This window comes from Epinephelus fuscoguttatus, linkage group LG7 (genome assembly GCF_011397635.1).
Source record: "Epinephelus fuscoguttatus linkage group LG7, E.fuscoguttatus.final_Chr_v1".
Classification (NCBI taxonomy): Eukaryota; Metazoa; Chordata; class Actinopteri; order Perciformes; family Serranidae; genus Epinephelus; species Epinephelus fuscoguttatus.
Genome location: NC_064758.1, coordinates 25,628,352 through 25,700,440, shown reverse-complemented (window position 1 = coordinate 25,700,440; position 72,089 = coordinate 25,628,352). Strand labels below are relative to the sequence as shown.

The window sequence follows — 72,089 nt, the reverse complement described above, 5'->3', positions numbered from 1 at the left end:
GGTGCACTTGTAATGGGCAGCTCTGGAAACCCAAACCCTCATTACCTCCCTCATTACTCGGTGCTGCACAATGGGGACCTGTTTCCTGGCTTTCACCCCTTCCTCAGATAAAACACACACTCGCACAGACACACACATATAGTCAAATGCACCTCATGCCCTCGTCCGTCTCTCCCTTTATTCCTGCGGGCTCTCTCTCCGGTCCAAGGCCTTGGTGATCAGGTGTCCATGGGTCTTTGTCTGCTCTTTTGTGCTGGAGCACAAAGGCAGGCTGTCTCCCTCTACATCTCTTTTCTTTTATTCTTTTAAAAAAAAAAAAAAAAAATCTACTCCCTTCACTCTCCTTACCTTTCCTCCCTCCTTTTTAATTTTTTTAAAAATGTTAAATACTTTTCACGTTATCGCTTATTCTTTTATGTGTTTTTATGATGAGGAGTATGTGCAGCACTATCCACTTTTTTCTCTTCACATTTGGTAAAGCGCTCCCTTTTCAGTTCCCTTTACAGACCACTGGGGGGCAGCAGTGGTCATGTCAATCTCAGTGGAAAATGGTGGCTGCAACAAAATTTGGGAAACAGTTTATCAGTGTCAGTCTGAGCCTTTGTGGTTTATGAAGCCCTTCTTAAACCACAAGGATCATTATTAAGCTCAGTAGACTGAGCTTGTCTGTTTTAGCGTCAGGCTGTATTTGGCCTGAAGGTTTTAAGTGATCTGTTTAGGAAGTGTGAGTTGCTGGTTGTTTAGAGGAGCAAGAACTACAGATGCTGATCTTTCTGGAGTCTCTTTAAGATGCTGTGCTAATAGTTCAGTGATATGAGAGGGTTACAGTAAATGTACACAACAGGCACCACACACACTCTCAATGTGGGACACTCAGGTCCCCTGTGTGAAACTGGAGCTTGTCCACATTAACGTGCACATCAGGCTCAGAGCCAGCTGTCTATATGTTCAGCTGTTTTGTCCTGTTGTCATAACACGGCCTTCACTAATGGAGCCTCTTTATTAATGGCAAATTTCTAACAGGCGAGTCTGCAGAGGCTTTTACAAGGTGACACTTGTGAAGCAGAACACACGTAAACATGTGTAACCCAACATCAGACTTTCCTGTAAATGTGCTCTCTATGTAACAGGAGTGCAGGTACTTGAGTAATGAGCAAGCTCTCGTGGTTATACAGACCATCTCATCTGATTAAGGGTCTTTGTACCTTAAGCACTGGCTCCTTGGCTTTGAGGTAAATGACTAAAGTTCATTGTAAGTCACAGCCCAGGAGATGACGGAACATGCTGGTTTCCAGACTGTGGCCATAAAGGCAAAGTGCATTTTTATCAATATCAGATGTACACAGCAACAAACATGTATGAGAAAGGCTGTGTTGTATCGGGTCAACCCACGAACTGAAAGAGTAAGATGATCTGCTCAATACGTCTGTTAGAAGACCTGTAGAAGCGAAGTACTTGTTGCGCCAATCATGTTGCACTTGAATTCACTTTATTCTGATGCGTTTTGACCAGATACAAAGTTTATGTTGACAGCCACTTAAAGTTGGACCTGAGGTTTGGTACGTATTAATATGTCTGTTGTAAAGATTGTTAAATTAATTACCCAGATAACTTTGCTGAGTAAAACCTCTCAAACCTGTGAAAGTCATTTCAGATTATATCTCCATTACCTCAGTGCCTTTGAAATGCCAAACAAACTCTTCACCACAGGCGCCATTTTTTTTCAGAGAGGACAAGTTTCCTATATCAACTCCTCCTATCCACAACACAAAACAAATGAAAGGATAGTCGTAAACATGAGCACTGTGAAAAGGATTAAGGGAATGTACCTCATCAAATAGAGATGCAGCTGCACATTTTGACCTTCCACAGATGCAGAGGTTTGTCAGCGTCCTGTGTAGAAAGTAGACAGGAGAGCTGAAGAGTTTAAAATGACTTTAAGACTGTTTTTGTCAACCAAAAAAACACTATTTATACTGTTTGACATTTACAGATACAGGGTTGGGAATCGCCAGAGGACATACAAGACGATATTGTGATATGCTAAGTATTGCGATACAATGTATTGCGATATATAGTGATTTATTACCTTGTTTTGTTTTTTTTTTACAAGTGCAAATTATTTTCTCAAAGGACAATTTTGTCAACATCAGTTTTACCTCCTAAGATAATTTTCAGTCTGTTCATCTGACTTTGATCATTTTTATTGCAGCAAAATGTGATGCAAAGCAGACAGACTGACCAACACCATCATAATACCTTTCAAAGATGCTGCATAGGTAGTAGACAAGGTTTTAGTCGGCAGTGTGACTTAGGCCTAGTCCACACAAGCACGGGTATTTTTAAAACCGAACTTTTTTGGCCTCCAGTTTTTAAAAAATCTGCGTCCATACGAGCGGTGTAATAAAAATACCTCCGTCCACATGTCAACGCAAATTCCACTATCAAGCAATGTAATACACATGCCAAAGCAGTAGGTGGCGATATAACTCCTAACTGTAAGGCCATTGTAGCCAATCAGAGGGCAGTAAAACGTCATTACCGGAAAAACAACAACAAGCGTACTATTAAGCAGCAGGTGCAGTCTCCGTAATAGCACACTCTTGCGCCTCTGTTGCTGGATGTGATTGAGTAGTGTTAGTTGTATGATACAGCCACAAAGTCCTTATATGCTGCTAAATAGCAGCAGTATTTTGTTTAGGTCCATCCTCAAATCGTCTCTCGGGTAATAACACAGCTGTTTTCTGTTTACGTCGCACACTGTGACGTCATACAATGGAGACGAGACAAAATAACTGTGGTTATCCTGTCCAGACACGACTGCTGACACCGGACTTTTCCAAAAAGTTCACCCTGGACTCCGGTTACAAATAACTCTGGTTACAGGGGCCCAAAACAGCGGTTACGTGTGGATGAAAGGCCAAATAAATTTATAAATACCCGCATTGGTGTGGACAGCCCCTTAGACTGAGCGTACTGCTCTAGTTTGGAGAACGTGAGACAGCAGTCGCCAGGCCTCTGTGAGATAATGTGCCGTTACAGTCACATATGAATCCACTGACCTTGAAGTCCAGGCGTCACAAGTTAATGCCACCCTTCCTGCTGTACTCAGAATCCTTAACCCTATACTTCACTTTTCTGTAAAGCTTGTCGGTGAAAAAACATCAGGATGGAGTCACATACCTGGGTTCCAGTGTTTTTAGCATGTAACAAAAGCCTTTGTTTTCAACAACACTGTATGAATGCAGACCTTTGCACATGAAGTCGATGATATTATTTTCCTATTTGTCTCAGAGTTGGATCATAGTTTTGTCAACCTAAGTGTGTCCAGTGTCGGTTGATTTTTTAGTGGAGCGGGTTTAGTGTTGGCTTGGCTGTCAGCAGCTAATGCTAAGCGCTATCTCTGGATGGTGGAGTGTGAGGTGAGCCGTCATGTTCGTAGTATTCTCATATGACACTGCTTGCAAATCACATGTATCATATCCAAGTCCTCCTCTCCGTCCATGTAAAAAAAAAAATCCCAAATAAGTCCATATGTTTGGTTTAAACACCAACAGCTCGTTTCTGATTTCTTTCTCCAATGCGTCCATCTTTGTTTTGATGAACTTCCTGTCAAATGCAGCTGACTGAGACCTCTGCTGACCTCACCAGGAAAAAAATATCAGCACCATCTAGTGGACAGAAAAAGCAATTGATTTCATTATTCTAGTATCAAAAGTTGTATTAAAATGTGTATTTGTACAATTTAACAATGTATATGATAAAAGATTGATACTTGGCTTCTGTATCGATACAATATCACAACGCAAAATATTGCAATACTATGTGCTGTATCAATTTCTTTCCCCCACCTCTAATGATACATGACAAGGACAAGTTGTTGGGGATTTCTCTATATCCCCTTTTAAGCACTTTATTATGTTTCATCTCCCAACTCATCCATTTATTTTAGTGACCATATGAATATGATAAGCTTTTCCTGACTTGTTTGTTCAAACGAGGGCTGCTTCGTAGCCAGTTTCATCCCAGTACAGCTTGTCCAAACTTCCACAGTGAGTGAGGATTGGACTGCGAAGATAAACTTGGTTGTGTAGATCTCATACAGAGACTCCATCTGGTTGCCTGAGGCGTTATTCCACCATGTGTAATCATGACAAAAACAAAGTTCAGCAATGTCTTACCACCCTCAGCACACACACACACAAACACACACACACACACGCATGCCAAACACAAACTGTGTTTTTCCTCGCATACACACACACACTCCCGGCATGTGGAAAGAGGATGTTTCATCCAACAGCGCTCCATCACGGAGGGTCGCACACAGTCCTGGAAAAACAGTAAACTGGATCACGGAGGAAAGACTGGTGAGTTGGTTTACCACTGCTGCACATGTGGACCGGTGTGTTTTCTCACATGTGCTGTGTTGTAAATGTGCAGCGCAGAGCTAACCAGAAATGTTAACGCTAATGAATCTGGACAGGAATTAAAGCTTTGTTAGGATTTTCATAACATGTCCACATTTGGATTGGCCATAGTCAGGTTTTTAGACAGTTTATATGAAGTGCAAATCAACTTTGAAGTAAATCAAATGAAAGCAAAACCTACCAAAATGTAACCATAAAAGTATACATGTAGGGACAATGTAGGAAATATTTACATTGATAAAAACTATTTCAGCGAGCAGTGTGTAGGATTTAGTGGCACCTAGTGGTGAGGATTGTAGATTGCAACCAGCTGAAACTTCTCCCATGTGCCAAGTGTGAACTCCCGGTTAGAATTCCTTCAGTGTTCATTGTTCAGGAGCTTTTTATGGGAGCCAAATTATCCACAGGGGTCTATTGCTTCCTCAGCCCAGCACCTGCCGATGTGTGCTCATCTTTTATTTTTCTCTGATAACTAAAGATCCAGACTTTAAGGTGTTTTTTTACTGGGAACTAAATTATTTGCAGAGGGCTGTTCCTCTCCAACACAAACGACCCTGGTGATTCAAACCAGTAAAAACACTAAATAAAGCAATTTCGCGTTAAAAATCAGTGTTTTTCTGATGATGCTCAGTTCGTCACACACTAGTAGCCGGCATGAAAAGCTAATGGCCCTGTCGAGAGCCAATGTTTGCTTTGTGCGCCTGGGAGTACCAACATGGCGTACTCCGTAGATGAGGGCCCACTCCTTATGTCGATTCAAATGGCTCACTTTAAGGTAACAAAAACAATTCTTATTTTCAGATGATTATACTGTAAAGAAAACATGCTTATTATATTCATTCCTGCCAATGTATCCCCTTTAAATCCACACACACACACACACACACACACACACACACACACTTGACTTTAAATCATTTTTCCTCAAAGAAACAGTACTAGTCTCTATTGTTTTAAGCCTGAAGATCTGTCAAATTAAAAAGAACTCTCTGAACTTTGAGCACAAATTCACCTCTGCTTATGGAAAAACCTTGTATTAGCATGCGAGCATGTCTGTTTTGAGTGCACGCACGTGTAAATGATTATGTGGCACATTTCCTTTTGTGCCACAGGCTTCTAATTACCAGCTTCTTTCCATCGCTGCATTGCCTTTTGCTAGTATGAAGTGATCATATAAAGGCTATATTTGAACATGAGCTCAATGTGTTTAAGTTGCTAATTGCATCCTAATGACTAAAGGTTTGCCAGGAAGTGTTGTGTTTCGAGCATTGCTAATTGAAAAGGCAGGAAGTGGTGTTGTGTGTGTGAAGAAGGGAGACAGACGGAGACAAGCGGCGAGGTGAATGGGAAAAAATATGGCATGGAATTTGTGACTTTGATCACTTTTCACTTGATTCAGTCACAACTAGCTTTTATAGCCTTTTGTGAATGAGATTCTTTGAGCAAACAGTCACTCTAAAACACACACACAGGCTGCTGCCCTGTGCCTTTCAAATGACTGTGTTACACGTCATTGTCTTTTACAGTGTTTGCAGCTGCTCGTCAGATCTGCATTCCTATCAGTGACTAGAAGATGACATGTTGACATGTTATGCTTCCTTTGTGTGTGTGAGTGTGCATTTCCACCTTTTATTATCAGCATTTGCTCACAGCTTTGAAAGCATGCAAAGGCAATGGGGACAAGAAAGAAAACTGAGACATGAAGGGAGCTGTCAAGAAAAGGTTAACCGCATGTTAAACCTGGCATTACACTCTCAGCACAGAACAACAGGTTTTTGCGCACACAGACATTAAAGGGGCAGTGCACTATGTTCCAGCAGAGCTGTACCATACCACGAGGTTGCCACCCTTCCTTTCAACAAGACTGTTATTTTGTCTTGAGCTATTTGAAATGAACCACAACCCACTGCTCTCTCCTTTCAACCCCTGAGTTACATAAGAGGAGAATACCTTTTCTTCCCTCCTCCCGTCTGTTCTGTCTTTCTCTCCTCCTCCCCTCCGAGTCACATCTCTCTCTTTTGTCACGCTCTCCACACCTTTGTCAGCCTCTTTTCTCGCGCTCCCTCCCTGTTCTAATCAGTGCCTGTGGTGAATAATTCACTCAGTGTGGTGGGGACTGAAGCTCTTTGATTGGCAGCTTTATTCTCCTGACTGTTACATTATTAACATACCTCTATCGGGCATTGTTGCTATGGTAAAGGCCATTACAGGCCAGAGGAGAGTCAGCAGTTTAATGGAATGACCGCCCCCCCTCCCCAAACACACACCCTTAATCTCTTTCTCTTTCCACCCTCCATCTGTGATTCCATGTATCCTTCCTTACCCTCTTTGGTTCGTCCTCCTGAAGGTCACTGCTTGGTGGAGGCACATGAGGCTGAACACATGAGTTTCAGGTGGCCTTTTCATCTGTCTTTAGTTATCTAATGGTCATGCTAATCAACATCAAGTCAAGTGGCTTTGTCGGTCAGCCTGCACGCATATAATGTGTATAACAATGGGAAAATAATGGATCATTTACATTCCAAAGAACTAGAAGAAGAAATCATTTTAAAGCAGCATCAATCAATATTTTGACAATGGCAAAGCCACAGAGGGATTATTACCTGACTGCAGTTGCCCTCAGCTCTCAGGAGTGTCTGTCAGCACATTGTTTGGGTTTTATGGCCTGCAACTTCCCTGTGTTGGTTCACATTTGTAGCTGCAGCAAGCAGCTTGTAATAAAGATACCTATTTTATTAATTTTGACACCTCTTTTCCTCACTTACCTCACTTCCTTTACCTCACTTCCTCTCCTCCCCCTCTCTCAGCACTAATTGGTTTCTTCCAGTCTTTGTTCACTCATTAACCCGAACACCATTTCACTCATCTTGCTTCATTGTCACATGGGGCGGCAGTGTTCGTAAGCAGTTTCTTTCTCTTTAGTTTATCCTCTGTATGATTAGTTAGAGTGAGCATTACTTATCCTTATTAAGTTCTAAGTTTGTATTTGTTTCTTTAAGATTCAAGCCCATGTGTGTTTGCTCCCCCCTTTTTGTCTGATTTGAGTTTGGAAATAAACCGTTGCAAAAGGAAAGTTTCAGTAGCTAATGCATTCTGACCGATGCCCATGATGACAGACCTCTCCTCATGAACCTCCTTCTCCTTAACACAGCTGTGTGTGTGAACAAACTCTAAAAACCCAAATGTGCCCTACCAGCCCAGAGCTGACAGACACTTTTAATTACAGGCATGGTGCAGCACTGAGCAGCCAAAGAGCCAGATGTTTCCCTCAGAAGTTAGTGGTGACTATAAACTGAGCTTAAAGTTGACTGAATGTTGAACCAGAAACACAACTCCAAATGTATGCTGATGTTCCTCCGAGTGTACTGGTTGTAAGTAGGCAACTGTTTGCTAGTCTCTATATACACACTCTACATTCATTGAATGTAGAGTCTGTAGGCAAACCCTGGAGATCTTGCCTCCGGAAGAAGAGCGGAAGAGCCCTGGTTTCTGGTGCTAGGCTGTTTGTAGTCCGCGTGATATTGACCAATCATGTGTGAGCCGGCTGCAGTTGTTGCCAGGTTAAACGGTCCGTGCGGTGAACTAACGAGGCGGAACATAATTGGTGTCACTGCAAACTCTGAATCCATCTCAGTGGTTCAGCATATTTACTTATATATAAACGGAAGTCGGAAACGGAAATTCTCCTCCTCAAATCGGAATGCCAAAAAATCGGGGGTCTGCCCCCACAGGCTGTATCGCCGTCTGCCGGAGGTTAGACGCCGAATACAGCCGATGGGTTCCGAGAATGACTGTTTGCTAACAAGTTTGCCGCATCAAATTAAGAGGTGATGTGATGTGAGTACTGTTTCTGCTGCCAACGTGGCCAAAAAACTCCCACAAAAAAAACAGAAAACAAGAGCAACAGTTGATGCAGGTTTAAAGAGCACGGTCTCATTGAGAAGTCGTCGATATACGACGCTTGGGAAGTGACTTGCAGTGTCAGAAACCAATGAAAAAAGGCGTCCTTTAACGTTGGCATGATACACAGCCGATTGCCGTTATAGTTAAACATTACCCGATGGCGTCAGGGAAAATGCGGTGGGACAAGGACGAAAGTTAAGGCAGTGAAAGTCCTACAGGGGCAGGTGAGAGGGGTGGTGGATGGGTCCAACAAACACCGACTTTCACCTGAGAGAGCGTCCCATTAGATTCCAAAGCCAAACCCTGTTGTTTTTTCCTAAAACTAACCACTTGTTTTTCTTGCCAAAACCCAACCATATGTATTTATTTTGAAAGAGACGTATGTAAATGTTACATTTCCTGTGAAAACAGAGGTGTATCTTGAAAGACAGTGTATGTAACAGGCAGAACTTGACAAGGTGTCCCAGAACGTCAACAACCTTGCACATGTACCTTGCAAGTAGTATGTGGACATGGAAAGTCCATGACCAAACGTTGATACATGATAAGGTCGGAGTGAGAATGTGTTGGTTTAAACTGTTGTAGCCCATAAAGTTTAAGCCACAGTAGACTTTGACTTGCAGCTCCATGTGCAGAATTCAAAAGGTTTACAAAAGCACGTACATCCAGAAAAAGATACCAGGTGCTGGACAGAAGAGCACCAGTTAATTCTCATTTGAATATATATTTAATTACCACGAGGTGAACCTCAAAATCTTGAAGAGCTAAATGTCAAATATTTATTCATGGGCGCATTAACCAGTTTGCAGACTATTTCTCTGCCCTTTGCAGAACACAGCGTCCCACCTGCCTGAAAGATTCAACAAGAACTTGTTGCAGGGTGAGGATTCGGTGAACCTGCATGAGAGGGGAAGTCCCCAGTCTCGTGTACATCCAGTGTGCCTCACATGAATTTCACCTAGAACCTGTCGGGCTTCTTTCTCCCAGGTGCTCTTCCCCTTGTGTGACCCACGTGTTCACAGATGGAGCCCTTTAGCCGCTGTGTGATTATGTAAATTAGGTCAGGCGGAGATATGACGGTAGGAATTACAACTCTGAGGCTTCCGTTCCGCCACATGCGTCTAAAAATTACTTCCCCGAGAACAATCATGGTTTTTGCAGCTTCAGTTCCCCTGTGCCACAGATTGCTTTTTTTTTTCTTTTTTTTTTAATATTTCAAATGCGGGTCTTCCCTCAGGATAAACACCCATATGAACCCAGTACGCATGCTCAAAATTCACACGCATCCAAAAGAGAGAACGCACAATATACATCCAGGAGAGAGTGGATGAGTTGTGAGTGAATTGAAAGATGGAGGAGATGAAGGGTGAGAATTGGAGGATGGATGGAGAGGCATAATGGAGGACAAAATGACGTTCGGTCTTTTAGAGATTGAGGGCACCGTAGCTGCAATGTAAGCGAGACTTAACTGTGCCAATGTCATTCTGTTTATGGGCTGTGTGGGTGAGTGTGTACGTCTGTGCATTAGTGCGTGTGTGTACATTTCCTTTTTTTTTTTCTTTTTTTTTTCTCAAATTCAATTCACACTGTCTCGTATCCCCTAGACGCCCGAGGAAGTCATCTGTCAAAGTGGGTAGCTGGGGAGATCTGTGGTGAGTGAGTATGTGTCTCCGCAGCATTCATGTCTGTGTGTGTCTCCGTGGGTCCTAGTGCAGTTTTTATTTGCTCTGATTCCTCCAGTTGCTCGGGCCGTCCGCAGTCTCAGTGCTATTAGCCCTTTGCCCTGTTCTGAAGGGGAAGACAGAACGAAAATACCCTCTGCACCTTAACTTTATACATCCTCTCTTCTGTTTTCCTCTCTTCTCTTGTCTTCCTCTCTCCTCCTGTCCTCCTCTGTCTGTGAATAGAAATAGCACAGGGTCCCAGGACAGTGGCCTTTAGTCCAGCAGAGGTGAGTGAAAAGCACAGATGTACCGACTTTGTAATCTCTGAATGATGCCACTCACTAAAATAGTACACTGGGCTCATTATCTTACAGCAAGTTCTTAGACTGTTTTGAAAGTTTTTCTATTTTTGAATAAGTGCCCGGCTCTCGAATGATTCAAGTTATTGCTCTCTTAAAAACAGCGTCTTTTCATGAATGCAGCACGGGTCCATCCGGAGAGATTTTCTATACCTTTCCATACTTATAGAGGGATAAATCACTGAACTGCAAGAGCTGACAGTAATCATATGTGTGCTCGTGTGTGTGTGTGTGTGCTTGAGTTAATCATATCTGCACCCTTTTATTGGAAGCTGTAAGAAATTGGGTTACTCCTTTCATCACATTGTCGTCTCTCACTACAGGGAACAGAGAGCTTGTGTGTCTAATTAACCAGCACAGAATCACAGGCACACAATGTACCAAATGACAGAGAGTCCTAAAAAGGAGTGGTGACAAGAGGATTTAAAAATGCCTGTTTTCTTTTTATTATTATCATTTGTCTTAAATAAACAGGTTAGCAATCTGTTGATGTGTAAGTTGCAAAACTAGAGAGACGTCCGTGGAATAAAAGATGAGTTTATCCTCCAGTAAAACTCAAGTCGCATGACAACTATGTGAGGTGGGAATTAACTGTCAAAATTTCCCCCTTTAAACAATCCAAGTGGAAATACGATTTCCTCCAATATTCCTGTTTTACTGTAATTAGTGCCAGGCCTGCCTGTCCTTTTTATTTCCACTGCATACAGAAGGAATGGCTCTGGAAAATAGGCTCTGATGGCTTGATTGATGTGCCTCCATTGTTACTGTTTTTTCTGAAAAAAATAAAGACTTTCTGTTCCTGACTGATTTAATTGGCTGATGTTTGGCAAGAACACTCTATCATTATAATTGTGTCCTATCAATCAAACTTTTGTCACCGCTCTCAGGACCACTGACCGCAATGCTGGGAGAGCTGATGTTTTTTGCCCATCAAAGACGTATTTCACAGCTAGAAAGAGGGTATTTTCATAAAGCTGGACTGTCTATGCAGTTGGAAGATGCAAATACTTTTAAAAAGTGGTGCTACATAACCAGAGACAACAGAGATAAAGGGCTGTGATGTTTGCTTTTGCTTAAGAAGTAAAAGACCTACAACTACCAGAATTCACTGTGCCGCACCAGTCCAATAAATTCTGCTAGTGGGTGACATAATGCAAGCTAGGCCATTTTGCAACAGGAAACTAAATGGCGGCCAGCTGGTAACAAATAGTCTCAAATTACAGTTAAAGGCATCTGTATGTGACAAAAACTTTTCAAGCTTAGGAAGACTTAGAGAGCCTTTAAATGGTAAGCTAAATAAGTTTCTGAAAACCTCTGAGGTGAGAAACAGGCAACGCAGTAACAGAATCTTGTATCATACATTATCAGCACTGCTTAGTTTTACCATTTTCAGCCTCCATGTTGACAATGCAGGAAACAGTATGGTGCTGCTTCCTGTTCGTTGTCTGGGTGGTGAGCATACGAAAATGCAGAAGTACAATCTGCAGTTGAAGCAACAGCCAGAGAGCCAGCAAAAAGCCTCTGGATGATGCGTTGATTTGAGCTGAGAGATGAGCAGGGAGATCTGGGCACTGATACTGTCTGCAATGATATAATACAAAACTGGTTGTAAATTGGCAAAGTATTTTATTCATTTATTTAACTGTTATTTAACCAGGAGGTCCCATTGAGATTGAAAATCTCTTTTACAAGAGAGCTGGCCAAGGTAGCAGCCAATCAGAACACATTAAAAATGCAACAGATACAATACTATTCAAACATAGTGGCCTCTCAAGAAAACCAGCACATGTCTCTATCACCACATTCTTTATGATGCCCTTAAATTCATTAAGTGTTTCTAATTATAGATCTTTTTTGATTCAGTTTCGCCCCAGATCTGTTTAAACCCGGGGTACATTAACCCTATGGGCCCGAACGACACATAGTGCGTCCAAATTCACATCTGTTCTTCTCAACTGATTTTCTCCGCAACCGTCATAGCGAGAAGCCATATCACGTGAAACACCATGATAAAAAAAAATGATGAAGTTACACTAAAATGATGTATAACAGAGCTTTCATACAGCTTTGCACACACATTACTCTTAGATGGATTACTCGCGAATGCAGGCTCGCACAGAAATGCCACACATATCACATGAAAGCGCAGGATCAGAGCTTTCCAGTGATACCACACACATCATTGTGCTGTCATCCCATCACACTATAAATACAGATTGATTGTCTACAAAATAAAAACCTGACAAATTTCTTTACAATCCATGATACAGATCTTGTTATCAGTCACTTCATATAGTGAGGAATATCGTATCTTACCACGTCTTAGGCTTGCGTGTGTTTCTCCCTGTCTGTCCACATTTGTAGTCCGGCTTTCAATATGCAAATACCTCCATATTGTCCAGTTGACACTCCATCAAACTTTGTATGACAAGACCAGCCACTTCACCTTTGCACACAAATCACAGCCTAATTATGCATACATGACAGGGCCATAGTCACCATATACACTGAGGGGGACATCATTGCACTTGGTTGACTATTTTTCTATGATCTTAGATGTAAATATTGCATGTTTCTTTCAGATAAAACACATTTTTGACTCGTGAATGAGTCAATGGAATTTCTTGCAATAATGAAAAAATACTGTCCAGTGCAAACCACATGTTTTGGACAGCTGTGAAGTGACAGAATGTCCCAGCATCATGGTTCTTATATTGCCAGATTCCAGAGAGTCTCCCCTCTTCAGATATGGCAGATACATGTAAAAAAAAAAATGTAAGAATTTAGTAACACAGATTTGTTTTTTCATTGATATAAAAATTAATATAAAATACAGGCACATAGAAGGACATGGAATGATGGCAAATCTGGTTAGCCCAGATTGTCCTGAAAAAAAAACAAGATATAGCATGTGTATGTAGCCTTTATAATGACTGTGATATGAGCTTAAAAGTAAAGGCAGTAAAAATACCCCAAAAACGCCTAGGGCCCATTAAGCAACCCCATGGAGGAGTGTAGCTGGTAACTACTAGAGCTCACACACATACTAAGGGTGCAGAAATAGGCTGGAAGTTTGCCCAATATTGCTGTATAGATAAAAATATATCCCTTTAAGTGTTTAACTGTGCTTAGACAATGTGGATCTGTATGCTAATGTTTAATTTTGCTGACATATTTGTGTCTGATTATTGATGTTTTGAGTTCAAATGTGCATAAAAGAATCAGCATTACATGCTTTTATGCCACCAAAAGCTAGAATGAAATCTGTTACTGTTCAGCTGTTATCAATTTGATGTCACTTGTACATTTTTTGCCTCAGTTTGTGTTTTTTTAATTCTGTTCTGAGAGACACAATGTGCCTCTCATTTAGAGGAACCACCACACTGTCACAAAGACTACTCGTGATTAAAATTTGGGAGGAAAAAAGCCCAACATGACATGTAGCAGCGGGGAGAGGATATAACACACGCTGAGGCGAGGGTTTACATGACGCACACTTTTTAATGTGTGTTGTCTGTTCACAAGGGCAGAGATTTCTAAATGCCAAAACTGAATAATTTATCAAGGCAACACCTTTCAGAGAGGCCAGTGATGGGAGGATGAAGACAGATGGAAAGAAGATGACTCTGGTGAATGAGTGAGTGACGGGCAAGAGGGGGAAAGAATGATGGAGAAGACGATAATAGTGGACAACACATGCACACACAAGCAGGAGCTGCGGCTACATCACTCAATACGTGCATGTGTTCGGTGCATGAATGTGTGTGTGTGTGTGTGTGTGTGTGTGTGTGTGTGTGTGAGACTTCACCTTCATTGTGTCACATGTATTGACAGCTCAGGAGAAGAGCTGGTGTTTGGAGTGGCTCCTGAGTCAGTGCTGACATGCATGTTAATTTGCAGCTGCTGAAAGACACTTGCTGGTTGAAGATACACAGCAATTCCACCTTTATTTTTTTGAACAGTTTTCTTCCAAACCTACAGAACAACAAAAGATATGCGTAAGATATTTTTAACAGTAAAGGCTGGACTTGGAATGTCATGTCAAGGGACCTTAATGTGCACTCAGCACTGGCTAATAAGAGGTTTTAGGTCATATATAGCCTGGGGCCAAACGGTTTGGTGTGTTACAATTGATCCGCGGCAGTCATTTTGGAAACTGGAGGGTCATTAAGCGATGCCTTAACTGACATAATATGATTCCTTAATTAACTATAGTTGCTGTATTGTGCACAATTGGTGTTGCTAAAATTTATGTTAGGAATAGTGGTTGTAATCTGCTAGTAATCTCAACAAATGTGTACATTTTTCCTGGAACTCAGTGGTCCTTGTGTGAGTGCAGCTTTATATTTCTGCAGGGGATCAGTAGGCTCGATATGTGTGGCCTCTGACCTGTAGTTGTGAGGCAAACAGCAAGCCGCTGGGCTACATGGAAAAATCCCCACCCTGAATGGTGTAAATGTTCTTACTGCAGAAGACAGGAAACTTCCCTCCCAGCAAGGGTCTGACAGCAGGAGGGGATCCATGCTGCTTGCTAGTGCAGGGGCCCAGCGGATGTAATCCTCAAAGGGTGTGCAAGGAGACAACTGCAAAAATACTGAGAGCTTAAGTTCAAACTTTACCAATCGAGAAATCAGATTGTTATACAACAGGAAATATGAAAAAGCATAAATGAAGTAGAGACTACGCAGAGTAGAGACTACGCAGACTACCCAGCTTGTAACAAATCGGAAGTCATAGCACATGTCATGATAACTTTGTTACAGGATTCTAATCACATTTAGTCACTCATCACTATACATAACAAGATGAGTAAATTGAGATAATTTGTACATCTTCTGAATTATTTTGGCATGTGTAGATGGAAACAGATTACACTTTCTGTGTTGTCTTTATTTGTGGCCCTAAAAAGCCCCAAATCTTGATTTTTTTAGTTAAACAAGGCATGCTTTCTGGGTATATACCGGGATATTGTGAATAATAAAGAAGCTTTAATAAACATTATCATCAATCTGTGTTTTCATCGTAAGCAAAATGGCATACAAATGTTGTAGGGATGGGTACAAACACTCTGTATATTTATGGTACCGGTGCAGACGTATACGGTAGTAATAAGACCAGATAACAATGTGAATTTCAGTGCCCCATTTTGGTGCTGCCGCGTCCCCTTGTGTTCCGGAGTCAATTGCAGCACAGGCATTGCACGTGACCTTTGTTTTCACCTGCACTGCGAGTGTGAATCAGATGAAGAAGAAGAAGAGTTTCCAGTCAAGATGCTGCTCAATGGGGGAAAGTGTTCCAGAGTTTGGCTTTACTCTTCTTCAAAAGATGCGGACTCTGCAACTTGCCACAAATGTCTCAAGAGTTTTATGTGTAGGGGCGGCAATACGTCGAACGTAACCAAGCATCTGACCACGCATGGTATATACCCAAAGGTGAAAAAGTGCACCGTTTTTGATGGCTTGCGCGACCCCTCGCCAAGCACATCATCTGCAGCCAGTCCTAGCGTTCCTGCTGGTGAAGATGAGAGCCTCAGCCCTGCTGCCAGTGTTGTGGACATCACTGATGATGATGACAGCAGCAGTCTTTCATCATCATTAGGACTAGGAGAGGTCTTTGGCTATTATTAAGAAGGTATCTTCATTCTTTCTTATCCACTTGCACCCAAGTTTAAGATGGAGATTACCCTGGTGGTAATGGTAAATTATGGCTCTATTGCTAGGTTTGATACAGGATTGTTTTATTGTAATATTTGAGTTTGTTGTGACATTTTTTTTTTTTTATATTGGTTGGTGTGTGTCAGAAAATGCCTTAAAATAAAAAGACATTTTTTTAGGACAAGATTTCTGTGTTTTCCATTTTTTAGAGTACCAGTTTGAGCACTGTTTAAGCACCGGTACCGTTTACAAAGTACCGAATACACACCAGTATCAGATAAAACCTATATGATACCCATCCCTAGTCGTAAGTCATCATTTGCATGTGTCGACACTTTCATTTTCTAAACTCTCACCATGCAAGCTTAAAGGCGCTGTATGTAAGAATGTGGCCAAAACAGTTACTGCACTCAAATTCAAAATGCTGCTGCGAGTCCCCCCCACCCCCCTACAGATTCAAGGTTGCTGCTCTGTGCTGAATTGCTGCATTGTGCTCCAGCGTCCGGCAAAAATAGAAGTCCTGCGTATCTGTTGCAGAGGGTTCCGGAGTGCCGCAGCTGAGACGGAGCCGGAATGCAGCACAACCACAGCCGGTGGAAACACACACATTGACTAGAATTGAATCCTATTGGCTCCGCTGCTGTGCCAGAGCGCAGACGCAACCAACACGCATCTGGTAGAAATTGGGGGTGATTTGTTTGCCCACGGGTGGCTGCCATGGCAGGGCCACGTTGCCACGTCCTTGATCTTCGGTTTTCCAGCGGACCGTTCGAACAAGTCCGGCTTCTCTGCTGCTAACGCTGCTGCCGGGATAAAGCTGAGGAGGAGGAGCCGGCTGCTAATGCTATGTACTGGGACACTGCTAATGCTGCTGCCGTGCTGCTAATGTTTGTTTCTCAAAAAAATCAGTCAGGTCACCTGCACATGGGCTACAATGTATGATCGAAAAGGAATAACAGTTGAAAGTATTCGAAATATCCATCCCCGTCTAGCTGTGATGCTATTTAGCCAACTTTGGCTAAAGCTTACCTGTCGAGGAGAAGAGTAGCCACTTCGACATCCGATTTCAAATTCTTCTCTGCTTTCAACTGTATATATAGACCTATATAGACCCTCGCTTTGCCTCGAGTTTTGTCTTGGCGTTTTTGGGAATCAAAACGAGGTCGTTTGGGTTTAGTCGCACCGTCAGCCATTGTAGCTCAGTCGTAACTGTAACTGATGCTGACTCTACTGACTGTGTGACTGGTAGACGGCGGTGGGTGGCGCAACAGGCCAAAACACAAATTCAAAACATAAACATGATTTGCAGACCATAAAATTATTTTTTAAATGCGAATATTCTGGCTGTACTATTGTTGTCGGTGAGATCAGTATGTTATATGAACATTATTCCTTAGTCTCTGTGACATATTAGGATGATTGTACGACTGTTTGCTTTAGATTTCTTACATATAGTTCCTTTAACCTTGACTGTCAACCTAGTCGCCAGAATAAATGTTGGCACTGTACATTTCTGCAAACAATGTATATGAAACATTTGTATGTTTAATATTTAGCATTTTAACAATGCTGTGGTGATGTTTATGTACAAAAAGCACTTGGTTATGGTTAGAAAAATGTTTTGCCTGAAAATGCCCGGTTTTGTCACTACAACCACAGCTGGAAATGCCCTGATGTCTCATTAAAGAACGTTCAGTTTTGCTTTTTGTTGCTCTCAAACATTAGCCTGTGGTTATCTGTTGCTTGGCTTTGATATACATGTATGTATGAAACGTACAAACGTGACATATCCATGGTTTGCATAAACATACAATGCCAACAATTTCCTCTGGCAACTGGGCTGTGCTGTCAGTCATTAAAGGTAATTTTTAGTTGGACCATCATTTGAATAAACATGATCATTACCACAGGTTTAACAAACAAGCTTGTCTTGCTGTTTAGATGACAGTGAATCATGGGGGACAAAGACCTAACTCGTCATGTGTTGTAATATGTTAATGAAAGTAAACTGTCATTAAAAGACTGCCGAATCTGCAAAATCGTATTGCTGGTGTGACTTTGTGCTCAAGGGGATTACTAATTACCTCATGGATAACTTTAATGTCCTCTACACACACTCACATATATGCATAAGATGTACTGCAGAGGGCTGATAATTCAGGGGCTGGTGGTGCCTGTAAAAGCAGACGACACAAGATTAATATGCAGTGGCGTTAAGAGGTAAAGAGCTTCAACGGAGGTGAAAAATAAACTAAAGGAGAGAAGTGCGTGTTCGTACAGTTGCTGTTGGCAAAGACAGGCTGGCCCACTTAACAAGGATGAACTGCCTGAGAGAGAGCGAACATGGAGGCCAGAGAGGCCACCAAGGAGCTCCAGCCACAAAGTATGTATGTGTGTGTGTCAGCTTAGTTCTATTAATGACTTATTGCCTCTGCCTCTGTGGAGTCCAGGCAGGCTTTGAAAAGGTATTGGACTTCCCATGGTACCATCACTCAAGCACACACACCACACACACATGCACACATCCTGGGGCTCAAACACCTTCCTTTTCCCTTTTCATCTATCTGTAAAACACACAGCGGGAAAAAGCCACAGAAGAGGAATATGGAAATGGGGTTGATGGGTGGCCTACAGTGGTGAGCCATCCTTTCCTGAAGTCCTCCATCATGCATTTATACTGCAGCTAGCTTCTGTTCTTACCATGCAATATGCTATTAAGTGACCCTTTCTACCTACGGACATTATTACTGCACAAAAAAGCCAGGGGGGGAAAGATGATGTCCACAGATTGGATTGGAAGTAGCAGAATGTGGGTTTTTGTAGCCTTGCTAGCTGTGGCTTTATGGATGGTAATGTCTGTCGCTCATCCGTCTGTCGGTCCACCTCTTTAGTCCAGACTGAAATATCTCAGCAGCTGCTGATTTGATTGCCATGACATTTTGTGTTCTCATGGTCCCCAGAGCTTGAATCCAGCAGATCAAAGTCTTCATTTATCCTTTGAAATATCTCAGCATTTACCAGATGGATTGCCACAATTTTTTGTACAGACATTCATGGTCCCCAGATGATGAAGCAGACTGACTTTGGTGATGCTCTGACTTTTTGCGCCCCTGTTGGGTTTACATTTGTGGGTGTAACATCACAACCATTGGAAGGATTATCATGAAATGTGGAGGTATAGGATTATTAGCATTTAGCCTAAACCACTGCTGTGCCTACAGGCTCACAGAGACGCCAACATGACGGTAGACTCTTACTCTTGTAATGCATCTTGGCTCAGCTGCTCTCTTGAGCATATCTGCACAAACTGTCTTGCATCTGTAATCTTTTGACATACTGCCCTCTGCAGAAAAGGATAAAGAAGCTACAGATTTTGTCAGAGTAGAGAAACAGTACAGCGTTAGCTTGCGGTTATATGCAGCACATGCCTATCTTTATCTAACATTATAGTTAACAGGTATTATTTAGCTGCACTGCGCAATACCATGGTTCCATGTGGCAGTCAAAGCTGGCATTTAACCCTTTGAAACCTGAAACCTCACCTTTCTTGTGCTGATTTCGGACACTTTTCGCAAGTATTTGTCAAAAATATAGGAATAAAGGCAATGAGCAATGAGCAACTCCCACAAATTGCAAAAAAAAAAAATAATAATAATACATTTAGAAAATTATTTTAAAAAATAGGGGAAAAAAGAAAAAAGAAGAATCCATAATTATTATTGCATATTTAAAATTATGTGAAAGAATTATTATAATTTTTAAGCACTTTTTTTTGGGTCATCGTCAGTTGTAATATTTTACCTTGTTTCAGCTCTACATGTTATTAATTTGGAAAAACAGGATGGTCTGTTATTTGTTCAAGAAATAAGGAGGTGCATATTAGCTGCCCTAACATTGATCTAAATGTGCATTTGTGTTACATTTTATTGAAACATAATGATCTGTGTACCTATTTGCCAAGACAAAACCAGCAATTCACAACCCAAAACATTGTTTAAGCAACATTTTGTGTCTGAAATGGATTCATGTGGAGAACAGTAAGCCACTGTGGATGAACTAGAGCATATTTTCGCTGCGTGTACCAACAACCATCTGGACCAACTGGGGGCACGGTGGCTTTCCTGAGCCGAGCCTTAGTGGAAAAACAGTGCAGGAACATGTCAAACAGAGGTAAACTGTAAACACAGATGGGCGCAAATATGTTCCATTTGTGGAAAAAAAATATTGCCTCAAAATACATAAACAAGCCCTTGGAACAGCCATCCTATTCAGTTACATAAAATAATAAAAGCAATTGAGCTGATTGGGCAATAATAAAACACATAATAACCTCTTGCATAAAGTAAATTCAGTACATTTTTCTTTGTATCAGCCACCAAAATATCATATAAACACACCTTCTTTTTCTAGATTAGTGACAGAAAATGACATTGCAGAAGCATAATGTATTATAGAGTCTAGTATACGGGGAAAATATTGTGCAGTTCTTCTCATGAATGTAAGGAAAGGAGATTGTATAGATGCAGACATTCAGCAGGGTGTAAAAAAAGGAGATGCCTCCGAGGAGAGGAGCAAAATGTTAAAAAGTTAGGCAGATGAGGAAAAGATTAGAAGGTGTGGAAAGGAGAGAGTGGAGGTGAGAGACATGGAGGGAGAGAAGATGATGTGAGAAATTAAAGTGTGAGCAATGTCAGCGTGGAGAGGAGGAGGAGGAGGAGGAGGAGGAGGGAGGTTGGGGCTCTCACATTACTGCTTTTTTTAATCCTGAGACTCCCGTGAACATGGCTCTCCCGGCTCTTTACAACCAGATCTACCACCGAGGGAAAGAATACGCACACTGCTTTATATTTTATGGACTGACAGATGAAGTAACTGTCGTGTAATGCAATTATTCAGCAGCTGTTCTCATGGTTGTAACTCTTATTCTCTCTGACTATGGGCTGAGAAAGATTTGGTATCTAAGTAGGGCAGAACACGGAGACAAACACTCTAATTAATAGATAATTACAAGGCTTTATAATTCATCAAAGTCCTGCGTGGTCTCCAGAGCTTCAATATGAATGACACATTAGAATCCTCAGTTCAGTCAACTTCATGCTCGCTTCCTGCAAATGTGACATTTCTTTCTGTTTCTGTCCTCATTCTGTATCTCAATGTAACTGATGGTGTGTGAATCAGAGAAGCTCCCTTCACTTGCTTCTGCAGCTGATATGCTCTGGTGGGAGCGTATCTATAATGTATACATTTCGCCTGCTGCTACATCTTCATATTTGTGACACTCCAGTCACGCCGCAGCTCTCTAGAAACCCTTCCTGGATTCGACACAACCTGAAAAGCAGATGCCTTTAAGTGGCAAAGTCGGTTTCCAGGCTGTGAGAAAGTAGAACGAAGCAAAGACTGAGCTTGTCTGTTAACTCGTGTCGGTGGAGCCACGTGTGACGGTCTACACGCCTGCTTTGCCTCCACGCTCACTATTTGTTTATCTCTTTGTCTCCACTCGGCGTTCAGAGATGATGAAACAATAACAGAGAGCCACAGCCAGCCGAGCGTCAGCCGTGCTCCTCCCTCTGCCTTCACCCTTTCTCCCCTCATCCCTCTCTCCGTTGCCGGGGTTACGGCAGGACCTGATGCGTCTCCTGGCCAGTCGGGCTTTGTTCTACAGATGGCTCTGTCCTCTCTCTCTCCCTCTCTGCTTCTCCTGTCTGCTGTCTCCTCTGCGTCTCCGTCCTCTGCAGCTGCACTCCGGCCCTGATATCTATAGTTATGCTAATATGAGCAGTTGATTAATTAGTTCGCACACACAGGTGCTTTGTCCATATGGGCCGCCTCTTTATTTGTGAATATTAAGATTACAGCACCCCTGTGGGCTTTTACTGTCTGTGTGTGTGCGTGTGTGTGGTTAGAAAGAGGATGTGGGATGGTTGAGGGCATGTCACTGACTGAATAACAGGAAGACACTGCTGTAAAACAGAGTGATCGGAATTTGGATCTAATTTATCATATTTATTACTAGTGGGTTTAATGAGTTTTATTGGGCGTACCAACAAAGACTCATTGTTAGTGAATCTCACATTAGAAACAGAGCGCAATTAAGTCCCGCCCACACCAGAGTGGAAAATAATTCATCACTCTCCATTGACTTTTATTGCGTGTGATGCCTCCTTGTCACTTAGATCTGCTAGCAAACAACAGAAAAATGCGTAAAAGCTGCGTTTGGCCGGATGCACTACCAATAGGGTAAAAAAGTTTGTATAAGCTGCCTGAGCGAAAAAGTGAGCCTTTAAGAAGACAAAAATGGACATAGGAGACATGAGGCATCAGTGGGAGTATTCGACTTTTCGTTCCATTTTTCTACACCTTCCTGCGACCCTGCGTCCACATACGGGGACATTACATTTTGGGTTTACTAACCTTATACTTCATTCTGCTGAACTTAGATCTGTTGTCCTCATTCATGGACACTTCTTTGTGCCATCTAGTGGTAGTAAAACCACAATACACTACTCCACATAAAAATAAGATGGCCGCCATCTCTGCCAAGTCAGTCTGCAGCTAGTCTGAGTGGGCGGAAGTTTGCTGCAGAGATCAGCCTCTCATTGGGCGGAACGAGCCACCCGCTGAAGTCCCGCCCTATCACCTCCGGTTGTGTAGCAGTTTTCAGCACGTCCTTTACTAACATTTGCGGTGTTTGATCTTGCGGGGATGTATCCATTTTTCTGCCATGGTTCGTGTCCTGTAGGTGATATTTTTGTGGGCGTGTTACACCAAAACCTGTTTCCCCCCGGCAATATTTTTGCAAGCGCACCGTTGCTGTGGCACCGCCCAGAACGATTGTGAAAGAAGTACAAGCAGCCGGGGCGTTTTTTTCTCCAGTCTCAAAGTGAGAGTCGGCCCAGCCAGACCTTTCTTTTCTTGAGAAAGGTCTGGTGAGCGAGACTAGTCTGCAGCTGACCCCGACACAGACTCCGGACAAGGTCCAAAACCTGATTAAATTTGATGGTTGACACTTTTTTATTTATGATTAATAACATTTGTAGTTTTGTAGCCAACAGATTTCACGAATTTTAGCAACGGTAACAAGCTAGGACGCTGTTAATTTAAGTACTCGCTTGAAGACATAAGGAATTTATCATCAGCATGTTGAAGGACATTAGGACTTTATTATAGTCTCATTTGAGGATATAGGGACTTTATTATCATTGAGTTGTACGTATCAGGTCCTACTAATCCCAAATAGCTAGGAGAGATTAAAAATGTGAACAGTGGGCAACCAGTGGTTGTCCTGTATAAGCACACTGTTTCTGGATGGTTTTGTCCCATAGATAGCTGTGGCCAGTGGGTGAAGGGGTGGAGGGCAATGGATGAGGGGAGCAGATAAAGATGTGTATGATCAGGTGTGTGTGTTTGAATGTAGGTGTGGATGAAAGTAGAGGTGAAGCTGGCATGTAATGGGGAGGAGAGGGACAGGGAAGTACAGAAAAGAAAATTGTTGTAGTAATGGAAATGTGTATTTGAATAATTCTGCCCAATAAACACAAAGTTGGAAAAAATAATGTGAACAGGGTTTGGTGGATGTTTAGGGTGACATGATGTTGATGTATTATAGGAAACAAACCAAGTTTGCCCTCCAAGCTGATGCATGCTAACTACGCTAGCAACAGATCAAAAATGTGCAACAGGATTTTTTGCTATCACTTGATATTAGAATTTAAAAAAAGAGAGAGTATACTGAGTATATTCAATTAAATTGTATTAAGTTATTGTGAGCTTGGGGCACCCAGTAGCTCCTGGTAACAAGGCAGCATCCTTGCTGCAGTGGCTGCAGGTTTGATTCCAGCAGCAGCCCTTTGCTGCATGTCATCCCCTCTCTCTCCCCCTCTCATGCTTAAACTTCTCCTGTCCAATGAAAGTAAAGGCCAAAGCTGTGAGCTGTAAAAGTCACCACTTCTAAGCAGAAGATAACATTATCTTTACATTAACATTAAGCCTCACTAACTCCAGGCAGCTGCCTCTGTCTAGGTCTGGGTCTGCAGCACAACCCCTGACTGCCCTTGAAGGTTCTCAAGGTTCAAGATATCTTTACCAACTTAGGTAAACTTAATGGCCCCCAACTGATGATTTCAATCTTAGGAGCCATACACACGCCGCGTTTTTTGCTCCCTCAAATTCATTGTTCTCAATGTAGACGCGTGGCAGGCGCACTCAAATAGCAGAGTGACGCCATTGCGGCATTGTGGTAAATATGGAAAAGGTGATCATTTTGGTGCAGGGCGGCCAGAGCTTTTCATCTGTCCCACGGACGATATGCCCACACACTTATAAATAGCGCCTGGAAGGAGATCAGCTCTGCACTCAGGATTTCGGGTAGCTATGCTATGATTCTGTGCTTGTTAAGGTTGCTTGGCAACCTCAGACGCAACCTGCCGCTATGCTCTTGAAAGCTGGTTCAAAAAGGCACAAAAAAGCACCCAGCGCCCAACTTTGCGTTTTCCAGGCAGTTAAAAATGCGGCCTTAGACTTTCAGTGGGCAGCCCTATCAAAGTACTTCACTTGTGGCCAGTCAGTGGGATATTTTCTATAAGCAAGGTGAGGAGAAGGGACGCTGTGATACACTGACAATATTGAGTTTGTCAGTTCATCTCTGGTAGACATAGGGTGTTAAAATAATCCTTTAACAGGCTGAAATCTAATGTCTTTAGCTAGCTATACAGCTATTGTTAGCGTTTCAGCCGCTGCATATTGGAGCACAGATTGTTAACCACTCTGTTGGGGATGGTTCAAAGTATGAAGTGTTGGGCTTTGTCTCTGTAGTTGGTCATTGCATTAGTTAGGCCACTTCTATAGAAAAAAACCCCAAAAATGCTGTGCAAAGAATTTCAAATGAACTTTTCTCATTAAAAAAATCTAATGCAGAGAAATGTTAAAGGCTACTTGACAAATGCAGATTTTTTATGTGAATCCTGCATGGCATGACTCAGTCACCATATAAATTAGACTCTCACCGCTGTTCCCTTGTGAATAAAAGATGTCTGTCTGTCTGTCTTTCTGTCGCTCTCTTCTTCTGACATTAGTCCGCCTGTCATTCCCTAAGGCCTCTCCCGGGAGAATATAACTAGAGAAGCACTTACACTTCCTCTACAGCTCAAGGGAGATGTGATCAAGTGACATTTATTTCTAGAGCCACACAGACATCCAGGATGTCTCTGCACCATCCCATCATGACCTCCACTGAGCTTTCCCATCATAAAATGAAGCCCATCTTTTAGATTCACACATGCTCAGGTGTGTCATTACCAGCTGATCTTTTTTGCTTTACCAGTGTAGCTTGAATTTAAAAACACAAACACTACTATTACTTTTTCTAGCCATCCTAATGTCAGTCTGTTAGGGTGCTTTCACACCTGTCCTGTTTGGTTCACTTCAATCAAACTCAAGTTTGTTTGCCCCCTGTGCGCAGTTCGTTTGGGCTGGTATGAACACAGCAATCACACTCTGGTATGCACCAAAACAACCAGACCAAGACTTTTTGAAGAGGTGGTCTCGGTTCGGTTACATGTTTGTGAAAATGCTAAACTTATATGGCGAACATGGTAAACATTATGCCTGCTAGACATCAGAATGTTTTCATTGTCATTGTGAGCATGTTAGCACGCTGACATTAGCATTTAGCTCAAAGCACCACTGTATCTAAGTACTGTACAGCCTTGCAGAGCTGCTAGCATGGCTGAAGATGGCTAATTTGCTATTAGAGCCAGCTTTGTAAAGCAAGTACAATTGGTGCACAAGGGAGTTGGCATGGCACTGACGTTACAACACTGTGAAGATGAGAACAACCTAAGAGGAAATAATCTGATGAAACTTTGGCTCGGCCGGATGGGCAGTAGCATAGTCTAATTAGATACAAAACAAAAAACAAAAAAGACAAACAACAAGCAAAACAAATGTTCCATTACAGCTGTAGTGGCGATAGTGTGGTGGGTGGTAATGAGGAAAATGGTAATATTTCCTGTGGCGATGGCCTGAAAGCAAACGCTTTTTGAAACTAATGCACATGTAGTCTTCTTATGAGGTCAGAGCTTACAACCACAAAAAAATGCTGACCAGTAGATGCTGGGACAGGTTGCCAGATACGTGATCCCCATCCTTAGTTTTCTCTTAAAGACATTTACTTCATCCATTTTCCAGGAACTGTGTGAGTGGAGGCTGCTGTGCATCCCTCGCAGAAGATCCAAACCAGCCCATTTTCTCAAGTGCAACCAGATGTCCATGACCTCAGCCAGCTGAGCTGTTCTTCCTGTAAAATGACCCACTTCCCCTTCACATGCTCTTTGGGCCTGTTTCAATGCCTCTCAGCCAGCCACATTCCAGTTCGAGGCATTCAAGTGCAATGTGCAAGGTAGCCTAATTTCGTAGGTTAATAAGGGAGTTGGGGTGGTCCTATATTTAACATGAAGAGTGGAAACCACATTAAAAGGCCCTTTGGCTGTCCCTGAGCTTTTTCCCAGCGGACCAACTGGCCCTTTTAATACAAGACAGCTTCAATGTGGCCTCAATAGGAAAACAGGCTTCACACTAAATGCAGCAGAGTCACAGTCCTTACCAATCATTCTCATTATGCATATATGTATAAAACTGTCAGAATTTTAACAGAGACCCAGAGCGGGAATCCAACTGTTACTGCAGCCTTTTTCTTAATTTGAATTTCTTCCTGCTGTATAGTTCTATTAAATTGTTCATTTTATTTTTATGACAACCATAGAACGATGCTTCTAGTACTGCACTGAACAACCTTCAGTTTCAATGCTTTTTTTTTTTTTTTAACTAAAGTCACTGTAATAGTTACAGAAAATGTTCAATAAGGAGGTTGTTTACAGTGGTAGAAAAACACTACCACAATGTAAAATATTCCATCTAAAAATCCTGCTTTCCAAATCTTATTTAAATAAAAGTATAGAAATATAATGAACAAAATGTACTTAAAAGAGCTGTATGTGAAATTTAGAGTATATCTGTGATTCAGAGTTTGGTTCAGGTTGTCTGCACACAGTTCTCAACATGGAGGTGGCTGAGCTAGCAGCTAATTATGCTAACAGCACACACTGCTAACAACGGCATTATTGCTGACAGAGCTAATGGGAAACCTGTAAGGGAGCCTGAGGGTGGGCGCTAGGCTTCAGCAATGACACGCTGGGTTAGGATGACGTTATCAGCAGTAACCACCATATGAGCCCAGTGCACATGAGCTGCGATGAGCTAGCCACAGGGATACACACAGGGACTCGCTTGCACGTACATGCGCACGCTGCTGGACCGGCTACCAAAACAACAAACAGATGCTTAGATTACAACACACAGAGAAGGAGTTTGACTTCCTTCTCTGTTCAGTTAGTCATTACTCCAATATGTCTTTACCCAGTAAACAGTTGTTGGCTGCTATTGTAATATGGTGTATAGGCTACAGCACCTTCTATTATGCAGCAGAATGGAGCCGGTCAGAGTTAGGCCTTGATCACACAGAAAGGTGAGGCGCATGACACTGCCTTTTTTAAAAATTGGATGCCACCAGTAAAAACGCACTTGCTGTGCCTGTTTATTGTTACCAGGCAACCACGCCATACAGTTTAAATGTATGAAAACTACTTCCCTGATTTCAAGAACTGCTCTTAAATGCTTCCACACCTGCTGATTTCTACTGAAATCATGGTAATGGCGCTTTGTAAAGTTGTATAGCTCTAGGTTTCCAGCAACCACTACCACCAGTTTCTCCTCCATTGTTTACCATCTAAAAAATTATTGCCTGACCACCACAGAAGCCCCACCCCTCAAATCATGTGATTGGATGACTGGGGTGCTTTTCCACTCTGAGTTCATATCATTCTTGCAAAAATGCCAGGCACCTAGAGTGCAAAAACGCAAGGCGCGTAGCAACGCAAAAACGGCGAGCGAAAAGCTTAATTATCATTAAAAACAACTAGAAAAGCCCACCTCCAGGTGTTACAATGCTTTCTGTGTGATCGGGGCCTTATAGTAATAGCTTGGAGCATGAACATGTCAGGACAAGTTGGGGCCAATTTTAGCAACTTTATACTGTTCTGTAGTTTAATCTGTAACAGTGCATCGGGTTTCATAAACTGTGTATTCTTTAAAAAATCTTAAAGGAATACTTTGCTGATTTACAACCAGCTTTGTATCATGGCAGTGTGAGTCGTGTGTGTACATTAACTGTGGTGAAAAACTCTCTATCCTACCAGCACCCAGATCTCCTTGCTCATCTCTCAGCTCCAAACTCAGATCAAATTGTAAAACTAGGCAGTGCTTATCAAATATAAACAAAGATTCTGTCACTGTATTGCCTATTTCTTGCCCTAAAATGTCTTCAGAGTCATAATTTACTGCACTGTTTGGCTGTAATTTGTGAACATTGAGTGGGCGCCATATTGTTTCTGTATTGTAAAAAAGGAAGCTGAAAACACTGAGATCAAATGGTAAATCTAAGCAGTGTTGATCAAATATTAACCAAAATTTTTTTGCCTAAAATGTTTTTAGAAACATATTTTAGTTGACTGTTTAACTGTAAGTCGATTTCATTTCTTACCAGCTGGACGCCATTTTGTTTCCTGCGAAAAAAACAGCCGAGTAAAATTTACCATTTGAAATACGGGGTAATAGAAAATGTAAAGTACAATTAATTATATTCAATGGCCAAACTTGAGGTTTTGTACTATGATAGTTTCCATCACTGTTTTTTTGACATTCTAATAAATAGGTCTGACTGTTTATTGTCTGCATTTTCCTCTCTCTTGTGTCTCACTTCTCATCTTGAAGGTTAACTTTGTTGTAGTTTCTTTTTTATTATTTCTTTTGTTTGATTTTTCAATTAATTTATTGATTAATTTATTTTGTTAGAATCACTATCGATGCCCCTGCTACTAATAAAAAAAGACACTGTGGCCAAGGCTAGCATCTACGCTCTGGGGTTAAGACTGGGCTTAGTTATGATTTAAATTAGGAATGCAGATAATTTATGTTGATAAATGTAATATTTTAACAGGTACACGTTTGTGTGTGTGGGCATGTGAGGGTGGGGCTGCATGTGTCAGGTTGGGTGTTGCCCCACATTGCCCATGTTGATGGGAGACTTCTCAGATTAGTCCAGTCATCTGATGCTCATTTAATTTAATCTGGAGGAAGCAGATGTTCATGAGCAGCAAACAGTCATCCCTCACAATTAGCCCAAGGTCTCTTTCCTCCATTCCTTCCTTTGATATTGTGTTCCATCCACTTGTTGACATGTTGTCTGAGTATGCACCGCCATGGAGTTTAAAGGATGAAGGTAAAATGTGAGTGTGACTCCTTCTGTTGAAGACTTCAGAGGAGCAGACTGAAAGGGAGCTGCTGAAGGTTTTTATGACACTCTTAATATTTGGTGTTTTCTTTGTTGAGCAGATTCAGCTTAGTAACCAGTCCTCTCTCGCGTTTTATTCTCAGCTCACCACCCACCCACCTACACCCACACATACACACACACAGGGGAGCATACACAAGTGTTTGGCATTGGCAGTAATATTTATAAAGACCTTCCACTGAAAACATTTATCCCCAAACCCAGAGCAGCTCTTTGTGGAAGTGAGAACCAGAACAATGTCCTCACCTTGGGGTGTTGTCATCATTCCTGCTACCCTTGAGACAATGCATTGTGTTGTGTATATAAAAGAATTGAAGAAAATCCTCTCAACACGCCGTCCACACAGGTGATCCAGTTCACACTTGGTAACATCTGTGTGTAAAGGAGCAGGCTACATACAGTAATGTGTTTCTCTATATGAATTATCTTGTCATTTCATCCTCCTTGTTCTTAGAAATAGATAGCGTTAAGAAATCTGATGCAACTGTTGTTGAATCTTTGTGGAAAAAACGTGATCCTGTTCTACAAATGAAGTGTAACTGTTTCATCCAAAGGCAGCAGCCAAAGAGAAAGACTATTTGGTTTGATGATATAGCCCAAAACCCTGCATGGATTGCTGTCTGTGGTCAGCATGTGAACCAATAGGCCACTTGGGGTCACGGGGGCTCTGAAGACTATCCCAGCTGTCATTGGGCGAGAGGCAGGGTACACCCTGGACAGGTAACCAGACTATCACAGGGCTGACACATAGAGACAGACAACCATTCACACTCACATTCACACCTACGGGCAATTTAGAGTTATCAATTAACCTGCATGTCTTTGGACTGTGGGAGGAAGCCGGAGTACCCGGAGAAAACCCATGCTGACACGGGGAGAACATGCAAACTCCACACAGAAGGGCTCCCCACCCTGGGTTTGAACCTCCCACCCAAGCCAAGTGCTATCTGATTCCATTATATACAGAGAAGGCAGACATCTCTACAGCCTGTATCCTCAACACTCAGCAACTCACGCCAAAACACTGTAGATGAATAAATAGCACCACAGGTAGGAGGAAATATGTTATTTTTTGATTTGGGATGAACTGTCCCTCTAATAAGTGGAGCCATTTTCTTCTGAGCACAATGTAGAGACAAAACTGGCAAAAAAAACCCCACTCAAATCCAAAATGTAAAAAATAAAAAACACTTTTTTTGCATTTAATTCACAACCAGAGTGTTTATCATCAGCTTGGTTAGCTAGCTACAGATTACAGATGGCAACTTGTGGCTATACCAGACTTCTCTGTCTTCTGACCTCTTGTCCTTTTCACCAAACTTTAGTGCTGTTACTGCGGTGCTTTGGCTCGTTCCACTCAGGCTGACTTAAGTTAATAAGATTGCTTCTGCCTGCAGGCGAAAAATATTTTTGGTAAAAAGAAAAACTCAAGGTTCTCGGTTGGTTTTTCATTTCAGAACCTCGGACAGCAACCCCCAGGGGCATCACTGGACTAAATCTCTGCAACTAATGTCACTGGACTGTAAAAAATTGCCAACTACATGTGTATGCAACAACTGGAGCTTTAACTGAGGATTATGAAAGGAATCGTTGTCGCACTGTTAATATTGCTACAGTGACCTCCTATACCTCCCATTTTCTTGCTTTTTCAGGTATTATGATGACAAAATTTGGAAACTATTGTCACTTTTATGGCCAGATATCTTGACATTCAAAACTATAGTTGTAAAGGCTAAACATTACCGGTGAGCATGGTGCATCTGATAATCCGCCAGAGTAAAAACTGGTCAGGTTTCAGACGAGCGAGGCAAGGATTACTCTCCCTCTCTCTGTCTCCTGCGTGATTATATCTGATCACATCTGTCACAGGACCGGCGATGCTGTGTACTGTAGTTGCCCTTTTGACATTCACCATATTAGCTGTTAAATATTATATGTGGTTAGTGTGCGTGTGGAAGGACTGTGTGTGTCCCTTGATGTCATGGTTATTAGAATTCAGTGAGCTCTTGGCACTTGTTTTGTATGTGTGTGTGTGTGTGTGTGTGTGTGTGTGTGTGTGTGTGTGTATGTGTGGGGTATGCAACATATTTGGTATTATTTTTCATACTGCTAGTACTTGAACAACACATTTTTTCTCTCATATCGACCTCTCTTCTCTCTTTCCCATCCCCTCCCTATTTGCTCCTCCTCACTGTAAGGCGTACCATCACCACTTTAGGACGCAGGCATCAGTTGTATTTCATATTACAGATGAGATGTCATTCCAGCCATCGTTTCTCAGTGCGTAATCAGAAACTAACGACGGGTCAATTAAGTACAATCTCCCATTTCCAAGTGCTTTTAATTTTGCCATGACACACCCGAATGAACAAAAGATGCAACAGAGGGTAATGCGTAATGCTGGTGCGTTTTTAAGACTGTCCCGGAAAACGAAATGGGCTCTGATATATTTATGAGTAGCCTATTTGAATATGTCCTTTCTGTGGACAATGACCTTGTTTTAAAAAGGAGACAGTTTGGACTCGTGTGTGTGTGTGTGTGTGTGTGTGTGTGTGTGTGTGTGTGTGTGTGTGTGTGTGTTCCTGAGCGCGTGTCTACAAGACGGAGAGAGGGGCAGAGGGAGGCGGGCACGCCCAAGCGACGGTGTTGAATGGCACCCGTCTGTTGCTTCTTGTGTACATCGGTGCGCCCTGCGATTGGCGGCGGATGGGGAAAGGTATCCAGCGCTGGCGCGCCGTGGGCGGGTGGATGGCCTGTTTATAAACCCAGATCTTTCCTCGTGGGCGGGAACAGCAACAGTAGAGAGTGAGTGAAAGTGAAGCGCAGGGAGAGAGTGAGAGAGACGGCGGAGGAGAAGAGGCTGTGGTGGCGGCTGTGGTTGACCGGGGTTCGCGGAGGGGGCGAGGCGGCCGCCCCTGTATGCCTCTTCAACCGCGCATGGACGACCACCTCAGCCTCCTGCAATCACCCCCGCCGAGCGCAACCAAAACCCGGGGCGACAACCTGGTGAACCACGGATACACCGAGACAGAAGCCGACGTGATGACGGTCGTGGCGTGTGACAACATGCTGGAAGAGTCGGCGGCTCTCCCGGGCCACCACTCTCTGGACCGATACGAGCCGGATCACGAATGCTGCGAGAGGGTCGTCATCAACATATCAGGGTTACGCTTCGAGACGCAGCTCAAGACTCTCTCCCAGTTTCCAGAGACGCTGCTGGGGGACCCCAAGAAGAGGATGAGGTACTTTGATCCTCTCAGGAACGAGTACTTTTTCGATCGGAACCGACCCAGCTTTGATGCCATTCTGTATTACTACCAGTCTGGCGGGCGCATCAGAAGACCCGTGAATGTGCCCATTGACATTTTCTCTGAGGAGATCCGGTTCTATGAGCTGGGTGAGGAGGCTATGGAGAAGTTCAGGGAGGATGAGGGCTTCATAAAAGAGGAGGAGCGGCCGTTGCCAGAGAATGAATTTCAGAGACAGGTGTGGCTGCTCTTTGAATACCCAGAGAGCTCGGGTCCCGCACGGGGCATAGCGATAGTGTCGGTCCTGGTCATTCTCATCTCCATTGTCATCTTCTGCTTAGAGACATTACCGGAGTTCAGGGACGAGAACAGGGATCCGATCACCATTGCACCTGTGATTAATGGCACACTCCCATATTTCATCAGCCCCTTCTCAGACCCATTCTTTGTGGTGGAGACGCTGTGTATCATCTGGTTCTCCTTCGAGCTGCTGGTGCGCTTCTTTGCATGCCCGAGTAAAGCCACGTTCTCCAAAAACATTATGAATATTATTGACATTGTGGCCATCATTCCCTATTTCATCACCCTGGGCACAGAGCTGGCAGAGAGGCAGGGGAACGGACAGCAGGCCATGTCATTAGCCATTCTTCGCGTAATTAGGCTTGTTCGGGTGTTTCGTATTTTTAAACTCTCGCGTCATTCCAAAGGGCTCCAGATTTTAGGACAGACTCTAAAGGCCAGTATGCGCGAGCTGGGCCTGCTTATCTTCTTCCTGTTCATCGGTGTCATCCTCTTTTCAAGTGCTGTCTACTTCGCGGAGGCAGACGACCCAGATTCGGGCTTCAACAGCATTCCGGACGCATTCTGGTGGGCTGTTGTCACCATGACCACCGTGGGTTATGGGGACATGCACCCCGTGACAATAGGTGGGAAGATTGTGGGGTCTCTCTGCGCCATCGCTGGTGTGCTGACAATTGCCCTGCCTGTGCCTGTCATCGTCTCCAATTTCAACTACTTCTACCACAGAGAGACGGAGGGCGAGGAGCAGGCACAATACCTGCACGTGGGCAGCTGTCAGCCTCTAGCAGACACAGAGGAGCTGAGGAAGACTCGCTCCTCTTCCTCGCTCAGCAAGAGCGAGTATATGGTGATAGAGGAGCACGGGATCAACAGCGCGTTCAAACAACAGCCCAACTTCCCCACCACCGCGCAAAACAACTCGCAGAATTGTGTGAACATAAACAAAAAGATTTTCACCGACGTGTAGCCAATTTCCGAGTCATGGCCCTGAACACAGGAAAAAGGAGTGGTGTGTGTAAACACACAGCTGCTTCTGTCGCTGCGCTCCAGCGTGTGGAAGCAGATCAGATGAAGAAAGACAGGAATTAAAAGAGAGACAAATAAAGAAACCAAACCCTGTCTGTTCAGAGACGCTGCTTTGTTGCTCCATTCAAAGAATCAGGATTTTTTTCATTTCAGTGATCTGAATTCATAACTCTCTATGGTTTCCTTTTGCGCTTGGAGAGAAAGAGCTCCTTAAAGTATTAGGCCTACTATTCATCTCTGAGCTAGGGAGTCGACCTGTTGTGCATTGTGCAATAGCCAATATATCTTCACAACAGGTACTAATAGAAGCTTTATAACTGTGAAAGATGAGTGCAAATGTATGCTACTCGGAGAACACTCACATTGTATTAACATGCGTTATGAGTCGTGATTCGTCAGTCATAGCCTATGTATAATATTCAGAATAATTTAAATATGTGTGTGTGTTTAATAACACATGTAATGTCTGAAAAACACAGCTCTGCATATATTATCTCAATTAGACCGTTCTGTGATATGCCTTTATTGTGCGTTCAAGTCTAGTCCAAATGCTACTGTCTTTAAAAAATAACCCCCTATAATTTCGTGAACATGAACTGTCCCAGTAAGCGATTTAAATGCGTAAAACGGCACCACATAAACACAGGGGCCAGCCGACTGTCAGTGTCTCATTATCGGTGCAAGACACACGTGAAAGCGGAGAAAACACGGCGCGCTCTCACGCACACACACAGCGATCAAAGATGGAGCGTGCTTCTCTTTGGATGCCTCAAATATAGCCCGCTGTGATGCAGTCTCCATGACGACGGTTGTTTCCTCGGTAACCCCAGTCACCGTTACCATGGCACCCTTGTTTCCACAGTAACCCCCCTCCCTCCCCAACACCCCCACCCCCCCACCCCAGATGGCTCGGGAGCTATATTGAAGATTCTCATCTAAATAGCTCGTCTCCAGTCTCTAACAGGACTGTTTTTGTCAGCGCGCTCCGTCTGCGTAAAACACGAGCCCAAACATGCCCTGCGCCGCCGTCCCCAGTCAACAAGCTCAGTCAGTGACACACAGAAACAAATTGGAGTAAGAGGGTCTGTTTACAAACCGCCACTATGAGCTGCCCCCTCCCCTAGAAATAACTCGGGCACCAATCAAAGAGAAGGTGCAAAGCTGGGAGATGTGGAAGGAGAGGCAGCGCGTGAGGAATTATGAATGAACTGGGAGCACATTGTGTCTGGCTGTCCTGAGTGCGCTTCTGCTGGCCCTCACCAGAGGCTGCTGTTCTCCCACTGATGAAACTGGTAAGTTGTGAGCACTGTCATGCCCCTGTTTCTTTATGAACAATCCTTTTACCTTAAGCCATGAAACCAGTGTTTTGCTCTTTTACTGCTGTGTTTTATAGACATGTCAGTTCAGGCAAGTTCAATCTAGAGAATGGCAGCTTACTGAAATTACTTCACTCACATGTGCAGGTCAGAACATTTCCATACAGCCTCATACATTGATTTTAGAGTTAATCCCACAACATAATGTTAAAGAGAGGTGATTGTTTTATTGTCATAGCTTTTATGAATGCTTAGCAATATAGTGACGTCTCACAAAGTTGCAGCTGTGCACATGTTTAGACCTCAGTCAGACCGAGAGTGTAGGCTTTCCTGTTTTGCCAGTAGGGGATGAGGCTCCTGCAGAGTGTCCTGGTTGTCTTTCACCTTCAGCTGACTTTGTCTATGAAATAAATAAGAGCACTAACAGCATGCCCACCCAGCTTCGTCTCAGTGCTGCCCCCTGGTGGCCACCATCTCCTGCTAACAGAACAGGTGGCTCACCTGCTTTGTGACCTCAGTCTTCTTTTGCCGTTGATATCAGCGACAGAGGTCAAGTAACTGTGAGTTACCAGACAACGAGAATGAATCAATTCTGCACAGTTTTTATTACATTTATCATGAATGCAGATTGTTTTTTTGAATGCAAATTATCACTTGCATGCTTATAAGAATTTTATTTTATTGTAGAGCCAGTATTAGTGTTGCAACTTATGATTAATGTCACTATCAATTAATCATTTTGTCTATAAAATGGCAGAAGATAGGGAAAAATGTCTATCCCAGCTTCTCAGAGTCCAAGGCGATGACTTCAAATATCTTGTTCTGTCAGCACAAAACCCAAATTTATTGATTTTGATATGATATAAAACAGAGAAAGGCAGCAAATCTCCATATTTGTGAGGCTGAAAGCAGCATTTTCTGCCATTTTTGCATGCAAATTTTGATGATTAATCGATTATCAAAACAGTTTACGATTACTTTTCTGTTGGTCGACTAACCACTTAGTCGACTAATTGTTGCCGCCCTAATCGGTGCATGAATTTGGACTGTAAGGTCCAGAGAAAATTCTGCATGCGTCTCAACCTTGCGTTTTACATTCTTGCCTTTGAAACTGCTGCACTGCTTCCCCTGCACATTCCTGTCTGGATTTATGTTCAGATTTATGGTCACTGTCCTCCCTGGCTGTAATTACTTTAACTCAAACAGAAACGAGGGTGAGGAGGAAAGAAAAAATTAAAAAGGCAAGATGGGGACTCTATAAAGCCGCCATATTGTGAATCTGATTTAGTGCGAGTGTGTGCGCACTTGTTTGTAGTATACTAATACTACGTACACCTCTCCAGTCATGGTTGAGCGATAATTAGGGCAGTCTCATTAGCTGGCTCACCCTTAGGGCAGAGTGGGAGGTCCCACAGAATGAATGACCTCTTCATTGATTATTCCTTTCTGTTTTGACCCCTGACCTTGACTTCATATATATCCAGTGAAAACCTCCGTCGTCAGTCATCAGTTAAAAGGCCTGCTCATTTCTCAAGTCACATAAAAGCTCCAGTGAGGAGAAACACTGCTCTATTGATTGGTAAGCGAGATATAGGAGGAGGAGGAGAAGGAGACAGGAGCTCCTTGTTTATCATCTAACTGCATTGGTCAGTCTGGAAGCTACTCTCATGGGCACAGGCAGGATGGATTGTCAAAAACACGGATGTAATAAAGCGCTTTACCATGCACGCTCGTCTTTTCAATTCTTATTCTGTCCGCCTCTGCTAATGTGCATCTCCGCAGCTCGCTCCAGTTTTACATTTATTTCTGTCACAGACTCTAATTACCTCTCCCAACCTCTGCTCCTCATCCTTGAAGTTTACTACAGTGTCGACATTTAGTTGATGCTCTTATACAGCGTAAATTGCACTAAGTGAGCTGTTAGGATAATGGGGCCGCCGGTGGGGACGGTTCTCGAGAACATTTTGCCCTCTCTTGTTAAAGGACAGTGTCTCTTATCCAAAAGTTGCCTGCTCCTCTCTCCCCCTCTCATTTCCTCTCCTTCTGAGCTGACAGTGTTTACAGTTTGAGTTTTGCATGAGTGGTAATGAGACAGCAGGGAGAAGAGGAGCAGCCTTGCGTTGTTAATAAGACCACCGAGCTGTGTGATGGGGCTGGCTACGCTGTGTGGCTCTAACAGTTTTGCTTTTCCTCCTCCTCCTCCTCTTTCTCTGTCTCTCTCGCTCTCTCAGGTGAAAGTTGTTCCATTTTCTACACAGACCTCCTGGAACTCCTGATGACCCCAATTATACTGCCTCCCATTTAGGTAAACAGACTCCATTTGATACGGAGCGTAAATATGACACCTGCGAACCTCATGACTGACGATTACTTAGAAAGGTTTTCTCATTTAAGAGCTGTATGGGTTACCCATTAACCTGCAGTGACCTTTTTTTCTCTGTAGGGGGGCAATGACTCTGGTCTTCCTGTTGGGCCAGATTGGCCAAAGTTAGGAATTAAGACAGACTCCCACCGGATCAATTTTCTCTTCCCTCCTCCTCCTGACTGGTGTCCTCAAACCTGGACTCGGTGCCTACCAGTCATCCCCCTCCAGTGGATCACCACTCAATCCAAAATGCAATCAAAGAATGACAACATATTCCACGTACAGTTTTTGTAGCTGCAGTTTTCTGACTGCTTTTCCTCCGGAGTTAACGCACTGTGATTGGAACCATCACAGGATTCAGGCGGTGACAAAATTCAGCTGGAACTGTGTAACGGACTCAGACATTACTCCATACTGCTTTCTATATATAACTCAAAAGGACAGATTCTGGAAACAGCCAGCAATTTTGCAAAGCACATTTCACTCCTTGACTTTTATGGATTTCTACATTCTGCGTTCATGTTCCTGGGTAATGATATTCATTACGGACAATGACTGACAAACAGCTTTTGCTTGGAGTCAAAAGTGGCAAAATCTGAGGCCAACCATCATTTGCTGATATGAAACTGTGATACAAATCAAAGACTGTTAGCCATATGCCTTTTGTTAGCTCTGTGTGCTCTGTATTGCTAATATGTGAAACACACACCTACATACGTGTGCTGGTTGCAGCTATTCCCCTGACCTGCACGTGGAGAACAATACAGAGACATGCACATACACAAACACAGACACAGACACGCACACACATGCCTGCGAATGGCTCTATTTTATCCCAGAATGCACTGGTGTTTTTTGGGATGGGGCAGAATCATGTCAGGGGAAGGCTGTGTATGCCAGTATTTGTTCTGTGTTATTCTGTGCTGTCTTAAACATGACCCATATAAAGAGATTATGAGTTGTACTGTCGTTATTGGAGAGGAGCCGCAGTCTGGTTTCACTCAATTACTGGGAGAATGGTGCTCATTGATGTCTGGGAGAATATCTAGGTCCAATTACAGTCCTTTATTATGTGTGTGTACAGTATGTTTCGATTATGTCATGGCTCAAGACATTTGAAACAAATAACCTTTTCTGTGTGGATGTTTCTGAGCAGTTGATCCACTTCTATCATTCACTCTGATATAGCGTTGTTTACAGCAACCTATTTAATATGTAGTTTATTCTTTAAAGGGTAACTTCACAATTTTTTTTAACCTGGACCCAATTTTCCCATGTTCCTGTGTCCAAGTCCAATGGGAAAAACAAGTTTTAAACTGGTCCAGTATTGAGCAAGAGTGCTGGAGCTAGAAGCCACAGTACAGGCTGCAATGTAACCAGTTGGGGCATTTGTGCACTGTGACTTTAGGTCCAATAAGAATGCTTGTTTTGTCACTATGTCTGAAGACATGGAAAGGATCCCTCCAGAGACAGACCTCAATGCTGATCAGATCAGATCGATGGATAAAAAGAGCAGCTGCTGCAGAAGCACGTGAAAGCAAACTTGCCTTTGCTGGTCAGACCCACCACTAGACCGCAGGGTGCATGGTTTCAGTGGCAACGCAACACGACAGTTTAATCTAAAGTTGGCTGCAAAAAGGATAGCAACAATAAGGAACAGTTAAGTTTCACTTTCACTGCGCTTGACGCTCTGCTGCTCCGTCTGTGCCCAGAAAACACTCTACTGAGACAAAGAGAGATTAGAGCAGGTCCAAAAAAATCAAAATGTGGCAGCGAATGCCAATATTGTGAATGAGCACCAAGCCTTGACCTTTGTGTTAAATGTAAAAGAGTGAGATCCTTTTTGTTTAACCAGAAACATCCCCAAAATCACCATTCACAGTTTCACCAGACTCCATTTAAAAGAACGTAATTTCAGCTTGTATTTTCTCATCTATTTGTGAATTAAGGGTTTATTTTAACCACACCAGACTTGGTGATTGTTGGAACAGTGGGAAGATGGACTAAAATGTTTTTTTGTGAGTTTTAATTTGTTCCTGTCGACTTGTGTGTTCTACTGTGATAAAATAGCTGTTCATGTAAAGTCTGGTGGATTTGGTGATAGCAATTTCAGGGCTGATCTGGTTGAACAAAAAGGATTTTACTCCAAAACAAAAAGATCTGTCTCTGTAGGAATCCTTTCTATAATACTGTCAGAGACCTAGAATAATAACGTGAGCCTGTCAGTGACAAAAACAAGTACTTTTAGTGGACATTAACTGACAGTGCACAACAGCGCAGCCTGTTTCATTGCTGCTGGCTGCACCCCTCTCTTTCAATGCTGGACCAGTTTCAAAGTTTGTTGTTAACATTTGTCACTTAGACACATAACATGGGTAAAAAAGGTCCAGGTAGAAAAATACCAAAGTTACCCCTTAAATGGATAAACGTGGAATAAGGGCAGATAAAAACATCAAAATGTAATATGCTGTTGATACACAGGAAATGTTAGTGTCTCCTATGCAGAGCCACACAGAGTGACAGTGCTTTAACTTTTCAACAGCATTTGTCACACAGCCCTTTTGAAGGCTGGTTGCAGAAAAACAGACAAACAGAACAACTGAGGTCTCCACTGTGGTTGAGCTGAAGACAGAACAAGGCCCCTCTGTAAAGGGGGTGACTGGGTCAGTCCTTTACAACAAGGACCCTTTGGAATTCTTTTGAATTGTCCAGATTAGTTCTTTTGTAAAACCAAGTGCTTCACTTTTGAGCTTCATATTGCTCTGCTGTAAGTTTAGCTTGTAGTGTTGAATTTCTCCGTTTTTGGATGATTACAGGGTCAAATAATAATGTTCATCGCCATCCTAGAGTGACAGTTTTTTAAAAGTGAACAACAGTGTTGTCACGCAGCCCTTTGGAAGGCTGGTTGCAGAAGAACAGGCTCGAACAACAGAAGTCTCCACTGTGGTGGTGCTGAACAGAACAAGGCCCCTCTGTGAAGGGGTGATTGGGTTAATCCTTTACAAGGAAGGCCCCACAAATCCTATTTAATCTCTCCCAAATTCTGATTTTTCTCAGATTCTTTCTTTTTTTTTACCAAATTCCATGTGTTCAGTGTCAATTTTTCTGAATTAAGTGTTTTCTGATTTAAGCAAATCTAGTCAACAGAAAGAATTAGTAATCATGAGGTGGGTGAACAAAATGTCAGCAATTCAAGAAGAAAATATTCAACATTTAATGAATATCAATGAATTTGATGTATTAGAAAGCAAACATTTCATCCTTTTGTAAAAATAAGTGCTTCACATCTGAGCTTCATAATGCTCTGCTCTTAATTTTGCAGTTAATGTTGAATTCTTTGGTTTTTTGGATGACTGCAGGGTCCAACACTAACGCTCGCTGTCAACCCAACATCAAAGAATGAAGTAATTTGCCAATTTATCTTATTTTCATACATACATGTAATTTGAGAAGCAGAAGTCGTCTAATGTGTATTCTCAACCCCTTCTTATTCCAACTCGTCGAATTCCACCGCTTTGTCACTGGACCTAAACGTCAAAATATGTTGCACTAGGTAGCCTCCTGTGTCGGTTTTGGACATTTACAAACTGTGCCTCAACAGACACTTGCTACATGCATTGTGTCTTTTCAAAATTCATACAGTGTTTTCAAAATAAAATTACTGCATGTGTGGAACATTTCATTTTTAGGTTTCTTTCCTTAAGTTCCGGCAACAAAAGCATGTAGTTATAGTTATAGGAAAAAAAATCATGGTTTGGCTTAAAAAAGTATGGTTCTTACTAACGTAATATCATGTCACATGACATACAGTACTTCATGTTACATATGTTACTAATGTAGCATGCTACACATGCTAGCACAAAATAACTGCATTAACCTTTGGTTTCAGATGGGAAACAAATAGTGGGTTCCCAGGTGAAGGTCCAGTGTTTGCTTGACCCATCCACCACCTCTCCGACCTGCCCTATACGGAGCCCAGAAATCACCAGCCTCCATTTAAAAAACATTAATTGTACCATTTATTTTCTCATCTAACTGGGAGAATAAGGGGTTAATTTCAACCACACCAGGCTTGGCTATTGTTGGAACAGTGGAAAGACGAACCAAAATGTTTTTTGTGGGGTTTTTTTGTTTCTGACGACTTGTGCATTTTACAGTGATAAAATTGCTGTTTATTTAAAGTCTGATGGGTTTGGTGATAGCAATTTCTGGGCTGATCTGGTTAAACAAAAAGGATCTTATGCTTTAACAAAAAGGTCTGCCTCTGTAGGGATCCTTTTTATAATACTGTCAGACACTTAGAATAATAATGTGAGCCTGTCAGTGGCAAAAACAAGTACTTTTAGTGGAAATATACTGACAGTGCACAAATGCTCTGAGTGGTTAAATTGCAGCCTGTTTAATTGCTGCTGGCTGCACCCCTCTCTTTCATTACTGGGCCAATTTTGAAAATTGTTGTTACCATTAGTCACTGAGGGTGCTTTTACACCTGCCCTGTTTGGTTCGGTTCAGTAGAGCTCAAGTGCGGTTTGTTTGAGCAGGTGTGAACACAGCAATCGCACTTGGGTGCACACCAAAGCAACCAGACTGAGAGCTTGTTGAAGAGGTGAATATGCTGTTGATACAGAGGAAATGTCAGTGTTTAAGAAGTGCGTCCCATGCAGAGCCACACAGAGTGACAGTGTTTTAAAAGTGAACAATAGTGATGTCTCGCAACCCTCTTGAAGGCTGGTTGCAGAAAAACAGACTTGAACAACTGAGGTCTCCACTGTGGTTGTGCTGAGGCCCCTCAGTAAAGGGGCCTTGTTCTGTCTTCAGCACAACAAGGCCCCTCAGTAAAGGGGGTGACTGGCTCAATCCTTTATGACGAGGGCCCTGTGGAATCCTTTTAAGTTTTATGTCCAGATTAATCCTTTTGTAAAATAAAGTGCTTCACATTTGCGCTTTTTTTGCTCTGCTGTAAGTTTAGCTTGTAATACTGAATTCCTCCGTTTTTGGATGATTACAGGGTCCAACAGTAATGTTCATCACCAACCTAGAGTGACAGTGTTTTAACATGAACAACAGTGTTGTCACGCAACCCTCTTGAAGGCTGGTTGCAGAAAAACAGACTTGAACAACTGAGGTCTCCATTGTGGTTGTGCTGAAGACAGAACAAGGCCCCTCAGTAAAGGGGGTGACTGGTTCAATCCTTTATGACGAGGGCCCTGTGGAATCCTTTTAAGTTTTTTGTCCAGATTAATCCTTTTGTAAAATAAAGTGCTTCACATTTGCGCTTTTTTTGCTCTGCTGTAAGTTTAGCTTGTAATACTGAATTCCTCAGTTTTTGGATGATTACAGGGTCCAACAGTAATGTTCATCACCAACCTAGAGTGACAGTGTTTTAACATGTACAACAGTGTTGTCACGCAGCCCTCTTGAAGGCTGGTTGCAGAAGAACAGACTTGAACAACAGAAGCCTCCACTGTGGTTGAGCTGAACAGACAGAACAAGGCCCCTCTGTAAAGGGGTGACTGGGTCAGTCCTTACAAGGAGGGCCCCATGGAATCTGTTAAATTTTCTCCTAGATTTAGTTTTAGTTTTTCTGAATTTGGTGTTTTCCGATTTAAGCAAATTTTGTCATTAGTGTCTAATGTGTATCTTCAAGGCGCTCACATCCCAACTCGTCAAATACCACCACTTTGTCAGTGGACCTAAATGCAAAATATGATGCACTAGGTAGCCTCCTGCATGGCTTTTAGACATTTACTAACCGCACCTCAATTGATGCTTGCTACATGCATTGTGTCTTTTCAAAAAACATTTCTGTCTTCACAGGAAACGCGCAGTTTCTGCTCGTTACATGCATACAGTATTTTCAGAAGAAAATTACTGCGTGGGTGAAACACTTTGGTTTTAGGTTTATTTCCTTAAGTTTAGGCAACAAAAGCATGTGGATAGGTTTAGAAAAACCTGCATTAACCTTTAGTTTCACATGGGAAAGAAATAGTGGGTTCCTGGGTGAAAGTCCGGTGTTTGTTTGACCAGTCCAAAACCTATCCCACATGCCCTATACAGACTTTCTCGGTCTGTGTACTTTACTGGTTGCCAGCGTTGTTAGAAATAGCTGCTCAGTGTGTATCATACTGCAGCAAAGAGTGTCTAAGTGTGTTCATGTCGTACCCACTTAGACAAGTTGCTGACAAAGCAGCATTTGATGAGATCTGTAGTGGCTGGCAGCATCAGAAATTGCCGCTGCCCGGTGTAAAGCTGCTTCACTGCCCTGTGCATTGGTATGTGATACCAAAGTCATTGACAAAGCAGCTGTGTTTGACGAGTTGGGAGTGAGAACAGGCCAGTATCATGGGCTGTTTCAATGCATTTACAGGTGGTTTGACCACGGGGATACAAGTGATGGCTGACTTGATACACAGACATCAGATGCTGCCTGTCGATCACCCGGACAGGATTTGATCCAGCTTGGCTGACCAAGAAAAAATCTGCAGTCAAGAAAATGTTAAAGTTGGAAACAGACACAGGCAGAGTGGAGCGAAGTGTCAAAGAGTGAAGCAGAGGAGCCCAATCAGCTGCCCAGTGAGTTAACTTCTTACACCCAATGTGTGTGGAGGAGCCAAGCCCCACCCTCGCGAAACACCAACACAGAGAACACAGAACAGAAGCAGCATGCCTGTAAATGACATCAAAATATATCAACATAGTTTTTTCTGTTTATTCAGCCGAGGCACTGTGAAAAACAAAATGCTTCTAATAGTAGGGAAAACCCTGAGTTTTATTAATTGCATCCAGGTTTCAGCAAATTGTACAATATTCCATGTTTCACAGCAGATTCCATTTTTAATATCCGGCTCCATGATTCCCTTGTGTTTTCCACAATGGGGAAATCATAGCGCTCTATATGAGAGTATACTGCGTTTCCAATATTTGGCAATATCGATGCAATAGAAGGATAATAGTAGAAAATAAGAGACACTGTTCTGTCTGACAGATTTAAGAACTGCAACACCACAAGGGATTTATATTTGGATTGGAAAAGACATGGGGATTCCCAAATTTAAGAGAACATCATTGCCACACATTTGGCTGCTCCTTGAACTGCACGGCTGGACCTTAAAGAGAACTGAGCTGTGTATGAGTCCAGTGGAAAACTTCATATCATCTCTGTGCCGCAGGAGGTAAATATTAACATTCTAACAGAGGTTTTCAGCCATCACACTGTCATCTTGTGTATGAGCAAGTGTGCTTTATTGCTCCAGTGAGCCCACCAGCTCGCTAATAACTCTGCCATCTCTTCAGGCTATTGTGTGTCCGCGAGTATCAAACTGCCTTTCTTTCAGGCATATTGGAAATGTGCTGATAGTTGTAGTCTAAATACTCTCAATGTTTATCAGTACAGCACAATTATGGGCACTGATTGTCTCCTGTAAACTCCTTCTGGCTCTTTGCCTGTCTTCCTGTTTCTCTGACTTTATTACTAAACATGTTGGTGAAAGATACTCTGAGATCACAAAAATACCTATGATGTCACCAAAGCTTACCACCAGCCATGGCGCTACACCAGGAAATCTCCATAGCAACAAGGGAGGGTTGTCAGCAAGATGAATAGAAGGAGCATATGCAAGAAATTCAGCCCTCTAGAGGTGAATTGAAGGGATCATCACTTAAGCTGTCTGTGATACTATCAGCTGCCTTTATGTATACAAGGGCGAGCATTGGCTGTGTGTCATTTTGTGTGCCTCAATGTGTTTTGAGGTAATGTATACAGTGTGTGTGTGTCTGGCAGAGGATCAGTGTATTGCCCTACAGGCAGACTGAGTCTCAACCATGCAGGGACTCTATTTCAACAGCAGGTCTAATGTAAGATGAGTTAAGACAATACCAACACAACCCAACACCAGATTCTATAGACACACAACATACCGATTACAGGGCTGAATGGCAGCAACAGCACATAATAAGCATGTCCTGATATTTCTGGAAATTATTTTAAAGCTCCAATAACTGATTTAATTTTTGTTGGGTGGGGAGGAGAAAAAAGGAGTCAAAATAACATAGACGCATCACTTTTTTTTTTAGTATTTTATTTTGATTTGTTTTTAAACAAACTCCACATCCACTTACATATAATAAAATACAAATTAAGCCACTAAGAGTAAGTAAAGCAGTGATAGAGACAAACAATTTAAGACAGATAGGCTAGCTTTAACCACAATAGTATGGTCTTTCACAACGCTTGTGTGATCAATAGAAACCGTGCAGGCAATCAATCATGTGATGGGAGATTCTTCATGTAGCTGACAAAGATTTGCCATTTCTAAAGTCAAAAAAATCCCCCAGAGATCCAGACGTTACATTTTGGATTTGCTGTACCTCATACTTCATTCTGCTTACCTTAGTCTGCAGCCGATCACGACACAAAAGTGGACAAGGTACAAAACCTGATCAAATGTTATGGTTGAAACTTGTTTATTTGTGCTAAATAACATTTGTAGTTTAATACTGCATACAAATTTGTTTAATTTTAGCATTAGTAACGAGGCACTCTTAATTAAAAAGTACTCGTTTGAGGACATTGGGACTTTATTACTGTATTATCGCAGCATTTTATATATGTAACTGGTGGACTCTAGTGATGTCTGCGTTGTGTCGATATAAAGACGCCCAGACTGTGGATATCTTCAGAGGCAATCTCTGTTTATTCCTCTCCTGAAGGCAAGTAGCAAAAACAAAATTCTCCATCATACACAACCATACAAACTCCAGCCCCTCTCCCAAGGAGCACAACAGCAAAAGGGCGCCATGTTACATTTAATTAAGTACAATGAAACACAGAAAACATACCTGACAACAAAATCCTCCTACACAGGGACATCTAGGGTGCTTTGCTTGGCCTGCTGCCCCCGTGACCTGGCTTCGGATAAGATGAGATGAAAATGGAGGGATGTATGGAATGGATAACATGAACTTATGAAGGTAGTTTAACAGCGCTAAAACATGGAAATTACCACAAGAGCAATGTTGCTTACCTCTCCCACAGTGCACAACAGCAAAAGGAGAGAGGTAAGGTGGGAGACACCCCTTTATAGTTCGGGTACCCCCAAAGGTGAACGTAGGGGTACAGAAACTGAGTATCAAACGTTCCACATGTTGAGTACAGAGGCCTAAGCATGTCAGGTAATAACAACTGAAACAAATTTGTGGAATTATAATACTCAACATTACAATGTACATTTGACTTGTCACCCATATTACTGCTGTGTAATTGACCCTGCTACATAAAGACCAGTCAGGTGTGACAGACTGTTCCTACAGACAAAAAGGACATTTCTATCTTGGAGTGTGGAGCAAGGAAAAATCCTGCAGAGCTACAAAATGAACAAATCAAATGACTTTTAGAATTGTTGCATAATTTGCGATTTTGTTTAGTACAGCCATGTTCAGGCATTGAAATATTCACCTGACCCATAGTGTTACAAAATGTTGCATCGTTTTCAGTTTTGCTGTTGCACAAAATGATCCGGCATTGAAATAAACTGTTTATACTTCATCACACACTTGTGACTATTAAAAAATAAACCCATCGTCTTCATACAAGGACATCTTTTTTTTTTTTCCAAAAACTACTTACTGTTCACAGACAATGATTCATTCTGTATATTTATCAAGTCCTACTATTCCCAAATAGGGAGGAGACATTTAAAGTGCATACCAAACAAAAGCTCGGGTCTCATGAGAATATTCCTCAGTTTATAAGTTATCTTTTCCAGACGTATGCAGCTGTTCACCCCTGGCCAGTGGGATTTCTGCAAGCTTGATGGAATTACTATGTGTAAGATTTTTAGGGGTTGCCCAAAAGGCAAATCTTGGAATCCATTTGGAAACTTACTCCATGGATTGTGGATAAACTAAAGCGTCACAGATTCCCTGCACCACCATATCATCACCTTTAAGCTGATTTAACAGTTGCTTATTTACACATCCAGCGAGAAGTGACATTATCATTCATTTGGAGTTATGTTTGTTTCCCTCTGTTTTTGGTCTCTGCCAACTGCTTCAGAAAATATCTGGCGCTTTAGCTGCTAAATGCTCCACTTTGTTTACCAGCTATTTGCTAATTGTGTCTGCCATTGGTGCTGGGCCGAGCCGAAAACATCGCTGTGAGAGTGAACTGAAACAGTAAAGCTGTGCGGCTTTACAGAACTGAGGGTAATAATTATTTGTAGGGTCATGACTGTGAGCTAACCCTTTAACATTATCACATTGTTTGCATGTTGTCAATCCAGAGATTTTATTGTTAAAGCATTGATTATAGGTGCTTTAAAGGTACATGCATTGTTTTGTTTTTCCTTACCCAAACCCAGGGTGTAATGAGGGCATTGTATGTTGTAACGCCCTCTGAGACAAATTTCTGATTCTAGGTTACATAAGGAAAGCTGAATTGACTTGAATTGATTAAAGACCCATTTTAAAAATCTATTAACCTTGCAAGACCTTTTGAAACATCCCTACTAATGATTGGACATTATCCTAACACACGAAACATGACATTAAATCAGATAAAACTTTGTCGTCCTTCACACCTGCCTCCCTCAGTGCATGCGGCTCACTTTACATGACTTTCACTTGTGTGATATTTCCATGTTCACTGGCAGAGCCACGCCATTGGCAGCTGGGAAGGACGGTTGCTAAGGGTGATGATGTTGTTGCTAGTGCTTCCACATAAAAATCTGATTATTCCTGGATTCTGATTGGCTGATCACGTCCGGCTTTCAGCCACAAGCGCTGGAGACAGTGTGAGACTTGCTACCCAGACATATGTTCTCTATGCAAACACACAAAACAAAACAGTCTCAGATAAACACATGCAGGCACACAAACAGAAACACTCAAAACAATATCTCTAGCATATTCAGACCCAGATGTTAAGACACATCGGATTTCTTTCTAGCTGTTGGAAGGGGTGATCAGCTGCCAGTCATCTCGGTTTTTGCTGACAAAACAAACAGGCAGATGGTGGAGAGGGTGATCGTGTGAATCAGAGAGAGAGAGAGAGAGAGAGAGAGAGCTGTTGCACTCGACTGGATGACTCATCACTCTGGCACCGTGACCTTTATCTGCTACCCTCTCCACCTCTATTGTTCTGTCCCTCCCCTTCATTTTGGTTTTCTGCACACTTCTGACTACATTTCCTGCTTACTATCACCTCACTTGCTCTTCTACCAATCCTCTCCTCTGTGACACATCTGCTCTGCCTGACATCATATTAACCTCATCCTCACTTTTATTTCCTCTGTTGCACCTATGTAGCCCAGTCACCAGAAGAAAATATTTGCATTGTACTTTTCTGCAAACCATGGATTTTTTACACTTGTATGTTTCGTATGCATCATATCAATGTTTCGAAAGTGACGCACTTCCGATTACTTGTATATGAGCTGACTTTTTCATCAGGAAGTGGAGAGGTATCATGTCAACATTAAAGGACGCCTTTTTTCGTTGGTGTCTGATGCTGCAAGTCACTGCTTAAGTGCTGGATTTCAATGACTTCAGAGTGAGACTGGGCTCAGCCAGCAGCGGTGCCCTCTTTCCATACTGGACCAATTTCAAAAATTGCTGTTTAGACACAAAAACATTAGAAAATAGGATCCAGGTGGAAACATACCGAAGTTACCCTTTAACAGGATATAGGTGAAATAAAGGCAGAGAAAAATATCAGAAAGTTTACAGTAAAGGGCATCAGATCAAATAATTGTGGTGCTTTTACATCATAAAAATGTGATTCTGCACATGATAAAACAAAGTGACATTTTAAAGGGCCAGTGTGTAAAATGGGTTGAAAACAGTGACATCAGTAGTCAAATTCTAGATTGCAGAGCTCACTCGCTCACCCCTCCTGTCGGGTAAATGACGGTGGCCTCGTAGGGACAAAAAGCCTTGTGCACGACTTTTTCAGGAGTAGGTCTATCTAGCGACGAGGTGAATGTTTACTTAGAAATCTAAACCATGTTACGATATTGTAATGAATCTCTCACGAGCAGGAGACCAGAGGAGCGTTCGGGAAAAAGGCCCGTTTATTTGAGCACTCCAGAAACTCCAGTAACACTCCACTCCGTCCCAAACTCTGACTCTTCTAGCATAACAAACACACTTCATAACTTTACACACATACTCGTTTACCATACTGAGTGGGGACCCCCCTCCCCTTTCTGCTCAATCTCCAGCCCGCACACTGACTGACAGCGTAGCCTGTAAACAGAGCTCAGCTGTTTATTTAGCCTAGCAATATCTCTGGACTATAGTAGCCGCAATGGACGACGAAGAGTTTCTTGTAGCAGACACAGACCCAGAGCCATACCTGTTTGAGCCAGAGCATACAGATGAGGAGCTCGATGTGTTTGATGCTGAGCGGGCGAGAAGAGAGGCTGAATGCACAGAATGGGATTCGGTGCTACTGCTACCATTGTTGGGGAGATATATCATCAGGAGGAAAAGCGCCGCAGAGAGTGCATCACAAGGAGTGAAGTTGCGTCTCCTTTTCCTCGCAGATGACGGTTCGGGTTCATTCTCTCCTGTTGCGTGGTAAGTGTGGTCCATTTGCAAACTTTATAACTAAAAAAACTTTTCACTACTCTCTATCGACGAACTACTAACACTCTCTGCTGTTTTCTCCTCCTTCTTCCTTCCTTCCACTGTCTTCGTTGGTTCATTTATACACGCGAAACGCGTTCTCTGGCTGGCTGGATTGTCCACTCGGTCTGCCTTACATACATGGCGGCGCAAGATGGCGACCTCTCTAAAGCAAGGCCCCTGCTATATACAGTGGTGGAAAAAAGTTTTCGGACACCCCATGCATTTGTGAAATATTGCATTAACAATCACTCTTAGGTCTTCAAGTGCAATTTCTTTTAGTACAGTCACAGCCAAAATACTAAATAAATCCTAAAAAAAGCCATTAAAAACTTAAAATTGATTGGTTCCATAAAAATACATAAAAAAATTTGAGTATTGGGTCATTTTGGTACCAGTGATGAAGGTCGTTCTTTTTATTAAAAGACACAATTTTTGTTGCCAAGCTTCGTGTCTACATAAAGCCAGCACATTTGAAAGTTCTTCAGACACAAAAATGGCTAAAACAAGGAACCTAACGCAGGAAACACGCCTGAAGATAAAGATTCTCAGCCAGGAAGGGTACAGCTGCCGCCAGATAGCCAGGAAGTGCAGATGCAGTCCTTCAGCAGTTGGATACACTCTGCAGAAATACAGACGAACCAACAGCTTGGAAGACAAACCAAGATCTGGGCGTCCAAGGGTTTCTTCAGCAAGAAATGACCGTATCCTGATCCGCATGTGCAGGCAAAACCGCCGAATGACATCACAGGAGCTTCAGCAGCAGTGGTCAAACCAAACTGGTGTCCAGTGTTCCACCCGCGCTGTACGTGGCCGACTTTTAGATCATGGCTTAAGGTCCTACAAGGCTGTCAAGAAGCCCCTGATCACTGAGAGACAGAGGTTAGCCCAGCGTCGTTGGGCCCAGGCACACAAGAACTGGACAGCCAGGAATTGGAAGAAGATTTTGTGGTCAGATGAGTCCAGTTTCCAGCTTTATCTTCCTCCTACTAATGTGAGGGTACGCAGAAGGCCAGGTGAAGCATTATCTCCAGCATGTACAGTACCTACTGTCAAGCATGGTGGAGGCAGTATCATGGTTTGGGGATGCATGAGTGCTGCTGGTGTTGGTCATGTCACTGTCTGTGATGGCACATTGAACTCTACCAAGTATTGTACCATTCTCGAAACCCACACGCTCCCTTCTGCGCACTGTTCCGTCGAGGTAAAAACTGGATGTTTCAACAAGATAATGCCCCTTGCCACACATCCAAGGCCAGTAGAACTTGGCTGCAGGAGCACAGTATCCAGGTCTTAGAGTGGCCAGCTCAATCCTCGGACATGAGCCCCATTGAAAATCTGTGGTGGATTATCAAAAGGTCTGTTTCAAAGCATAAACCAAAGAATTTAGAAGAATTAAAAGCAGTAATTCAAGAAGAATGGGACAAGATTACCCCTCAACAGTGTGAAAGGCTCGTGGGGAACATGCCAGCCAGGATTACAGCTCTACTACGTGCCAATGGCAGGACTACTAAATATTAATTTGATGATGTGATGGTTTATTTATTTTTTGTTCAGTTTTGAACACATTCTCTGTTATTTGTTGACTTTGATACCGACAATGTTGAGAACTCACATATTGAAACTGTCAAGAATTTAGTTTTGTTAGTTTTTCTTGTAAACAATAAACAAAAAAATATAATTTGTATTTGTTTGTATCTGTCTAATGCAGCCACACCTTTTGAAACACAAAAAAGATTTTTCCACAAATATTTCATGATAATATTTGAGATTGTGTAAAATTTTAAGGGTGTCCGAAAACTTTTTTCCACCACTGTATATATAAAAGCATAATTATAAGGCTACGAAAACCAAACAAATTTTATTTAATAGCGATCATACACTTGTATAAACATATTAATGGGTAGAATATTCAGATTCAGATTCAGATTGACAATAAACCCTGCCAAATATTACACACTGGCCCTTTAATGGTGTAATCGTTTAATGTTGCTCTCGTTTCATAAGTTAATCGGGATGTTAATCTCATACCGTAATATGCTGTTGACACACAGGAAATGTCACTGTTTATTGTGTTTCCCATGCAGAGCTGCACGCAGTGACAACAGAAGTGAATAACAGCATTTGGTTCACAGCCCATTGGTGGCTGGGGACGGGAAAAACAGACGAGTACAACAGACGTCTCCATTGTAGTTATACTACAGACAGAACAAGGCCCCTCTGTAAAGGGAGAATAGGCCAATCCTTCGCATCAAGACTGCCCTTTTTTTCGGCCCCAATTTTCGTGTTTTCCTTTTCCTTGTCTGATCATGTGGTGGATGAACAAAATGTCAACAATTCCATTCAATACAACTCTCTTTTTTTTTCTTTTTAAATCAAAGACAGTGCATTGAAAAAGTTATAAAACAAAACAATGCAAACTTCTGCCAAGCTGCAGACCACTGTGTGAGACCAACAGACAACATAACCGAGTGTTTTTTAGCAAGGCATCTGCGACATCTACAGCGCATATTGTGCCACCATAACGGATTGTTTGTCAGTGAGATATTGGTGGCATTTTCAGCGACAATTGTGCTACTAATACTGGGTGTTTTTCACGGAGACATTGGCGGCATTTCCAGCCATAACTGTGCCACCAAATTTGGTGTTTTGTAGCAGGGTATCAGTGGCTTCTCCAGCTGTGATCGTCCCACCCATGGCAGATGTTTTTTAGTGAAACATCTGTGTTATTTTTAGTTGCAAGTGTGACGAAAAGGAGGTGTTATTAAGCAGTACATAAGGGGGATCTCCAGCCTTGATTGATGCACTCGACTGGATGACTCATCACTCTGGCACCGTGACCTTTATCTGCTACCCTCTCCACCTCTATTGTTCTGTCCCTCCCCTTCATTTTGGTTTTCTGCACACTTCTGACTACATTTCCTGCTTACTATCACCTCACTTGCTCTTCTACCAATCCTCTCCTCTGTGACACATCTGCTCTGCCTGACATCATATTAACCTCTTCCTCACTTTTATTTCCTCTGTTGCACCTATGCAGCCCAGTCACCAGAAGAAAATATTTGCATTGTACGTTTCTGCAAACCATGGATTTTTTACACTTGTATGTTTTGTATGCATCATATCAATGTTTCGAAAGTGATGCACTTCCGATTACTTGTACATGAGCTGACTTTTTCATCAGGAAGTGGAGAGGTATCATGTCAACATTAAAGGACACCTTTTTTCGTTGGTGTCTGATGCTGCAAGTCACTGCTTAAGCGCTGGATTTCGACGACTTTGGAGTGGGACCGGGCCCAGCCAGCAGCGGTACCCTCTTTCCATACTGGACCAATTTCAAAAATTGCTGTTTAGACACAAAAACATTAGAAAATAGGATCCAGGTGGAAACATACCGAAGTTACCCTTTAACAGGATATAGGTGAAATAAAGGCAGAGAAAAATATCAGAAAGTTTACAGTAAAGGGCATCAGATCAAATAATTGTGGTGCTTTTACATCATAAAAATGTGATTCTGCACATGATAAAACAAAGTGACATTTTAAAGGTGTAATCGTTTAATGTTGCTCTCGTTTCATAAGTTAATCGGGATGTTAATCTCATACCGTAATATGCTGTTGACACACAGGAAATGTCACTGTTTATTGTGTTTCCCATGCAGAGCTGCACACAGTGACAACAGAAGTGAATAACAGCATTTGGTTCACAGCCCATTGGTGGCTGGGGACGGGAAAAACAGACGCGTACAACAGACGTCTCCATTGTAGTTATACTACAGACAGAACAAGGCCCCTCTGTAAAGGGAGAATAGGCCAATCCTTTACATCAAGACTGCCCTTTTTTTCGGCCCCAATTTTCGTGTTTTCCTTTTCAGTTCAGTTCCTTGTCTGATCATGTGGTGGATGAACAAAATGTCAACAATTCCATTCAATACAACTCTTTTTTTTTTGTTTTGTTTTAAATCAAAGACAGTGCATTGAAAAAGCAGACCACTGTGTGAGACCAACAGACAACATAACCGAGTGTTTTTTAGCAAGGCATCTGCGACATCTACAGCGCATATTGTGCCACCATAACGGATTGTTTGTCAGTGAGATACTGGTGGCATTTTCAGCGACAATTGTGCTACTAATACTGGATGTTTTTCATGGAGACATTGGCGGCATTTCCAGCCATAACTGTGCCACCAAATTTGGTGTTTTGTAGCAGGGTATCAGTGGCTTCTCCAGCTGTGATCGTCCCACCCATGGCAGATGTTTTTTAGTGAAACATCTGCGTTATTTTTAGTTGCAAGTGTGACGAAAAGTAGGTGTTATTAAGTAGTACATAAGGGGGATCTCCAGCCTTGATTGTGCCACCGAAATTGGGTGTTTTTTATCGAGGCATCTGCGGAATTTCCAGCTGTGACTGCGCCACCAAAGGCAGATGTTTTTTAGTGAAACATGAGCGCCATTTCCAGCAGCAATTGTGCCACCAAAACAGGTTCTTTTTTATTAAGACATTAACACCATTTTTAGTTGCAATTGTCCCACCACAACTGGATGTGTTTTAGCACGACATTGGCACAATGTCCAGTTGCAATTGTGCCACCAAAACCATTTGTTTTTTTAGGGAGACATTGGCGGAATTCTCATCAGTGATTGTGCCACTGAAACTGTGTGTTTTTAGGAAGACATTGGTGACATTGCCAGCCGTGCTTGTGTCACCAAAAGCGGATGTTTCGTAGCGAGACATTGGCGGCGTTTCCAGCAGTGATCGTGCCACTAAGAGCGATTGTTTTGAGGCAGAGCACATTGTATTCCTGACCCTAATCAAGTGGGACGCCTACACATAACCACACATTAACGACATGTTGTTGAAAATCTGTATCTGCTACGAAGGGATGCATCCATGATCTTTGTGTTGATGTTTGGTAAGACACTCTACAGACACAAAGATAGACTGTGCAAGCTGTGTGGCTCATATACATTAACTGTTGATTCGATTGGACTGACTAGACAGACAGCACTTAACTGCTTCCTGCAGTGTGGGAAGAAAACATTTGCTGGGGGAGAACTCCATACCGTCACTGCACATTCAATGGACGTTTCAAAGCATGCTGCCAAGACTCATTGTAAAGGAGATCTCTGCATATGTCACACATATTCAATACTGCTCACCTGCTCAGTGCGGTATAGAAACCATTAATATACTCCCAGGTTTCCTCTCTAAGCCAAGCCACACCTCTGGACCAGTTGAGTCATTGATTTTTCCATGTTTTCGAAGGCTGTGAGAACAACAGAAAGTGAAACCACATCCAGAATCAATAGCAGAGTACTCTACTCAGAAGGTGAGGACATATCTCATCATGAAAGCAGCTCTCAACAGGCAGGTAGAGAACTTCCAAGGTCAATATCTAAATATAGTGGGACCCCAGAGGGAGACGTGCAGGGAGAGACAGGAGTGAGGGGAGAAAACTGAGGAAAAAAAGAAGGATGGAGGGTCAGAATAAGCTGATGTGTTTATAAAGTTCCTCGGCTAGTTGTCATAGAGGAGAACGCCTGTGGTGGGGTGCCATTTTGATGCCTACATGGAATATTAATGAGAAATATTACAAAGATTTCCATGTTCACAGCGAAACAGAAGGATAGATGGCAAGTGGAGCTGACATTTAGTCATTTAGGAATAGTAACAGAGACAAAGCAGCTGAGTTGAAGTTAAAGTTTCTTGTCTCAGAGCTATAAATAAACATGGAGTCAGACTTTGTAAATATGTGTATGCCAGTGTGTGCTCATGTTGTGGTGGTGGTGGTGTATGCATGCCCATACCGTAGGGAATTACATCTGTGTGTGCGTGTGTGTGTAGCTTGTGAGTGATCACCTGCTGCAGCACCAGCAGAGGTCATCCAGGACAAAGCTCCTCCCCTGCAGTCTGCTGTCATAAGTTGGATCAACGCCCTCCTCTCTCCTTCACTCTCTTTCTCACTCCCCTCCTCCCTCCCTCCCTCTCTGACTTCCACATGTTCTGCTGCATAGAAAAGGGTGGAGATTTTAGGTGTGTAGGTCTGCTGACTCACACACTGACACACAAATATGCTGATCATCTTGACTGAGCTATTTGTGTGGGACTGCAGTAAAACAGCTAAAAATGTAATGGAGCAAAAACTCATTTATTCTCTTAGTAAATTAATTGAATGTGTCAATATAATGGTTTCCGTGCACACTGTGGAGTTCTGGGAACTCCCTGCACTTTCCTGTTAAACCATCATTATTCCATCCACATACCTGTCTAGACATTTGGGGGCTCCTTCTCAGCCAAGTCCCCATGCAGCCACTTCAGTGCACCAGCTGGCACAGGAAGACATAATCATAAATTACAAAATTCAGTTCAAAAAAAGACACACAGTGGAAAAATTCTCAGCAGTCATTAATTGGAAAGCATTCTTAAGTTTCTTTATGAGGTTCCATCTGGTCTGCTCAGCTGAACACAAAACAGAATCAATGGTCCCATTCTGCCAAGACTTGGCACAACCTGAAGGTGAGAGGGAACTGGAGACAGAATTGAGCATCTAAAATGGTCGGAGGATTAATTCACAACTCTGGATCAACTGTGTGCAAGTAATTTAAAGTATTAGTACTGTATCCTATTGATCGGGGGAATAAGGGGAGTAACTGTGTCCAAAACATCCCCATTTATATTAAAAATATAGATTAATGGAATCTGTCACTCCTATTATTTTTGTGTTCTATTTAGGATGTGATGAGATGGGATGGGATAGGATAGGATGGGATAGGATGAGATGGGATGAGATGATATGAGATGAGATGAGATGGGATGGGATAGGATGAGCTGGGATGGGATCATATAGGATGAGATGGGATAAGATGAGATGGGGTGGGATGAGATGGGATGGTATAGGATAGGATAGGATGAGCTGGGATGGGATGGGATAGGACAATCTCACATAAATCTAGAATAAAATAAAGGGCTTACTATATTTTTGTCACAGTAGCCTATTCATAGCAGCTAAATGAAATATTAATATAGTAAATAGTCAAATCTGAGAAAAAGTTGTCAACTATAAGTTTAGTGTTATCTTTTCTAAAGCATGTTATAAAAAAATAACCAGCAGCACATTTCAGGGCGTAATTCACAAAAAAGCAATTTACATCTTTGTCACTATTTAAGTTTTTAAAGAAGTGTTTCATAAATAGAATCTATGGATCAATATAAGTGAAACTTCTTTTACCTTAGAGCAGGATGGGATACGATAACACTCAATCACTTTTTTTCCCCTTTCTTCTCTTGCTTCTGACTTTTGAGCTGTGGTGGTTCTCAAATGGTGTGCTGTGATGCAAATCCAAGTGTGCTGTGGAATTTTGTTATTGCATTATTCTACTGGGCATATGCAAAAAGTTATGAATACATTTTTAATTGACTGTATCAGTTTGTTGTGCACACCCATTTCCTAACAAAGAGGCAAACTCTAACTTAATTTTTTTTAATTTAATAATAATAATAATGATAATAATAACTTTATTTGTAAAGCAATTTTCAATATAAATAGCAAAGTGCTTTACAGCATAAAATATCAACATCAATTTAATTCAATTTAATTTAATTTCAGTGTGTGACACATCATCTTATCTTACATAACCTCACATTATTTCCCCATTGAAATGGATATGTTGGTGCCTTGATGAAATTTTAAAAAGTTTAAAATTATTTTTGAATCATTTTGTTCATCAGTACTTCATGAGTAATAGTTGGTTGTCAATTGTTATTCAATATTAGTAAATAAAAACAAACATAAATGTTGTAATGAGAGTGATAACACATGATAGAGGCTATTGTGCAAACGTGCAAAACGTTTGAAAAATGGAAAAGTTTCGAAAGTTTAAGAGCATTTTCTGTATAATATAGTTGTAAAGCAGAATGCATTTTAGGCCACCTAAATGCAAAAAGACATGATGAGCGTGTTGAGAGAGCTTACGTCTATAAAATTTAGCCCACCCTTAGTGTGTGTATTCAGAACTACAGATTTTCACATATAGCAGGCTTTGTTTTTCCATAAAAATGCTTAGTACTCTATCAGTAGATTAACATATTGAATTGAACAGACTGAGTAGCATAGGTTAGCCAGGATACACCCTCTGCCACAGTGAGCAGAACTCTGCCCTCCAGAGGTCAGTCTCTTTGTAACCAGTGGTTAAGAACCTTTTCAGTAACTGGATTAAAGTTTAAAATCCCTATAGAGGTCCCATCTTTAGTAATTTGCACCCAAAGATATGTAACAGAGTTTTATCACAGGAATATTAGAAACTATACTTTTATTCACTGGTAATAATTCCCACTTATAAAGATTAAGGGAGAGCCCAGATGCCTTGGAGATGATTGGCTAGTGGGGACTGCCCCTGGAATTTGGGAGGCACCCTTAGAAGAAAGGCATATCAGAGCACCCCCCTATAAGAGGGGGGGTTGGAGTGGTGGATGTGTCACAAATGAAAAGACTTTCCCCCCCAGACCACTGATGTGGGAACTTTGAGTGAACTTTGAGTCATTTGAAGGTACGTCCTCACCATGTTTCTTTATGCTAACCTAACCACAGTAACTTGCCTCAAACTAAAGACACCCAGCCATTTTTCTGTTCCAAAACCTAACCACAGTAACTTTACATTAATTACATAACGTTGAATAATTACACAGCATGAGTGTATGTGTGTAATGTGTATACAACATATATGATATAATATGTATAAACAGGAATCATGTTGTTATGGATTCGGTGAGCTGTGGGCTAAAACTTGAGCCCCATTTGTTTTGTTTTTATTCGCATACATATATTTATTCACATTTTGGCAGCATTAAAAGTTTGCATTAGCTATTAGCTGTCTGCAGTGTAACTATGGCTGTACAGTAAACTACTTTAAGAATTAAAGAAATATACAAATGTGATGATTACCATGCAAGTTGCGGAGCTGCAAGGAATGTCTCTTCTTCTTTAACTTCTCAGTAGCTTTATGGATGTTTATTTGTGATAGATTTTGGAGCATTACAGTGTCACCAGAAAGTGTAAGTCACACTGAAGCGAAAAATATTTGTGTAATTGAGTGATAAGATTTAACTGGGTTATGACTCTGAGAAGGTTTTCATGGACTTACATTTCTCAATAACATATCAGACATTCAGTGCTAGTGGTTGTCTATTGTTTTGTGTTGTGCTTTTACCCCAGAAGATCTGGGTGGCAGCTGGAGCTGTGGTTCGGGTGATTAAATTGTGGCTCAGGTGTAATGGGGATAATTTGTTTAGGGTATGGTTTGACTACCAAAACAAGTAGGTTAGGTTAAGGTTAAGCTCATGGTCATGATTTGGAACACTGATTTAGATCATGAAATGTGACCTGAACATCACCAGTGGATGAAAATTATAATTCAGAATAGTTGTAAGAATGAAATGAAACATCACAGTCACAGAGGATATGATTCACATTTGCAACCCCAGCAGACTCCCATATCCCATACTCTACATGCCCTCTTTCACATCCCGCTAGCAAAACAGTGCAATAGATGATTGCTATGAATGTGGTGGTGGTGGAGGATGAATCATTACACTACTGACAACCAGCATCGGATATTACTGGCTGTGCTCTTAGCTGCACTCCATTTAGAACTGGGCCCTCTTCATTTACATTCATGGACGATAAGGATTTAAGAGTTCCTGCCCATCAGTCAGCGTGCTTATGTAAAAGTGTCAATAGCTCCTCGCTGAGACCTTCAGCCATCAGCTCTGTGCAGAGTAGGCTACTGCTGCTGCAATCCCTGTGGCCCCATGTCATCATCTTAATCAGTATTTTGACACTTTGATTGGAAAGGGATTGCATGTCATGATCAGCCTGTCCTTGGGCAGTGGAGAACGGCAGCGCAAGGAGAATACAAGATGGGGAAGGACATGTGGAGTTCCTCGTGTATTCTATAGGGAGTTGAGGAGTCTCTTTGTCTTTCGTGCGATCCCTGCTCTCTGCCTGGAGACATATCTGGGTTTTTACCTGGCCCACTTTCACACAGTGGAGGAAAGAAGGGCAGGGAAGTCTGTCTGCAGGAAACTTCTCTGCACTAGTTAATGTCATCTAGTTTGTTTTTGCATTAAGAGGTTTTAGCATCAGTCCTCTGTGTGTCTGAGTGTCTGCGCGTGCTTAATAGGTAGGGACAGTAATTAGTGACTGTGTTACAGGATGCAGGTCTGTAAGTGATCAGAGCATAACCAGTAACAAACTGTACTGGAGCCTGCATCTGTATTCTGTATACATTAAGGACCTCACACCTAGCAAACACATTTGACCCTCATCTTGGGGTCTCTGAGAAAACACTGCACTGTACTGTAGACAAACATGCACAAATAGACACATTATCCTGCTAGCAGCCATTCAGACCTGTGCACCCAGGCAGTCGGGCACTAAAGCCACAAGATACAGGAAAATGATGATGATAGAATGACTCATTTGGGTTACTAGAATAGTTCAGGCGGGGACTTTGCTGTTCGGTTCAAACAGTGATCACAGACAGGTCTGCAGCTGCTGGCTCATTATCCCTCATTCCCTCAGTTCATTGCCCTCATTTCAGCTCAGAGGGGAAAATCACAATTTCCTTTTCTCATCCTTCTAGACAGTCACTAAAGTCAACATTGCATTGTTTTAATTCGTTTTATTTCTATCTTTGAGCGAGACCAAATTTGCACTGTGGGTAAGCTGCCAAGTCAGTCACAACGTTTTGGTGAAAATCTATTCCTAGTCTTATCAGTTTCCATCTTAAAAATGTTGTTTTTATACTCTGCTCTCTCCTGAGACGCGCGTGTTGTGTTGAAAACCGTTTCCACCCTAGTGGTGGGCGATGCTTCCCCTTTAATGTGGAGCGGTGAGGACACGAGTGTCGGCGAAGGGGGAGCGCAGAGGGATGGGGCGAGGCGCGCAAGAATCTCTTTTAGTATGCGCTGCGATGCCCGACTGCAGCCCACGCACCTCAACTATGGTGAATTATGGTGAAATATGAGAGACATGGAAAGAGCCGGCAGCTCAAAAACAGTTGGTCGTGATGAGATGACACATCCGCCGGACAGATTAGTCAAATAAAGCAAGGAGGACAGATATAAAGGAATGGACTCACGACCCCAAGGCACCTTGTAAGAGGAGACAAACTGGATAAAAATACATGCGTCTGCGCACCAAGAGAACCAGGGTGAATTCCTGCATGCCATTCTCTGAAATTAATGCTGTAGTCCGACAGATAACGCTGTGCTGCTTTGTTTAGTGCATGGAGTCTATTGTGGCTGTCCATGATCCACACACAGGAGAGGGCTGCAAATGGCTTGAGCATGTCTGCACCTGCCACTCCAAACTAACTCACTCGCGCTTGCCAATCAACTACAACACTGTCATTTAATGTTTTAATACCCCAGTGCATGAACGTGGCTGCTTCGTCACAAATATATGACAAAACTAGTTTTTCACCCTTGAAAAACGCCCTGAGAGGACTGCGTTATTCCATGGAATGGGTGATGAACATGAGCCTCCATTTGTTACTAATGTGCATCATTGGTGTATTCATATGGATATTCCCCATCAGAAAGAAAGATGGAGTTTACTTGGAGATAAATTAAGATGATTTTTACGAGCTAAAAAAAACACAGGGATGCAAAATCTTAAAGGCGGGTCTGTTTGGAGATCAAACAGGTGATTTCGCTGTAGATGAAATCTCCCGACGCACAGGCTGCCACCGAGTAGAAATACTGACGGCAGCGCCTCCTGCAACCCCCCTTCCCCTGTAAGTCTGCAGATATCAGGCTAGAGGATTACCTTTGCTGTTGTTGCAGGCGGCTGCGTATTGTTCAGAAGTGGGGGCGTCATGTTTTGCTGATCACAATCAGATGGCAAGCATTTTTTTATTATTCTTTAAAGATTTGCTCACTTTATTCCCACCACTACATCATCGCCCCGCTCCACCAGCTTCAACCTGTAGCCTAGCTGCATCACAACATGTTTCTGCTGGTCACTGAGGTGAGGGAGGTAACTCCTGCGTCCTCACGCCTTGTCCCCTCTCCCACTCCCACTCTCGCGCCGCTGCAGAGCCGGAGCTTCGGGTGATATATGGCTGGCAGAGAGGAGCTGCTGTGACCGTGGGGGCTGACTTTTGGCCGGACACTTCTGCTGCTGGGCCCGTTACGCATTACCACCAGAGGACACAGTGTAAACAAGCCTTACAAGCACATAGGTAGGAGTTTCTTTTATATGTTTAGATATTGTTGCTTTAACTGAATCACACACATATGGCTGTGTCTTTAAAGTGAAACTGTGGCCTGAAATAAGCACCCATACATCCCCATGCATACAGCTTTTGTGCAGTGGCCTGTGAAGTTTGAAGGTTGTAGTAAACTGCTCAAACAGCTGTGCAGTTATGCAATGGGCCATGTCAACCACTGGCTATGACAAATATCCCCAAATAGGCTACAATTTGCTGATAAACTATTAATTTGATCACTGACTCTGTGAATTTTTTTCTCGGCTTTGGGAGGGCATGTTGGTCACATCACACATACTGTACAGAGAGAGGAAATTCATCTCAGAGATTGTATGGAGCACTCAGCATATAATCAGGTTTGTTGGTTGTAATTGCACCCTGTGAGAGCTGATACAGTATTACTGGCTGGCATATTGATCCTGCAGTGTGCTCATATGAGGGAGAACTCATAACCTAATACACATAGACATGATGGAGCCAATGCGCTCAAGTGCTTCGGCCCCCCCGCCCCTGCTTGTTATTTTCAACTGCCCTTCTCTTGCCTGTTTACAGGAAGGTCTTGATATATCACAGCATTTCTAGGATTTACTGACAATTTTAGCCTGTAAAAATGAATGGTTCAGAAATGTATGCCAGTGGGTGCAAGCTGTTGAATATGCATGCTCGAAATTTAAATTAATGAATCCGTTTTATAAGCATGAGTTTTCTTGCTCATCACATTCAACACAGAACATAGAACACATGGTTATCACATTAATATTGCCGTCTTCCTCTGCTTTCTGTCCTCTCCTGTAGCTCTTTGCAGGCAAAGCTGCCTGTACCTGAACCCACGAGCGTGTGGAGCCTTTATCTTCTCGTGGCCTGACGTGGCCCCACCCTGTCTGAAACCTGCAGGTCCCATCTTGCTCCACCATGACGGTTGCTACCAGCGACCCTGCGGATGAAGCCGCAGCACATCCGGGTCAGCCTCATGACCAGTACGACCCCGAGCTGGATCATGAGTGCTGCGAGAGGGTCGTCATCAACATCTCAGGCTTGCGCTTTGAGACACAGCTCAAGACTCTCTCCCAGTTTCCGGAGACGCTGCTGGGGGATCCCAAGAAGAGGATGAGATATTTTGATCCTCTCCGGAACGAGTACTTTTTCGATCGCAATCGGCCGAGTTTTGATGCCATTCTTTATTATTACCAGTCAGGAGGGAGGCTGCGTCGGCCTGTTAATGTGACGCTGGACATTTTTTCTGAGGAGATCCGGTTTTATGAATTGGGCGAGGAAGCTATGGAAATCTTCAGGGAAGATGAAGGTTTCATAAAAGAGGAGGAGCGGCCTCTGCCGGAGAATGAGTTTCAGAGACAAGTGTGGTTGCTGTTTGAGTATCCAGAGAGCTCAGGTCCTGCTCGCATCATTGCCATCATCTCTGTCATGGTGATTCTCATCTCTATCGTCAGCTTCTGTCTGGAGACATTGCCAGTTTTCCGATATGAAGAAGATGAGATGTACAATTATCCATTGCAATCCATGTCCAACGCCACCTCTACCCATGACAGCTCAAGTTATTATAAAGACCCTTTCTTCATTGTGGAGACCCTCTGTATCATCTGGTTCTCTTTTGAGTTCCTAGTTAGGTTCTTTGCGTGTCCCAGTAAAGCTGGATTTTTCGGCAACATCATGAACATCATTGATATTGTGGCAATCATCCCCTACTTCATCACCCTGGGTACAGAGCTAGCAGAGAGGCCAGAGGATGGCCAGGCAGGCCAGCAGGCTATGTCTTTGGCTATTCTCCGTGTCATTCGTCTGGTCAGGGTGTTCCGTATTTTTAAACTCTCACGTCACTCCAAAGGGCTCCAGATCCTGGGCCAGACTCTAAAGGCCAGTATGCGTGAGCTGGGCCTCCTCATCTTCTTCCTGTTCATCGGCGTGATCCTCTTCTCCAGTGCTGTCTACTTCGCAGAAGCAGACGAGCCACATTCCCAGTTCAGCAGCATCCCTGAGGCCTTTTGGTGGGCCGTGGTTTCCATGACCACCGTGGGCTACGGAGACATGGTCCCAACAACCATTGGAGGGAAGATTGTTGGGTCTCTCTGCGCCATCGCCGGTGTGCTGACTATCGCCCTGCCTGTGCCTGTCATCGTGTCAAACTTCAACTACTTCTACCACAGAGAGACGGAGGGCGAGGAGCAGGCACAGTATCTGAATATCCCAAGTGTGCCTAAAGCCAGCTCAGCTGACGATCTGAAGAAGAGCGGCCGAAGCGGCAGTGGGTCCACTCTCAGTAAATCTGACTATGTGGAGATCCAGGAGGCTGTGAACCACAGCACTGATGACTTCAGACCAGAGGGCATGAAAACAGGAAACTGCACCCTGGCTAACACTAACTATGTAAACATCACTAAGATGCGCACAGATGTATAATGTGAGCTACTGTGGAGGGTTAACTTCAGCTGGGGTCGACAGGGACTGTGACAGGAGGATCAAGGCGTGACTCCCTGTATGGGCCAAGTATTGGAGTCCAGAGCAGATTTACCTGGAAAAAGGTCATTAGAGAGGACCCCGTGTTCTCCCACATCCTATGGACCTTTCAACGCATATCATAGAACTGCCATCTGTCTTATTTAGGACATTGTCGGTGTCTGCATGGAGTTAGTCTTACCTATGTGACAGTAGTCATCCTGCTCGTAACAGTAGCCAATCGTAGCCTAACCAGTACTAACCAATATTAACAGCGTAAGGGACCACTAGTTTCTAACTTCTTGCTCAAACTGCCGTTGGGAGAAGATGCACGATAACAAGAACTTAGATCAACGTAACATTTACTTTAAAATTTAACTAACCTTATTAACTTGTGATTAAATAGGCCATACTATCAGCATTCATGAGCAACTTTAATCTGCTGCTATAACTGCCAAGGTCCTGACTCAGAGGAGAACAAAATCACCAAGATCACAGTTGTTCGGTCAGGGGAAAACTGAAGTGAGCAACAAAGAGTGAGACAGAGCGATGCGCTTTCCAGCCAAATGGTCACATTGCTTCCTCTGTCAGAGAAAACAAAGCCTGAGTGCACTAGCATTCCTCCCTGCGCCCTCACTAGATGATGTCTTGTACAAGCTAGTGGCTTCTGTAGAGACCAACAGATAGATGACAGTGTCGTGCTGTAACTCTGCACCGCAACAACACAACTTCTTTTTCCTGCCATTTTTCTTCGATGAAGCTCAAGTGGATTTACGGTATGTCTCGCCAAGACTCTGCCTTTTTTTTCTTTCCAGCCGATGCAGGCTAGCAGGTGGACAGCAGAAATGTCTCACTAAACAGAGTGAATGTTTATTTAGTGATGTGTGTTCGTTTGATTTGTTGTAATGTATGCTTTTTTTAGTACTATGATGAATGTGTGCTTCTCACCGAGACTTTTTACAGTTAAGGTGTAGAGAGATAGTGGATAATATCTCTGCAGCATTCTGAGTGAGTGCCTATTTCTCCATCCTCTTAACTTACCCTTAAGTGTCTCTTTAGTCGCCACCCAAGTCCACTGTAACAGACGCACAGTGAGAAGTGTTGAGTTTGACAGCACTGCCCAGCATAAATGTTGCTGTTCTTGACTTCACAGCATTCCATGGTTTTAGAAATAGATGAAATGAGATTAAGGAGCAGACTAGGGTGAGATTTTAAGTTTGTTTTTGCCAGAAGATAATTTCAACCAGGTTTATGGCAGCAAAGTTAACTTGTTTTACGTATAAGGCTTATTATGCTATTAACTCTAACTCTACTAACAAAAATTTAAAAGTTTTTCCAGAGGCCGGAAACCAAAGAAAGAGCGTAGTGATCAACTAAAAGAAATCTATGACACCTCTTAAGTCCATGTTTTGTAATTCCAGCACTGCCAGTCTTGCTGGATAGGTGGCAAGAAGCAATGTCAGCATTTAAATTTCCAGTTTGTAGAATTAAATTGGCAGACAATTTAGTGCATAATCACCAGATCACCATGTTGGACTACAATGTTTTTATAGTATCCTAGAACAAGCACTGGTTTAAGATAGCATTGGCCACTGTATAGCAGCTTCTCTCATTGGAAACACAGATTTTTAGCGTGACACTTCTTAATTCTGTGTTTTTACCGCTTTAAATCACCAGGTCCATTTGTCTTGGTGTGGAGGGGACCTCTGTGGGTAATTCATCTCCCGATTAACACCTCCTAAATGTCTGAATCTTAGGCTTTCAGAAAAAAAGTGAGCACATATTAGCAGGTGCTGTCTGGAGAAACCAAACAGCATCTGAGAAACACAGATTTGCAAAGTGAAACTGCTTTATTCAGTGTTTTTACTGGTTTAAATCCCTGCTTCCTTTTGATTTGGAAAGGAGGAGACCTCTGGCTCCATTAAAATCCTCCTGAATAATGATCACTAAAGAAATTCCAACCAGGAGAAGTTTCTACTGGTTGGAATCTGCAGTTCTCACTGCTACATGCCACTAAATCCCCTTAAATCTTACACACTGCTCATTTAAGGTTACTATAAGCTTGCTTGTTATGCTAAGAAGCTCATGAGCAATACAGGTAAAACTGATTGCTGTCACCTCATCAGACTGTTAAATCATTTCAGCCTGTCGTGCTCCCTTTCCCATATATTGCTCCTTTAAACAGTAGATTAAAATGAGTACACTGCCTGCCTCTGGAACAACTTAAAAGTCGTACAATAGTAGATCACTTATAAAATCACCTGTGCTACCACCTGACTGTATATCAAATTAATGTTGCTTTCAGTATATATATTTTCATTTTGATACTCATGCAGTCATTCCATTGGCACATATTGCCCACATTCAGTAAAGCAGGACGTAGGCTGTGTCCTTCATTGGCTTTTTATCAAACAGATGCTATTCTGCTACCGTAGTGCTGCATGTCCTTTAAAGTATTCATCATAGCATGAAATAGTATGAGTAATAGTTAAAAAGCAAACTGACATCAATATATTCCTATATCTCTACTGCCGCTATGTGCAAAATACTGTATCAAAGGCTGTTTCGCCTCAGAGCTATGTGTCACGCTTTTGCATACGCAGCTTCTTGCCACTGCTGTCTGAAATCACGTTGAGTCACAATCCATGTGGAGTATTTAGGATTGTGTGTCCACCAGACGATTTGTTAACTCTTGTGAATGTAAGCATGGGGTTAAACATGAGAGGGAACAGCCAAGGTTTTAGAGGAGAGCTAAAACTAAAGCTAAAATATGGTCCGCAGTTCACATGTTAACTGGTGTCCTGCTCGCTTCAGCTTCAGAGTCTTAATAGTCAGTTGCAGTCACAGCTCAGTAACTGTGTCTCATAGTGAAAGCACAACAGCTAGCTGCCAGCCCAGTGGATGCACGGATTCAAACAGTCAGACGGTCAGAGTTTTTGCCCAGCCAAGTGTATCATAATGCTCCGAGGGACTGTCTGAGTGCGCTTATCTCTGATATATAGGTCCATCACTCTCAGTGTGTGTGTGTGTGTGTGTGTGTGTGTGTGTGTGTGTGCGAGAATGAGAGAGAGACAAAAAGGTTGTGAGAGCTTTTAGATACACACAAGCTGAGGGTGTAGCTCTCGGAGACAATGTGGTGGCAGTTACCTAAACACCACTCTCGCTTCTTGACTCTGGGCCACGATGGTGCTCTGTATATTCTATCCCATCCTATAGCACACTGTTTACAGCCTGTGTATATGTTTGACACATGCATATAGTCTATTAAACAAAGAGAACTGAAAGGAATGTCCTGCCACACTCACCACAGATGAGATCTATGAGCATGTGTTGACTTTTGAGATAAGCTGCAGTATCAGCCAATTACTGGGGATTGAAGGAAATAGAGGGAAAGAGAGGAAAGGTTGGGAGGGCAATGAAAGTAAGATAAACACTGCCCACACCCACTCTTGCCGTTTAATCTGATGTGTACTTGTACTTTTCTAAACTTTTCTTGTGTACCGGAACACCTATGTGACTTTATGTGGCTGGAAAACTTTGTCTGGACTTCTGTCGTTTCAAATCATGTTACCAAGCACACTATTGAGGGGACACTCTGTCGAGACAACAGGACGGCACATCAGGATCATCTGAAACGAGGAAAACAAATCTTTGCTGTACTCCACAGACAAAAGGCCACTTGACACATGCGTACACTGGACATTTGGACACACACACTGCCTGTGAACATACACAATTATGGTCACGTCTGCTATCAGGACAGACGCCTGTGATTCTACCGAACTTAAAGCCACAAAGTGAATGAACTAAAACCCGCCGCTGGTGGTGAACACACGTAGCCATGTAAACAATGTATCTAAGAGTTAAAGCTGCTTTTAATGATGTCTTAAAATGCCTAAAGCTTCAGCTTTAATACAAGCTTCTGCCATGTACAGATTCCTGTGTAGCAGGGGAATCAAAGTGTATGCTTGCTAAAATAATCCAAGAAGATAAATTTGTATAGTAAGTGAATTATCTCTTTGGTTTGATAGGCTTTGCTCCAGGGAATATGAGTGGAAATATATGAAGAGATCAAAAAGGGAAATATGATTTCTATGAGAACTTGAACTTATTTGTGTCATCAGACACTGTACAAATGAACCGTTGTTTGTCTGTTTTTTTCACTATATGTTTTTCTATTTGAATGTCATTGTTGGCTCCCCTTTGAGCCTCACGCGGTGCAGGGGCTGAGGTTTGACTGAAATACACACGCAGGCCTTTGTTAAATTGATTCTGTCTGTACTGTCTTAATACATGTTTACCCACAGACGACCACCTCCTCCGAATCTATCTCCTCTACCTTCTTCAGCTATTTGCCAGTCACAAATACATGATGTGTGTATGAGATTGAGATAATCCTCAGCTTCTTCACTAGCTGTCTCTAGCTTTTGCAGTCTCTACTCAGCTGTCTGTATAAAGTCTGTGATTTTCTACCATTGTTCGGAGAAAGACTGAACCGAGAAGCAAATTGTTACATACAGCAGTTGTTACATACAAAGGAAATATGGATCTGAAAGCTTGCCATGCCCCTCACAAGGACTTCCAGTGAATGTGATTCATCGAGAATACTGACAGATACTTTCATCATTCTAAATAATTGTAAATTATAACCCTATGAATAACAATGGTCTTCATGATAATATCAATAATAACACCTTCATGATAACCCGAAGCTACTGTTGTGTTTTTTGTTAAGCCTTAAGCAAAAGGACAAACAGATTTTGTGAGTTCAGATCAGTTTGTTTCATAATAATGCTTTTATTATAACACCAGCACAAACCTGATTTTTATCTTTTGTGATTTTCACCATAACAGAATACTTCATATGTCCAGAGTGCACAGAATTGGACAGAAAAGTATTCCTTCAACTCTAAATCAGTAACTGTTTACATGTTTACATTGTATATGGAACTTTAAGGTTTTCTTTTTCATGGCGTTTTTTGCTATGGGAGAACCAAACTGTATGCTTCAGTGGCTTTGCTGTGTTTTAAAGGAGCATTTCAACGGCCAAAAGGAGCATTTCGATATCAGTTACTCACCCCGTGTTATTTTGATTTCCTGAAGAGAACTTTGCTTTTCTTGCATGCCTCTGGTGAACAAAGAATCCAAAAAAGAAAAGAATTCTTGATTAAATTAAGTCATAGGAGACCATGTGTAACAACAGCAAAACCTTATCAAAATATCTATTTACAAACTCTCACACAACTCTTGCAGTATAATCAAGTCTCATTTATCCGGTCGTATGCTCAGTACTTCTCAAACAGACGGCCCTTTCCTACAGGGAACTGAACAGAGAATGACATTGAATATGTATGCATATATGTATATTTGTAGACAAAATTCTCTGCAGGAATTTCAATGGCCAAAACGACTATTGGTTTATCAGTTACTCACCCCATGTTATGCTGAATTTCTGAAGAGAACTGTGATTTTCTCGCATGCCTCTGGTGAACGAATAATCCAAAAACTCAGAAAATTCTTGATGATTGAAACTACATTGAAACACCTGTTTGCAAACTCTCACACAAATCATGCGGGTAACTGAACAAGGGTGAAAGTCATCTATGCTCTCTTCACAGCCAGACTCCACTGACAAAAACAGTAATTTTACCTCATTGAATATGGGAGCTGCTGGTCTACTGCTGCCGCGATCAGTTAGTTTGTGCCTCTGTGTGACTTCTGTGAATCCAAACTAACCCTTTAAACACCGGAGTCACATAGTAACACCGTGACTGATCGAGGCAGTGGTGGACCAGCAGCTCATATGTTCAGGGAGATAAAAGTACTGTTTTTTGTTGGTGGAGTCTGGCTTTAAAGAGAGCATATATAAATTTCTCTCTCCATTCAGTTCCCCATAAGAAAGGGCTGTCTGTTTGAGAAGTACTGAGCATATGACTGGATAAATGAGACGTAGATTATACTGCAAGAGCTGTGTGAGAGTTTATAAACAGATATTTTGATAAGGTTTTGCTGTTGTTACACATGGTCTCCTCTGACTTATTTTCATCAAGAATTCTTTTCTTTTTTGGATTCTTCATTCACCAGAGGCATGCAAGAAAAAACAAAGTTCTCTTCAGGAATTCAAGAGAACACAGGGTGAGTAACTGATATGGAAATAATCCTTTGGGGCTGTTGAAATATTCCTTTAAAACACAACAAAGCCATTGAAGCATGCAGTTTGTAATGCATCCATTTCTTCTTTGGTGCTCTTATAGCAAAAAACGCCATGAAAAAGAAAACCCTAAAGTTCCATATACAATGTAAATTGATGAAAGCATCACTGGAGCGGCTGACCCCCAACTCCTCAGTGGTTTTGTGTCCCGCTTCTCTCCTTAAGTGAATCTCATGCTCTCTGTGTTTTACTGAGAAAGCAAAGTGGTCTATTTATAAAACCAGCAAAGGAGGGAAGTGAGGAAGAGAGAGGAGAGCAAATCGCTCTTGACTCCTGGTTCAGCGTAGAGTGGGACAAGTACAAACAATCTCTGTATCAATGCCGTTTCATAGTCTAACACTTCCCCTAGCAGCTGGAAATGTTTGTCTCTCCTCTTGTTGTCTTTTCTCTCTACTCTCATCGCTCCTGCTTGACTTTGATCTCACTTTCCCTCTTTGTTATTTGCCCCTCTCATATTTCATTTCCCACACACTTTCTCTAGTGTTCATCTCTCTCCATCTCTGCCTCTCAACCAGCACTAAGCACTGAAGTAATGCACAGTGGGTGATCTGATTCTCGTCTCAGACAATATTAGCAGGAGTGTAATACTCTCTACGGGCACCTCAGTTGGCTGGGTTCCAGTATGTCAGCTAAGGACAGTAGCCAGGCATTCTTCCAGATAACTAATGGGTATTGATCCACTGATTGCTGTTTGATCAGGTATTTATTAAACAGATGCTTGGCTCAAGATCTCCACAAGCAATCATCCAACTGTATCACAGGTCTGTGGGTTATCCCGTCTTAAAATGTATGTACGCTTTCCCTTGACTTGTGCTTTTATGATGACTCTGCGACAGCGATAGCAGTGGCTGGAGGCATTATGTT

The 72,089-nt window shown here is 42.4% G+C and overlaps 2 protein-coding genes and 1 long non-coding RNA gene across 5 annotated transcripts; 2 read left to right on the top strand and 1 right to left on the bottom strand.

Annotated features, from left to right (window-relative positions):
• The first annotated feature begins 32,002 nt into the window (after window positions 1-32,002).
• LOC125892388 (potassium voltage-gated channel subfamily A member 3) lies at window positions 32,003-38,625 on the top strand. Its single transcript, XM_049582380.1, has 3 exons — window positions 32,003-35,281; window positions 37,537-37,610; window positions 37,749-38,625. Exon 1 carries the CDS (start codon window positions 32,335-32,337, stop codon window positions 33,928-33,930), a length of 1,596 nt encoding a protein of 531 aa, XP_049438337.1. The 5' UTR covers window positions 32,003-32,334; the 3' UTR covers window positions 33,931-35,281; window positions 37,537-37,610; window positions 37,749-38,625.
• Window positions 38,626-48,356: 9,731 nt separating this feature from the next.
• Window positions 48,357-56,251, bottom strand: LOC125892419 (uncharacterized). Its single transcript, XR_007449740.1, has 3 exons — window positions 56,154-56,251; window positions 55,454-55,560; window positions 48,357-48,489 (listed from the first exon to the last, which is right to left on the bottom strand). It is a non-coding gene; the product is annotated as an uncharacterized LOC125892419 (long non-coding RNA).
• Window positions 56,252-58,756: 2,505 nt separating this feature from the next.
• Window positions 58,757-70,083, top strand: kcna2b (potassium voltage-gated channel, shaker-related subfamily, member 2b). 3 transcript variants are annotated; one of them, XM_049582383.1, is made up of 3 exons: window positions 58,757-58,840; window positions 62,392-62,536; window positions 63,359-70,082. In XM_049582383.1, exon 3 carries the CDS (start codon window positions 63,476-63,478, stop codon window positions 64,976-64,978), a length of 1,503 nt encoding a protein of 500 aa, XP_049438340.1. In that variant the 5' UTR covers window positions 58,757-58,840; window positions 62,392-62,536; window positions 63,359-63,475; the 3' UTR covers window positions 64,979-70,082. The 3 variants fall into 3 exon arrangements, with proteins under 3 accessions (XP_049438340.1, XP_049438341.1, XP_049438339.1); XM_049582382.1 differs by lacking the exon at window positions 58,757-58,840 and adding an exon at window positions 61,161-61,504; XM_049582384.1 differs by lacking the exon at window positions 62,392-62,536 and having other exon boundaries at window positions 58,782-58,840; window positions 63,359-70,083.
• The last annotated feature ends 2,006 nt before the right edge of the window (window positions 70,084-72,089 follow it).

Coding starts and splice junctions, on each gene's coding strand:
- LOC125892388 (XM_049582380.1), top strand. CDS start 32,335: ATGCCTCTTCAACCGCGCATGGACGACCACCTCAGCCTCCTGCAATCA.
- kcna2b (XM_049582384.1), top strand. CDS start 63,476: ATGACGGTTGCTACCAGCGACCCTGCGGATGAAGCCGCAGCACATCCG.